The sequence below is a fragment of the Equus quagga genome, chromosome 14 (assembly GCF_021613505.1).
Source record: "Equus quagga isolate Etosha38 chromosome 14, UCLA_HA_Equagga_1.0, whole genome shotgun sequence".
NCBI lineage: Eukaryota > Metazoa > Chordata > Mammalia > Perissodactyla > Equidae > Equus > Equus quagga.
The window spans coordinates 14,699,771-14,771,859 of record NC_060280.1 but is presented as its reverse complement, the minus strand read 5'-3'; the positions used below and the strand labels follow the sequence as shown (position 1 = coordinate 14,771,859).

The following is a 72,089-nucleotide window of genomic DNA, read 5'->3' as shown; positions in this document are numbered from 1 at the left end:
CAGTTTGGTGGAAACCGGCGCTTGGTCCAATGCTTCAGTGTGCCCTTTGGAAAGGTCCCTAAATTGGGGCAGGTTGCAGGTGACTCCAGGAAATGGGTGTACGAGGGGCTAGCTTGGACGGGTGAGGCACTCAGATCTGAGTTCAAGTGAAGCTGTAATGCTTAGCTCCTGTGGAGGGTGTGGCTGTCTCTGCAAAGAACCTCAGGTTCTGTATCCGCCATTAACTGTCTCTGAGACCAAGAAGGCGCACAGCATGTGTGTATTTCTCTGGGTTATTGAAATAAATGAACAACCTTGTGCCAGGAAATACAGTCCTAGATTTCTGAGGACCCAAGGAGGCAGATAAAGAACCCTCCTTCTTCAGCCATATCCTGCAGAAAGCCCTCTGAATAGACCAGAACTGCTGAATGCGGCTCAGGCTCTCCAACCCCGAGCAAACACTGGCATCCTCAGGCCTGTGTACCTCTCCCCAGGCTTTTGAGCTTCTGTACCATCTAAGTTCATGGGCGCCTTCCAACTTCCAGGCGGCCCATTGGTGGAAAGAGGAAAGAGGCCTAGAGAGAGAGTCCACTTCCTTTGCTGAGGGGATGGAAAAGGCCTCGAGCTGTGTTGGTCATTGCTCTGGCCCAGGCCCCAGGCCTTGAGGGAATGCTGAGAGAGGGTGTTAGCTCAGGATGACTTGACCTGGGACTGGGTGGATGGTCCCTGTGACCAGCTCAAGCAGCAAGAACAGGTGTGCTGAAGTACAGGTAAGCACTTCGAAGGCAGATGCTGCAAAACCCATTTTCTGGGCTTCTTCCAGGTAACACCGGGGAATTTTTACTTTCCTGTGGAGGTGTGTTTGATGTTTGTCCTTGGGGTGTGGTTTCTAGAGACTGCCTGTGTGCCTTAGAGTGGGACTGGGAGTAACCCGCACATTCACTCCAGTCCTTCTGGCCTTTGTCAATTTGCCCTTGCTGGCACTGAAGGCATTGACCATAAGTGATAGGAAGAGTATGTGCCCCAAAGGCAGGAACCAGGAATCTCAGTGAGTTCTGGGTTTTCTGTGAAATTCTTTGGGAAGGGCTCCTAGCAAAGATTGGCATGATAATGTCCTCTAATGGCTCTTGTGATCTTCTGTTTTGATAATTATGTTTAGGAGAAACACTTAATTGGCTAAGTGATGCAACCCAGAGCATTAGTTCTTTTTATGAAGATCCCTTGGGGAAAGTGCCTCTCCACTGGACTGTCTTAACCTCAGAGACTCACAGTGCTTCATCTTCTTCATTTTGCAAATCAGAGTCACTGCCCAGAAGACAGCCTGCAACATTGCCATCTGTGTGACCCTGGCCTCCTGCTGAGCAGATGGGTGGCGGGGGGGGGTGGGTGAAGAGCAACTCTGTGCCCAGGAATGTAGCTCCAAGGTCTTCAGCTGGCACTGCAGGGACCTTTAGGCCTGAACAGTCAGATACTACAGGAAGAAAGTGACGGGTGTCATGGTCATGGAGAAGGGACAAGAGAGGATGGGGAGAGGCCCATGTTCTGAGCCCCACTAAATACGGGGCTGTATTGTGTGTGTGTTGTGGGGAGAAGGCATGGACAAGGCTGACTTTCCTCTGTGGCTCTGAGTTCATCCATCTAAGACATTTCAACGAAGCTAATTTAAAACATAGGTCATTTAAAAAATAATTGTGATCATTCAAGCTGTGGGACATGATCCTTGATTACGCTGTTCATCCTTTTCTTCTAGGTTGTAGTGAAACTGAACTTGCCACTTCTTTTGATTTATGAGGAAAGCATTATAAATTAGAAAACATTCCATGGAAAATACGTACATTACACTTTTTTTGATATTGAAAAATATCTTTTTGATCTAAAACAGTTTGCAAAATAAGCAAATTCTAGTTCCTTCTGTGCATCCCCCCCACATTTTTTTTAAGGAAGATTAGCCCTGAGCTGACATCCACCACCAATCCTCCTCTTTTATTTATTGATTTATTTTTTGCTGAGGAAAATTGGCCCTGAGCTAACATCCGTGCCCATCTTCGTCTACATTATATGTGGGAAGCTGCTGCAGTGTGGCTTGATAAGCAGTGCATAGGTCTGTGCCCAGGACCTAAACCGGTGAATCCCAGGCTGCCAAACTGGAGCACGTGAACTTAACTGCTATGCCACTGGGCCAGCCCCTACGCATCCCATTTTTAAATAAACTTTTTATTGTGGAATAATTTTAGATTCGTAGAAAAGTTTCAAAGATAGTACAGCAAGTTCCTGTGTACCTTTCAGCCACTTTTGCCTGGTATTTGTCTTACATAACCATGTTCCATCAGTCAAAACTAAGAGATTAATGTTGATGTGTTACTATTAACTAAATTCCAATCTCATCAGTTTTTTCATTAATGACCTTTATCTGTCCCAAGATCCAATCCAGAACACTGCATTGCATTTTGTAATCATGTTTCCTTATTCTCCTCTGGTCTGTAACAGTTCCTTATTCTTTCCTTTTTTCTTCTGTTTTGTTTTGTTTTGTCTCATTTTAGTGATCTTGAGAGTTTTGAAGAGTTTTGGTCAGGTATTTTGTAGAATGCCCCTCAATTTGGATTTGTCTCATGTTTTCCTTATGTTTGTGTTGGGGTTTTAGGATCTGGGGGAGAATATCACAGAAGTGAAGTGCCCTTCTCGTCAAATCATATCAGGGTGCATGCTGCCAACATGAGTTAGCACTGGTGATGTTGGCCTTGATCACTTGGGCCAGGCAGTGTCTGCTGGGTCTCTTCACTATAAAGTTACTATGTTTCCCTTTCCACATCGTCTCCTTTGGAAGTGAGTCACGCAAAAGGAGGGATTTTAAGCTCCATGTCCTAGAGGGGGCAGTTGTTCAGCAGAACATTGTGCCAATGCACAACGGTTACCAATGCCAGGGGAGGACTCCAACTACACAAAGGATAGCAAAGATCATCACAATGCCAGCCACCAGGAATAGAAGTCCAGACACTACTACTTGCTGCATCTTGGTGTCAGAATCACCAAGGAAAACACAAGGCAGTCAAACACTGGATGGAAGAATGCTTTGCTCACAAAGAGAAGAGACAGAGCAAGATCAGCTCTAACACTGTGCCTTGGTCCCTCATGGCTAGAGGGTTCCCCTAGCCCAGCCGACTCAGGGCAATTGGCCTATGTGCACCCTTCTCCTGCTATAGCAGAAGGACCCCACTCCTCCCCTGCGCAGTCTGAAATACTGAAAGCTGGGGGCATGCCTGAGGGCCATTGATGCACATGCTGAAGCAGAAAGATGGAACACTCACTGAGCCCGAAAGTGGGAGAGAGATTCCCACGGAAAGCAATAAGCTGTGTGGGCTCTTTAAGTCTCGGTAAGGAAGTGTTTCAAGCCCAAAGCCCCCTCTTATGTGGCCCAGCGGGGTCGATGGATGCCATGCATGAGACTGCCTTTCCAACAGTAGCGTTTGCATATATTATTTGGAATTCTGATGTAAGTCATATTTGTCTCTTCTTGCTCTTTATTTATTTAAGTCATTTATTGTCAGTGTGGACTCATTTATTTTGTAAGTTAGGTTATAATCCAATATTATGTTACTCATGTTGTTGCTCAAATTGTTCTAACTTTGGCCACAGGGAGCTTTCCCAGGTTGGCTCCTGTGTCCCTTTGACACGCCTCCATTTTTTTGAGCCCTTCCTTACTGCCGGGCACTACGAGATGCTCCAGGCTTATCTTGTATTTTCCCTTCCCAGCCCTAGAATCAACTGTTTCTGCAAGGAGCCTTGGACTCAGGGAATAGATGTATGTATACTGACTCACATATGCATGTTTGTCTGTAATTATTTCTATATTTATCTATCTGGATATGTATTAAACTAAACATGCATTCATACTGATGTTTTCAGCTCTCCTCTAGTAACACAGAGTTCGTTCCAGCTTCCCCACTTGCTTATTTGTAACTTCTTTCTCTGGCAGTAGGAAACCTGTCTACCATTTATTTGCTTATTTGTTCAACCCTAATATAAGTATCGAGTACTTTCAGAACTGTTAATGTGTGCTCCTGTGAGAAACAAACTGACAAATTAGACTTCAGTGTTTATGTACAATTCTTGTCTTTAGCCTTACAGTTTCCAAAGTTACACGGTCAGTTCCTTTTTCCCTCACCCACTTCAGTGAGCATATGTCATGCAGTCAGATTCATTTCTCATTGTCTGTGCTCAGTCTTGGGATCTGCCAACATCCTGGCTGATTTTTTTTTTAACTCACATACATTAAAGCTCACTCTGTGTGATAGAAACTTCTATGGGTTTTAACACAGGCAGAGTCATGTATCTACCACCCAGAGGTGATAGAAGAGTTCCAAAATTCCCTTGTGTGTCCTTTTTACAGTCAATATGTCTCCTTTCCCCCAACCCATGGCACATTGTTCTATTTTCTGTCCCTATAGTTTTGCCTTTTTCCTTATGTCATAGTCTTTTGGGTCTGACTTCTTTCACTTAACAAAATGCGTTTCAGGTTCATTCACATTTTTGCATGTATCAGGAGCTCACTCCTTTTTCTTGCTTAATAGTACTCTGTTGTCTCGAGGTACCACAGTTTGTTTAGCCATTCACATATTGAGGGAAATCTTGGTTGCTTCCAATTTGGGGAAATTTTGGATAAAGCTGCCACAAACATATAGATTATTTTGTGTTACTGTAAGTTTTCAATTAGCGAACCACTGATGTACTTTCTGTTCCTATATGTGTGTCTATTCTGGGCCTTTCATATAAGTGGAGTCATGTAATATGTGGCCTTTTGTGTCTAGCTTCATTCACTTAGGCTTTGGTTTTTAAAGTTCATCCACATTATAGCATGTGTTAGTACTCCATTCCTTCTGCTGGCTGAATAATATTCCACTTTATGGACATATTACATTTTGTGAATCCATTTATCAGTTGATGGACATTTGGATTGTTTCCACTTTTTGACTATTATGAATAAATCTGTTATGAATGTTCATGTACAAGTTTTTGTGTGACTTATGCTTTCAGTTCTCTTGGGCATATACCTGGGAACGGGATTGCTGGTATAATGTAATTCTACACTTAACTTTATAAGAAACTGCCACACTGTTTTCCCAAGTACCATTTTGTGCAACCCCTTGTATATTTTATCCCGAGTCCACAGAATGCCACAACATCTCTTGTTAGGTGGAATAGTTGTGAAATGCACATACTTATTTAGTGCTGACTGTGTGCTGGGTACTGTTGTGAATAGTGGATTAATGATTTTAATCCTCGCAACAATCCTATGAGGTAGGTACTGTTATTATCCCTGTCTTACAGATGAGAAGACTGAAGCAAGGAACGTTATGTAGTTTGTTCAAAGTCATATCCTGGTAGATGATAAAGCTGGACTTTAGAATCTGGGCAGTTCTGGTTCCAGAGTCCACTTTCTTAACCGGTACTTCTGCTTCCTGTTTGTGATCATGCGAAGACCTAGCATGGGGCTGGAATACAGTAGGTGCTCTAACATGTGAGGAGACTTCAGTCTCTGTCTCCTTCCCTTCAGTCAGTTCGATTTCTGATGGATGGTTCTCCCCCACAGCCTCCTCCCCTAAGGTGGAGGGTACATCTCAGGTGCGGCAGCTGAGTACCAGAAGGTGACAACAGAGAACTGTGCAGATGAGCACTAAGAGCCCTTTACAACAATATGATGAAATAGATAGTCTGTAAAAAAATAAAACTCACAGAGAACTCATGGAGATGTTTCTCATTTTCAATAGCTACATTCACAGGAAAGTAAGTGTACTCCCTCGGGCTTAACTGCTCCTGATGTGCCTTGGGGGACATTTGTGGAGCTCTAGTGCAACATTGGAAAGGATATCCCTGTTATGTTTACAAAGTCAGGGGGAAAGAGTTCACTGTTAGGCCATTAAATATGAGGATAGCAGCAAACATAGGTATGTTTTATCAGAAGAAGAAAATGCTCTTTTGTTTCCTGTTGCCTGTATTTCCGCGGGGTGAGTTCGCCTGTACTGGAAGGGAGGACGGCCAGTGCAGCTTTCCCGGCTTCGTGGTTCTAGAGCTCCATCTTCCGTCATTTATCTGAAGTATTAAAAATTCTGTGCTTTGTGAGATGGGCTGGCTCCTTTCTTCTTTTCTTTCCTTTGCCCCTATTGTTCCTGTTTAATATGGGGGCTCTGTCCTAGAAGTGAGGCTTGGACCCAGAATCGAGATCACCCCAGCACTCTTGATGAAGTCCCCTTGCACTCACTGCAAACTGTAGTCTACGAAGCTCCTCCCAGTTTAGATTGATGTTCTCTGGGAGATATATCTGCAACGCATATAAAGACAAAGCATTTCTAGTAATATCCAACCATATATAATCAATAAGGGAGAGAAAACTACCCAATAGAATACTGTGCAAAGGTTACAACCAGGCAATCCATAGAGGAGGAAACCTGAATGTCAAATACACATATGAAAAGGTGCTTCATCTCACCAGTAATTGGAAATGGTAATTCAAACATGAAAACAGAGCTTCATCTGATTCAGCACTGAGGAACTACTATAAGCTAATATAATGATACAAACAAAAGAATCAAATCTGGGCTTCTGTTAAAGAACAACCATCACCTCATAGGTATTCTGAAAAAAGAAAACCATAAGAAAAATCTGATGAGAAGAGATTTCACTGCTCTCTCTCTGGCCTTTGCTTACCCTATTTCCACATTCCAGAACATTCTCTGTCCACCTCTTTATCTGGCTAATTCCTACTCATCCTTCAGGTCTTATGTTAATTGTCATCTCTTTCAGGAAATGCCTGACTCCCTTTAGAATAAGATAAATTCTCATAATATGTGGATCCTTGGAATTTTATTCCTTTCCCAGCAGTATTTTCCAGACATTACTGTGGCCAGTTTTATGTGTCATCTAGGCTATAGTGCCCCATTATTCAATCAAACGCTAATCTAGGTGGTGTTATGAAGGTGTTTTGTAGATGTGATGAACATCTACACTCAGTTGACTTTATGTAAGGGAATTATCCACCATAGTCTGCGTGGGCCTGATCCAAGTAGTTGAGAAGCCTTGAGGGCAGTACTGAAGTTTCCCTGAGGAATAAGAAATTCTACCTTTGAACTGCAGAAGCATCTCCCTCCTGAGAGATGACAGTCTTCCCCTCCTGATGGCTTGTCCTATGGATTTTGGATTTTCCTAACCAGCCCCCTCAACCATGTAAGCCAGTTCCTTGCAATAAATCTCTTTATATATAGATCTCTCTCTCTCTCTCTCTATATATATTACAATATACTGTATATATATATCTCTATATAAATTTCTTTTATATATGTATGTAACTATCTACCTAGTACTTGTTCTATTTCTCTGGTGGAGCTCTGCATGATAAAATTACTATACCAGACAAACAGACACACAGATCAATGGAACAGAATCAAAAGCCCAGAAATAAACCCACACTTTTATGGACAGCTAATTTTTGACAACAGAGCCAAGAACATAATGGAGAATGGAAAGTCTCTTCAATAAATGGTGTTGGGAAAACTGGACAGGCACATGTGAAAAAAATGAAAGTATGCCATTTTCTTACACCATACACAGAAATTATCTCAAAATAGATTAAACACTTGAATGTAAGACCTGAAACCATGAAGCTTATAGAAGAAAACACAGGCAGCATGTGCTTCAACATCGGTCTTAGCAGCGTATTTTCAAGTACCGTGTCTGACTGGGCAAGGGAAACAATAGAAAAAATAAACAAACATCAAACTAAAAACCTTCTGCACAGCAACGGAAACCATCAACAAAGCCAAAACACAATCTAACAAGTGGGAGAAGATATTTGCAAACCATATATCTGATGAGTGGTTAATATCTAAACTATATAAAGAACTCATACACCTCAACAACAAAAAACTAATAACCCAATTAAAAAATGGGCAAAAGATCTGAACAGTCATTTCTCCAAAGAAGATATACAGATGGCCAACAGGCACATGAAAAGATATTCAACATCACTAATCATCAGGGAAATCCAAATCAAAACTACAATGAGATATCACCTCACTCCCATCAGAATGGCTATAATTAACAACATAGGAAATAACAATTGTTGGAGAAGATGTAGAGAAAAGGGAATTCTCGTACACTGCTGGTGGGAGTGCAAACTGGTGCAGCCACTATGGAAAACAGTATGGAGATTCCTCAAAAAATTGAGAATAGAACTACTGCATGATCTAGCTATTCCACTGCTGGGTATTTATCCAAAGAACATGAAAACACGAATGCATAAAGATACCTGCACCCCTATGTTCATTGCAGTTTTATTCACAATAGTCAAGACTTGGAAGAAACCTAGGTGCCCATTAAGGGACAAATGGATAAAGAAGATATGGTACATATACACAATGGAATACTACGCAGCCATGAAAAATGATGAAATCTGGCCATTTGCAACAACAGGATGGACCTTGAGGGTATTATGCTAAGTGAAATAAGTTAGAGGGAGAAAGTCAAATACTGTATGATCTCACTCATAAATAGAAGATAAAAACAACAACAAACAAACACATAGAGACAGAGATTGGATTGGTGGTTACCACAGGGGAAGGGGGGAGGGAGGAGGGTGAAAGGGATGGTTAGGCACTTGTGCATGTTGATGGATTGCAGTTAGTCTGTGGGTGGTGAGCAAGATGTAATCTACACAGAAATTGAAATATAATGATGTACATCCAAAATGTATATAATGTTATAAACCAATGTTACCACAATAAAAAAATTGCTATACCAGATTATATATAATGTATAAGTACTTTCTTTCACATCAGACTGTAAGCATTATTAAAGGAAGAATGGTGCCTGTCTTGTTAACTGTTGTATTTCTAGCACCTAGAATATAGTATATGTTCAAAACGGCTATTGAACAAATGAATTAATTTTCTATTGTGATTGAAGAATATAAGAGGCCCAATATGAAAATCCTCAATACATCTGTGGAACCCCTGCTTAGTGCACTGTAAGATTGGAGAAGTGGAGAAGACAGAGTCTAAAAGCCTTCTAGATGCTTCTAGGAAGTTCTGATAAATGCCAAATAGTGACAGTTCAGTCCTTGGAGAAATCGTTTTTTCTTTTCTTTTTTTTTTTTTTTAAAGATTTTATTTTTTCCTTTTTCTCCCCAAAGCCCCCTGGTACATAGTTGTGTATTCTTCGTTGTGGGTTCTTCTAGTTGTGGCATGTGGGACGCTGCCTCAGCGTGGTCAGATGAGCAGTGCCATGTCCGTGCCCAGGATTCGAACTAACGAAACACTGGGCCGCCTGCAGCGGAGCGCGCGAACTTAACCACTCGGCCACGGGGCCAGCCCCCTCGTTTTTTCTTTTTTTTAATAAGTCACTGGAGTATCCATCCAGTTTTCAAAGTTGTATCAAACATTAAAAGAAAGCAAGCTGAGGGGCTGGCCCTGTGGCCTAGTGGTTAAGTTGGATGGTTAAGTGGGGCCTGGGAATATGTATCTTTATCAATGCCCAGATGATGCTGTTGTAATAAGCCTTCACACTTCTTTTGAAAACAGGTTTAGGGCACTATTCAGGAGGCACTCCACTTTGGCGGTCCAGGTTTGGTTCCTGAGCGTGGACATACACCACTTGTTGGTGGCCATGTTGTGGTGGTGACCCACATACAAAGTAGAGGAAGACTGGCACAGATGTTAGCTCAGGGTGAATATTCCTCAAGCAAAAAGAGGAAGATTGGCAACAGATGTTAGCTCAGGGCAAATCTTTCTCAGCAAAAAAAAAAAAAAAAGGAACCCAGCTGATTCTAGAAGGCAATCATTTCTGTACTAAAAAGGAAGGTTCAACCAAATGCTAACGGTGTAGTTCAGGGACAGTGGACTTTAATATTTAAAGAAAATGTAAATATTAATATATCAGATAGCCCAAAATTGCATACTCTAGGAGTTTTATCCATTTCCAGTTCCAACAAAAACAGAAAAATAGAGTTTTATCTTATTCAGCACAAAAGATATTATAACAACCTAATATGATAAATGCAAAAGGATGTCAGAATCTTGGCTTCTTTAAACATAGGTATTCAAAAAGAAATCTGACGACAAGAGAGAAAGACAACAAAACTGTCTTTAAAAGGCCAAAGATTGAAGGTTAAAATAAACCCTCCTGAATAGTGCCTTAAACCTGTTTTCAAAAGAAGTCTGAAGGCTTATTGCATCAGCATCGTCTGAACATATTCCCAGGCCCCACCCTAGGCCAACTGAATCTGAATCTCCAGGGGTCGGTCTGAGAACTGAACAGCTGCTACAGTCCAGGTGATTCTGATGCACAACCAGTCTTGGGAACTAACTAAAGTAACAGAGTCTTCACAACAGATCCTTCCTTTCCTTCATCTCATTGGACAAGATCAGCTCCCTTCAAGAAGCTTTCTGTGATTTCTTTTACCTACTAGCAAAATTTCTGTGATTCCCTTTATCCACTAACTCCTTATCTTAATATGGCATTTAACCAGAGTGTGTTATTTTACAGAAGCGTGAAATCGTGTTGATAGAAGAATGGAAAAGAAGCAACACACTATTTTATCGGATCTTTAGATCGGCTTTGTGATAATAGTTCAAGCATTCTCCCAGAAGGAACAACAGACCTGGTAATATTCAAATGCAAATCCGTATATAACCCACATCCCTAGCACGAAATATCCAAGGACACAGTTTTCTGGAGGGATATAAAAGCACATTTGGATCGAGTCATGACTAAAGATGTTCTTACTCATAGGCTTGACATAACAAAACTCTTGACCCAATGTTTTAGAAAGTTTAATTAACAGTAAGAACCTAGGCTTAGAACAAAGACCTGGGTTCAATTCCCAGCTGCACCACTGATGTGTTTTTAGAAAAGTTGCTTGACCTTTTTACATGTAGATTTCCTTATCAGTAAGTGAAGATACAATATCTCATATGGAATAAGAATCATCATCATCATCATCATCATTGGGTGCTATGCTAAATGGAGAGGAATGGAAAAACAGAATAAATTCTTTCTCATCAATTAAAAAAATTGACGATCATGCAACTACCACAGTTTTCAGTCATAGTTGGGACTAGCATGAGTATTACACGTCCAGAAAGAAAAGAAACTGATGGCTCTAATAAAATATTTTTTCAGAATCAAAGGAAAAGGAAAAACAATAAAACTTGGATGTCTTTGTTTCAAAAATAAACATATCATAATATTTTGAACTATTTGTCTATCTCCAGTTGAAGAAGGTATATTTTGGCTGTGGCAGATTATATTTTCCAGCAGTGGCTGCAGTAATATTTCCCATTCCATTTTCTGTTTTAAAGAACCCTGCCACATTTCCATCAAGAGATGAGTTTACGTCCCATGCTCTTAGACCTGGAAGGACTTCTGTGACCAGCTCAGTGAATACAGTGCAGCAGGTGGGGCACTATGAGACTTCTGAGACTAGGTTGTAAAAAGCAGTACAGATTCCACCTAGCTCTGTTGTCCCTCAGGATTCTTGCCGTGAGAATACACGTATCTTGCTATGAGGAAGCCCAGGCCACGTGGGCTTCCACAGAGAAAAACTGAAGGTTCCCAGCCCTCAGGCCCGCTGGAGCCTCAAACTGAAAGCCAGATCCAGCCACTTAAGTGAGCCATCTTGGAAACAGGTCCGCTATCCCTCAGTCAGGCCATGCCCAGCGGATGCTGTGTGGAGCAGACACAAGCCATCGCTGCCCAGCCCTCAACTAGTTGCAGGTTTCTGAGCTAAACAGATGAGTGGTTTTGTTTCAAACCTCTAAGTTTTAGAGTAGTTTGCTATGTAGCAATAGATTACTAGAACGTTGCCTAATTCAATAGAAGATGTTCTATCGGTACTGCATGGCACCATTTCTTAAATTACCCTGTGGGTTGTTGGGATGGAGTATTTGGGCATCTAATTCAAGTGAAGAATGTTGTTCAAAGCAGTGCTAGGATTCCTGCTTGGAATTTACACAATGGGTATACTTGCCTAAGTTTGAAAATAAATGTATGTAGAAGGATGTTCATTGCAGTGCTGTTTTTAGTAGCAAAAAAAAAAAAAAAAAGGAAACAATGTAAATTATCATTAACAGGTAAAATAAATAATGGTACATCTCTATATGGGATGATATACAGGCACTAAAAAGAAGATAAAGATTTAAATGTACTGACTTAATTTTAATTGAAAAAATGAAAATGCAAAACTGTATGTAAGATGATTCCATTTGCATTAAAATATATAATAGGTACTTCATTTACCTAGTTGTATAAAAAGAACGATGTCTGCAAGAACACCCAAAACACTGTTAACAATGGCACCTCTGGGATATGGGATTGTGGAACTGAATTGGGAAATAGGAACTTACATTTCCTTTTCCACAGTCTTGGTTCTTTTAAATTTCTTACTTCAAGTTTGGGTTTTATAATAAAAGATACTTTCAAATGCATCTAAAGAATACAGATTAGTTATAAAGTGTCAGAATTATTTTTCCACTTTTCTTTAAAAAGTATTTCTTATCTGAGGGGCATGTGTAGGTATTTGAAGTGCATTTGTCCTTCCTGGGTGGTCGTATTGGTGCACGACATCTGTCACACATGAAGCCACCAACTCCAATGCGTTGAGGACAGGCAGCCATAGCTTTCATCTGGAAAAGTAAAAATCTTTAAGAAAAAGTAAGCAATTTGACCAAGGTCAATTCCACCATAAGAATTGGAAGAACCATAAATACAAGAAGAAAACAGTGTTTGCCTTTAACTTTCCCACAATAATGCTACGTGTTCCCACAGTCAGCGTGATTACTTACCTTATTTTTCAACTTTCCTCAGTAATAAAATACATCAGTATAGAAACTGGGAGAGCTACCCATGTTAATAGAGGGGACAGTGTTAGTTATGACCCCACAGTCATTTACTTTACTCGACATTACAGGATCCCATACTAGTTCACTGGTGTATTGCTCAGGCTAAGGGGAAAATTACTCCGATTTTCTAAATGCACATCAGCTAGGGGTTAGTTTAGGTGGCCAGGGTACAAGTGGGGGCGGGAGGTGGGAGGAAGGCAACAACAGAGAATGAAATTTGCCTCCTGTTGTCTATGACTCAGATGGAAATACTGTAGATAATTAGGAATTAAATATCAAACCAAGCATCTCAGCACAGATTTGATGTTTTTGTTATTACAGTGTGCTTCATGGTCGGAAAGTTTTGATTTGAAAATGTGATTAAAATGACTGAAGAAAATTTCATGATAAATAAAAAATAAAACAGAAAGCATACTAAAAATTATCTCAAACAATACCAACAAAATATACAGAAAGAAGTCACCGTCCTCGCCGAGCCTGGATTGAATCCTAAGATAGTGAACTTTCAGTGCATCCAAGCCCCCTACTCTGACCTCTGACTCCCAGAGCATGTGGTCATTTGGTCGAGAAATCCAAGGTGAAGTCCTGTGGCCACATCTTTTGCCTGACATCAGGGACAGAGGTGAAGGATGCCATCCCTGCCCTCTGAGAGCTCGGGCTCTTTAGTCATTAGTGTGGTTCATATCACATCATGTTGTGGCTCATTGTGAATATATCTTGAGGAAGAACTCAGGTCTTATTTGTTCACTGTGTCTAGCACAGGAATCAATTTTAATTGCAGAAAAGAGTTTAAAAGGTATTTTTTCTACCCAAAATATGGGAAGGGGAATAAAGAGAAAAATGAGATTAGATGGAAAAAGAATCAGAGTTGTTGGACTGAACAAGGCACTAAAATTTCCTGATTGCCCATCATTCCGGGGAACCTGTACGTGTCCCCTTATTTAGTCCTCGCCCCATCACCCCAATCCTGTGAGGCAGGAAAGAAGCTAAGCCTTACAGAGGTTAATGCCTTGCTCTGTTCCCACCCATCCGCCCCACTGCAGCCTGTAGACCCTGTCTGGTCACTCACTGGCTTACCAGCCTTCCATGGTTCTCCATTGTCCTTGGAATAATGTCCAAATCCCTCAACTGACCTTTAAGGATGTATGGGACCTGGTGCATTCCCATGTCTCCAGTCTCATGTCTTGCCATTCTTTCTCCTGCTCTCTTCTCTTTTGGTGTAACGCATTTCCTTCAGTTCCTTGAGGACACACCATGCCCTTTTTCATCCTGGCCTTCCCACAGGCTCTCCTTAAATTTGGAATGCATTTCTTTTCTTGCTTCTCAATAAATATTGAATGAAGGAATGAATGAATGAAGAGATATTGGAGAGAGTCAGAGTAGAACCCTGTTCAGTGGAAAGATTAGCAGTAAAGGGATTAGGGAATTAATCACAAAACTGTGAAAATAGATGAGTTCTTTGAAGTTTAAGCTGATCACAAGACATAGCACATCTAGCACCCAGATCTTCGTTTTCTCTCTTCACTAGTTCCTGCTCTTCCTTCAAGCCTCAGCATTAGTGTCAGTTACCCTTGGAAGTTTTTCTGACACCCAAATGGTTAGCTCCACTAGCTGTGTGCCCTATAGCTCTATGCACTTCCCATCTATAATGCTCATCACAACTGAATGAAGCTGCTTGAGGGCAGGCCCTGACTTTCTTGTTGGAAGAAACAAACTGTGCCATCCTCAGCACATAGCATTGTAAACACCACATAGTGGTTTCTCTCTTTCTATTTCTATGTAACATTCTTCAATCAAATGAAGCAGGAATCCTTAGAGAAAGAGCTGATTCTAGGACTGGGGCAGGGAAAATTCAAGATGAGTCTGGAGCATCTTGTAGTGCTAGAAAGTAAGGAAGTGCTCAAATGTCTGAAGTGTGGGGCGGATGTAGTGATTCATCTAACAGACAGAATATGGAAATGGAACTGGAGTAACTTTAGTAACAGGAGAAAGCTGGCAGACCCTACCTTAACCAAGTGATCAAAGTTAACCTCACCGGCAATACATATTGACATCATGGACTCCCTGATATAACGCAATGAGAAAGGCACCTCTCTTCTGGGATATTCTTCCACAAGATCTATAACCTTTTTCTAATCATGAGAAAACATCAGGTAACTTAAATCTGGGAGCAGTGTAAGAAATACCTGACCAGTGTACACAAAATTGTCAAGGTCATGAAAAACAAGGAGTGACTGAGAAGCTGCTAAAGAATCAGAGGAGACTAAGGAGATATGACAACTAAGTGCAACATGGTATCCTGGAGCAGAAAAAGGATATTAGTGGGAAAACTGGTGACATCTGAATAAAGTCTATAGTATAGTTAATTCTACTGTGCCAGTGTTAATTTCTTGGTTTTGATAAACGGTCTATGGTTATGTAAGATGTCAACAACTTAAGAAGCTGGGTGACAGTATATGGGAACTCTGCACCTCATCTGAAAATCTAAATTTATTTCAAAATAAAAAGTTGGAAACAAAACATTCCACCTGAGGCTTGGCAGGAGGAGTATAGTGGAGGGAACAGGGAGGCTTGCTTGATGTAAGGTCCATGAAATGTTGGCCCTCTAGCAGTGCATATAATGTTACCCTTATCTGAATGGGGTTTTCAATATTATGGAAAGATTTACATCCTTAAACTCCTTTGACCCTCTCCATTGAAAGGAAGGATAGGCAAGGAAAGTGCTTACCTTCAACGAGGACTAGAATGAGCTTCTCCCAAGACATTAGGACAAAATGAATGTCTTACTTATAATGTTTGAGGTTCGGCATTCGTAGAGACCAAAGTGTCTTCTCTGAAAGAAACTGATTGGAAAGAAGACTGGGACGTCATTAATTAACACACTAAGGAAAGTATAAAGCAGAGGTAGCAACCAAGTCTATAGAAAAGATAGCCAGAACTATGAATTAGCATGTTTGCAGCAGGGTCCAGGGGGGATGTAGGCCCATGCTGTGTCTCATAAATCCAGATAATAGGATCTTCTCTTGGGTAAAGATCAATGACTCAGGCCATTACAGCTCCCTTTTCTGATTCTGTGCTCTCTAAACAAGTAATTAAGGCACACAGAAAGGAAAGTAATTACCTATGTACTGAGCACTGTGCTAGATAATTTAAATGCTTTATTTTTTTTAATTCTCTCATAACACAGTGAAGAAGGCATTATTGCCCTCAGGTTGCATGTAGGAAGCAGAGACAGAGAGAGAGATTAAGCTACACACTTGGTTACAAAGTAAATAGCAGAGCTGGGATTCAACCGAGGTGTGTCTGATGCTCTGACCCAAATTCTTTCCAGACCAGGATGGTAGGTACAGAAAAGATTCTCCTCTTTAACCATCCTAACTGATGGGGACTCCTGGCAAAAACTGGCCCACTGCACTCTAGGATTGTCTCATAGAACACTCATTGTTTAAAGGCAGAAACCCCACTTGCCTTTTGAAGGCAACAGTCTCCGCAGTGAATGGACGAGAAGGTAACTCCCCAGCATCCATTTCTTCTTCTCTTGGTGATTACCCCAACTTTCATTGGGTATTAATGCCAACCCTACCCAGCCCAAGCACTTCATTTGAGGCTGGCTCCACCCCTGGCCCTTGGCAGGACATCCGATTCAGACTAGTGTGGCCCTATTCTCAGCTCCAGATTTTGGTGAAAGGATGGGCATGCAAGCAAATTTGGGTCTGGAAGCATGAAGATTAGTTGGCTGGGAGCCTCTGAGAAATATGGCTCTTTGCTCTTCTGAAGGATTTTCAAGATGTTCTTTCCTCTCTTCTGGGATAGGAGTGAGGAAGCATGTAGCACAGCGGGAGGGATGAGGAAGCAGGTTTCAGCTAATCACTTTGTCCCATGAAGAGGAGTCAGCCTTTGAGGAATGTGACATGTGGATCAGACAGGTCAAAATAAACGAAGTCTTTGGTGTTCCCACCTTCCTCAGGAGCTAATAAATCCCTTTTGCTATATAAACCAGTTTGAGTTGGATTTTCTCTATTTACAACTGAAATCATCTTCACTGACAACTTTCAAACTAACTTTTATGAATATTAGCCAGTGAGTAAGGCAATCATATGACTTGTTGTCCAAATCAGAACTGTATTGAAAGGGCAAGGAGGAGCTGTTAATCATCACATGGTGGCAACAGGTGTCAACTGGGACCATCCTGGATAAACTGCAACACGAGGTCACTCTTACCATGGAGGCATATGCTGGTTGCAGTTCTGTCAGTGGATAAGCTGTGAGCCTTTGGGTGATCAATCTCAGATTCCTGAGTATCAGTTTTCCCATATGTGAAATGAAATACAATGTTCTGGGAGTTTAGATAGTTTCACCCTGGTCTGTAATATTCTGAGCTCCCTCTGCAGTGAGAGTCCAAACGTTGACATGTTCCTTAGAGCAGAGATCATCATCATCATCATCATCATCATCACTTTATTAGTCAGCTATTGATGCAACAGTGCTGCATAACAACCGACCACAGATTTCACAGTGGCTTACAACAATATTCATCCTTCTTGCTGATGACTCTGCAGGTAAATTCTGACTCAAGTGATCCCAGCTGGGCTTGCTTAGCCAGGCTAAACTCCAGACTTTGGCTTGGGTCGGAAATTCTCTGTGTCCATTCCTGTACCCAGGCTGAAGGAGAAATGACCACTTGGGACATGCTCATCTCACGGCACAGGGTGGACACTCCAGGAGGACAGAAAAAAACATTCAAGTACATTTAAAGTCTTTGGTCTGACATGACATATACTATATATCCACTCACATTCCATTGGCCAAAGGAAGTCATAGGGTCAAGTTCAGTGTTAGTGAGACTGAGCTTTGCAGTCCACTTCAAGAAGGAGGCACTGACAAATCACATGGCAAAGGGCTTAGATATATAAATCTATTAGAGGGTAGAAGTGAAGAATTAGTAACAACAATCCAGTCTAGCATCCACCATGCGTTTGGCACGCCCTAGCTGCCAGGCTGTTGAAATGCATTATCTCATTAAACCTCACAACACTTCTATGGAACAGATATTATGAATATTTTTGGGTGAATGAGTGTTTGCCTGTTGGATGCCTGTTGGGCTATGCCCCGTGGTTACCATGTAAAACAGTTCTGATAGTCAGTTGGCTGGAGAGCAGGCAAGGTAGCTGGAGGGCTCTGTTAAGCATGAAAAGGGATTTGGAGTTATTTCCTAAGCTCATATAGGTAAGATGCAGATCTGATCCCAGGGCTGCCAATAACAAGAGCTTTCATTTAGGTTGGGAGAGAACTTGCAGTGTGGCTGTTCGATGGTCATATAGCTAGTAGAGGGCAAACACAGTACTTGGACCCAACTGTATGCTCTGAATTCAGGTGTATATGACATTGTAGTATACACACCAAAAGGACAGTGTCATTGCCTTTCAAAGTCAAATGCTAGAATAGTCACAACTATAACTGCAGGGAACAGTATTCTAAATAAACAGGATCTGTATTTCCTGGCAGATGATCTCAGTGTCCCAGGGAGACACTAGAAAAACAGAGAGAAATGAACCCAAATTCTAGGGGTTTTGGCTATTGGGACTCTCTGTTCTTTCTCCAGACACCAGAGTGGGCACCTTCCCTTGTGGATTTGTTACCCCGTGGGCCCAGGGAGGGCTAGAGTGTGGACAGCACCCCGGCAGTACCCGGCCATCCATCCTCCCATCCAACAGTACAAAGACAGTCACCTTCTTCCTGGAGTCATTTTGCTGCTCAGGCCTGAAGTTTCCTGCAGCGATGGCTCAAAACCACAACAATTTGTTGGCTCATGATTCTGTGGGTCACGACTTTGGGCAGGGCTCAGCTAGGATGGCTCACTCTCTTCCGTGTGGTGTTGGCTGGGCTCACTCATGCATTTAGAATCACTTGGCAAGTCAGCTCAGGCCTGGCTGGTCCTGGTTGGTGTTGGTCACAGGTCTGCCAGTTGTCTGGGCTGTCTCAGTTCTGTTCTGTGTGTCCTCTACAGCAAGCCAGCTTAGACTTGTTCTCATGTGCATAGCATTCTGTGAGGGTGAGACAGAGGCTGTAAGCCCTCTTGACATCTAAACTTGAGACCTGGGTGACACAATTGCTGTCGTATTATATTGGTCAGAGCAAGTCCTTACCTCTTGATGGGAAGATCTTTAAGAACTTGTGATGATTTAAAAATTTATCACACCCACCTTTACAGCTAGGGGAAGGGAGCTAATTTGCACAAATCACACAGCTCCTAGACAGAATGGACATTAGGGGGAAAACTGGCTAGAGGCTGGAGAGGAGACCAAAAGGTAGATTGAGCTTAGGTTGTGAGGGGCTATGTATGCCTTGCTAGGTGGACTTTTATCTTTTAGTCTTGTGGTTCTCACTCTGTTTTCTGTGACAATATAATTAATGATTCTGATGCATTCCCATTAGTAAACATGATTAAAAGTGAGTCACCATGGCTGTTTTTCTCAACCTGAAGATTGAGCATGAGTAATATTTCCTAGGGGGGCTGCATGCTCCTTTCTCTTGGGGAGCCTGCCTTGGTTATGACTCATCATTCCAGGCAGTGGGCAGCCACTGCTATCTTGTTCCTAAATGCAAGGGAGATGTCTGCTCTGAGATTCAGTCTTAAGGTGCTCCTGCAACAGCTCTCAGTTACACTCTCACACAGCCTCCTTCGTTCCCCTCTGTATGTGCATACGCTGCTTGTTTGGGATTTTCCTGTTTCCAGTAGCACACTATGCCAGAAGCAAATTTCTTCCTGCTGCCCAGGTCTTTGTGGGCCCAGTCCACTCCTGGATGCTCACATACCATTCTCATTGCCATGGCTTTTTCTTGCTTCTGGCCTTGACCAGGACAACCCCAGTCCATCCAATGTGTTTGTATATCAACCAGGGGGATGGCCATGGTTCAGTTCTCTTTCCTCCCAGAAGTTTCCTCCAAGCATACTGCAAATGATATGGTCTCCACTGACCACAAGAACATCTTGAAAAGGGGAGGGTGATATCTTTGAGGCATGTGAGCTGAAGCTACAGTGAGTGTCCTGCCATATGCACATATTTATCTCTGCTGCTGGGCTGGACACAACTTGTAGAAGAAACATGGGATTCACCTTGTTTAGGTGAAAATAATTATCTATTGAAAAAGTGGATTAATAATGGATAAATAAACAAGGTAACTGTGCAGCATCCCTCTAGATGGAAAGGTTTAGGGACAAGGAAAATGTTCCCTGGTGGATGACTCCTCTCTTCTCAGAGTCCTGGTTCCCAGCAGGTACCAGTGCCACCTGATATCAGGCATCTTAATCTCTGGATCCTCCCTTACACTGTTGGAGGACACCTGAACAAAAGTCTGGAACAGTGAGAACTTCTCTCTTAAACTGAGTTGGAATAAGGCTCTGAGGAATCCTTTAGGGGATAGGGCAGAACAGGGGTGATAATTTTAGGGGAACGGAGGTGGGGGAAAGGGAAGAGGAAAAGAAATGTAGGATGTGAGCAGGGAAGAGGGAACCCACCTATCTCCTCCCCTGGGGCCCTTCCTAATTGAAAATCCCTCACCAGCCCTGCAAACTTATTTCTGCAGGGCTCTTGGCTGCACCTCCCCTAGACCAGGAGTGGCTAGTTTATAATAAGGACTTGAGGCCTTAAGTGTTTCTGTGTTAATTCAGTAGCTGCTGCAACAACTGGTCTATTTGAACAGCTCATTTCTGCTCCTGGATCCCATTAGAGGTAGCCTGTACTCACCTCCATTTGGCTAAGGAGCCTGGGCTCTTGGAGGAAATGTAGGCTATTTACAGTAAATTGCTCAATTAGAACAAGGAGCAAGGGGGGTTTCTGCCTTTGTCTGACATAGCAATCCCAGGGCAGAGAGAGATGGCTGGGATTGTTTAATCTGCAGAATCCATTTGACCGTCACCGGGGGGACAGTAAATATGGTGGAAAGCAGTTAAGGGGAATGGCCTGTAGTTTCAGCAGGAACCCCAGGATAGGGAGGAGGCACCTGGGGGGTAGGTGATGGAGGATAAGGAAGGAAGGCCGGGGCAAGGCAGTCTCCGTCCCTCAGAGTCTTCTAATACATTGGTTCTCAACCTAGGATGCTCATTGGAATCTCTTAGGACATCAAAAAATCCTGATACCTAGGTTCCACTTTCTTCTCCACCTTCTGATTAAATTGGTTTGGCTTGTGTCCTTAGGAAGATCCCCAGGTGAGGATGCTCAAAAGGAATGAGAGTCTTTATTACTTTATAGTGGAGAGTTGGAAGTGCCCCTACAGAACACAGCTTTTCAGGTGAAGCAAGAGGGAAAAGTTACCTACCTGGATTATTGACAAAGAAGGGCCATACTTTTATCTCTTGAGTTCCCAGGCCAATTAATATTCCTATTTACTACTCTTATTTCCCTTACTAGTCATGCGACCTTGGTCAAATCTCATTTCCTCAACTTTAAAATGGGCATTGTTGCCTAATCTACTTATTTCTTATTATTGCCCTGAGGATCAGGGTTCATGAAGATGCTGTTCAAACAGTCTAGTGGGGAGAGAAGAAAGAGTAGAGATGTGGCTTAAGGTGTGGAACTTTGGAGGAGATTGCCTAAGTGATGGAGGAGGGGTGATAAAAATGGACGAAAAATAGATTTTCAAAGCCTTCTACACTCTACCCTCTTCCCCAAGGGGCTACAGTGCAATCTAGTCAGAATATCCCATCAGCAGCTGCAGAGGCCAGTTCTGAATACATTTAGTCGCAGAGAGGTTTGGGATCAGGAATCCCATGGGGATCAGGGGTCAGCCATGGTGAGGGCTCCTCAGGCCAGGTGGGACTGATGAGAAAGGGAAGGGAAGAGAAGTAAAGGAAAAAAAAAAATGGATTCTGGGCAAGCTTTTTCTAGGCTGAGACTAGCAATTAGGCTGAGACTGGTTCCCGAGGCAGTCATGAGAATGAGCCTCCACAAGAGCACAGTGGCCCCAGCTACGAAGGTCAGAAGTTAGAGCTTATGGAGGCTCATGGTACATCCTTTGCACATCAGCCAGGGCGACAGATTCTGCTCCAACCTGCAGAGCAGCACCTGTCTCAGCAGAAGCATAGCAAGAAGGTCTTTCAACCTGGCCCAGGATGGCCAGACTCCCCTGCAATGAAGCTCCTACCCTCTGGTCCCTCATTCTCTCCAGGACAGTGCTTGACAGCAGAGGGACTTTGTTGTCTTGAAGGTACTATCAAGCCAGCTTTAGGAGGAGCTCGTAAACCACTGGATACTTCCTGAAATGGCTACTGAGGAATTAATAGTATCTTGGCTTCCTAGGTTGGATGGCGTGGAGGAAGGGCTGCCTTGCAGACTTAACTGGGGCTATGTGCAAGGCTGCTATCTTTGCTGCCAGTGCCTAAGGCCTTCATACTACGTTCACAGCCTTGACAGCACTAGCATCTTCTCTCTTCTGCATTCCATCCCCTCCAGAAATTGCAGCATCCCTTAGTGGGGCAGGTACTAGAACTGAAAACCATGTGATTTTAGACAGGAAAGTTGTAGCAAGCCAGAAGCCTCAGGACAGAGGAGAGTCCAGCTGAAACCAGCTAAGGAGGCAAGCTTTGGGTGTCTGTTTACCTATCCAAGTACAGGCTGAGCTCAGGAAAATGTCCTTCTGTGTCTTATCATTTGCCACTAACAGACTATGTGACCCTATGCAGGTCAATGTCAGTCTCTGGATCTCTGTCTTCTCACTTGTGAAATGGGGCATTGGAACTAGACCAGCTCAAGAGTTCTTGCCACCCTAATGCTCTGAGAGCACCTGTCTCTCCTGCCAGCCCAGTCTGTGCCCTGCCTATGACTCCCCTGTGTCCCCAGACATTCCTGTTCCTTCCTTCACCTGCTTCACACTCTTGAGCCTGGTTTCTCTTTGCTTCTTTTCTCACTGGGACACAGATGTGGCTCAGTCTCTCTCTTTTTTTTCCGCGTTAACTATCTGGTCTTAGCTATTAGCCAAAGCGTTCAGTATGATTTGCATAGCTCTTTATAATTTGTGGAGCTCCTTCACAGAGATTGTCTCATTAATTCTACAAAAAAACTTGGCCTGCAGGAACCCCAATGAGCTTCAGTCCCAAGGGGGCTTACCTGGGTCACTGAACCCAAGGGCTATCTTTTCTGGTGTAAGGCTTCCTCCTTATTATCCTGACATGTCTATTTGAGCTGAACTAATTTCAAATGAAAATGTTTCCACAGAGATATTTTAAAATGACAACACTTTTTTCCCCATTGGAATTTATTAAATCTCTTCCTCTAATATTGAAGCTATAAACCAATTTATGTCTTGTTGGTTTGGGGCTTTACAAACAAAAGTCAGACCACATTGACGCGACCCTCCCTCAGTCACTCACAGGGGAAATGTCCAGGTGATCCAGCTTGAGGCCTGTGGTGCCTTGATTCGTTCTTCTCCAGGGGTCTCTGAGTGGTCACTGGCCACGGGCCCACTCCTCTTCCCCATCTCTGCAGCCAGGAGCTCTCAGGGAGACTGTAGTGAATGAGAAACAACGTTCCTACAATTTATTAATCAAGGATGAAAAAGGTCCTTTAGAGAACAAGTCCCCAGAGTGTCAGCAGCTGGCCGAAGGCACTGCTTCTTGGAGCTAGAGAGGAGCAGTTGGCTTCTTGACAAGGCTCTGACATGATCTCAAGAAGGAAAATGTAAAGGGGGATTTTCCTGGGAGCAGGTGTAACGCAAGGACATGTTTTCCTCAGGTCACTGAGGGAAAGTGTGATGGACAGGTACCCAAGGAAATACGATTTAGAAGATATCAGGCAGACCAATTGCTCCCCAATATCTCTCACCCTTCCCTGATGTGACCCACCATTAGGGCTCTGTTCCTTTGCGTTTCTTGTTGGAGAGCTCAACTATGCCAGCCACAATCCTAGTGCTGGAAATACAGAGTGAAATAAGACATAGCTCCTGACCTCATGGAACTTCTGTCTGGTTTTAGAATTCAATAGCACTGATTGGCTGTGGGTTTAAATGACAAAAAGTGTAGAAGTGCCCCAGGATTCTGCCTCGGGAACTGGGTAGATGCTCTGGAATACTCACCCCAGTTGTTTTCACACTTGTTACAAGGATGTGCCCCAACTTCTTTTAGAAGCCAACCCCTCTAGGCTCTGGGTGCATCCTCTCTCACTCTCTTGACTTTTTCTCTTGCATCCATTTCCCCCTTTACACTGAATCATTCCCATCAGCACACAAACATGCCCAGTACCCACTCTCTTCAAACCCTTGTTGACTTCTCCCCTTACTCCTGCTGCTTTGTTGTTCATGGTCACTTTTTCCACTTCCTCACCTTCCATTCTCTCTTCAGTCCACTCCAATCAGGCCAGTGAGACAGCCCTTGCAAAGGTCACTAATGGTCTCCTTGTTGCCAAATCTGGGGGTTATACTTCTGGTCTCATCTTAGTTGATAGCTCTAGTATTTTTGACATAGCTGAGTGTTCCCTCTTTATTCAAACTTCTTATCTTGCCTTTTATGACTCCATTTTCACCTCATTTTCCTCCCACCTCACTGGCTACTTTTTCTTAATTTTCTCTCCTGGCTCCTCTTTTTTTTCTAGACCTTGAAATTTTAAAGAGCCCCAGAGCTCCACCCCAGGCCATCTGTTCCTTTCTGCCCTCTTTCTCTGGGTGAGCCTCTCTGCTGCCAGGGCTGTAAATATGCTGATTTCATTTAAATTCAGTTACCTATTCAGCTCCAGACTTGTATATTAAATTGCTTATTTCATATCTCCTCTAAACACTTGGCATGGCAAAACCAGAAATCTTGCTTTCTACTCCCGTGGGTAAGTAGTTAAGAAAACTCTTTTCCTTTCTGCATAAGAACCTGGAATCTTTTCCTTTCTGCATAAGAAGCTGACCTTCAAAGTCTAGCTCTATTCTAATAACCTGAAGAGGGGAAGAATGTCAACTATGTTACTAGGCAGCATTGCTTGTAGTAAAAATGACTCCTGTTTGGAAATCTAAGCCTAGAGTGGGAGAAAGTATAAAGAAACCATAACTACCTGGTGGGAAAGCATGCTTTGGGGCTTCCCTGAGTGTGGCGATTCTTGTAATTGCCATCAGTGTTCCTGGGAAACTGGAAGCAAGTCCTTGGAGTTGTGACACAGATATTGGCTCCTTTAGGCAAAGAAGCTATTAAGCCAGGGAAGCCCCTGAGCCTGACTGCTGTAGATCTGGAACCCTTGCATCTGGGCTGCCACTTGGCAAATGGTGGATCCTGGACAACTGGACTGCTTCAAGGACCCTAGCAGAAGAGGAACTCATGACATGCCCTGCTGAACAACTGGGATTTTTCTTTTGTATCCTTCTAAGAAGACCTGTGCCAAGTATGTCTAATGGCAGTCATGTGATTTTAGTAGAGCCTAAGAAGACCCCTCATCAAAAACATTTCTAACCCAGTATTGTACATTTCAGTAAGTGGCACAAGCATTCACTTAGCCAAACATCGAGGAGTCTTCTCGGATCCCTCTTTTTTCTTTAGCCCCAATCCTTGCAATTCAACAGCAAGCTCTACTGATAGCTCTACTTCTAAAATATATCTCATATTTATCTATTTTTCTCATCTCCATTGCTATTGCCTTAACCTAAGCCATCAACGTCTCTCACAAGGATTATAGCAATAGCCTGCTTCCATTCTTGGACCCGTTAATCCATTCTCCACTCTTCAAACAGTGATCCTTTAAAAACATCAATTACATTATGTCCCTCTCCCACTGAAGCCCCCGCTCCCCTGGCTGCCACCCCATGGCCTCCCATTGTACTTAGAATAAACTGCAAACTCTGCTCAGAGCTACAGACCCATGTGTTGGGACTCCTGCCTACCTCTTCAGGCTCAATTCCTGCCATTCCCCAACGTATTCACCATGCTCCAGACATACTGGCTTGCTCTCCATTCTGGAACACACTGAGTACATCCTTTCCTTTGCAATTTGTATCTTCTCACCTGGATTGAGTGAGCATGACATCTTCCTGTGTACCCTCAACGTTTCTTGTAGTTCTAGTTATCAGAACTAACTTGAAGAGCAGTGGGCTAAGCAGTGACTAGTCAGTATGGAATTAGAAACAAGTACGGAATTGTGACTTAAAAAGGAAGGAGAATTATAGAACAGACGATGAGAGAGAAGTATGGAGTCAAAAACTCAATTTTTGCCGTGGAGGAAAGACTTGAGCATTTTTACGTCTTTGGTGGAGGAGCCAGAAAGGGAAATACGTAATGTGAAAGAAAGTGGAGTAACTAAAGAAGTAAATGCCTTGAGCACCTTTTAAATGGAAAATTCCTTTAAAGAGATAAAATATGTGGTTCTTAAGGATTCTGGTCCCCACTTGTCTTCCTTTTTGTCCTTTCGCTTTATGAGCTTCTGTACCGTATTGCAGATATCTCCTTATCCATCTGTGTGTAAACTGAGCTCAGTGAACAGAGGGTACAGGTCTTAATCATTATTGTATCCCAGTGCTGAATGCTAAATAAAGACTCTGATATTAATGAATACATTTATCTCTTGACTTTCTTTCTAAGTGACGTGGGTGCCCTGGAGCAGCACAAATTCATTCAATAAATGAGTCAGAAGGAGCTATGAAAAGGAAAGGAGGGGGAGCGATGCAGGTAGAGGGATGTGTCGACGCGGATGAGAAACTTCACCAACTTCATGTTTTGAAGGGAAGGAGTAGGAGCTAACACAGTCTATTGTTTTCTCCTCCCTCATAGTCCTTGTCTACATACTGGTATATTTTACATAGTCGTAATCAAAGCATCTACATAATTGGATATTTTATTTTACAAAATGGTGTTTTGAACAGCTCCTTACACTGTCTCATTTTCCTCATAATTATTATTGTGAGAGCTGCAGAATATTCCATCCAGTTAATGTACTGCAATTTACTTCTCTCTTTTCTCTGTCCCTACTGTTGGACGTTTAGGTTGTTTTCAATTTCTGCTACTTTAGAGAATGCTACAATGAAGAGCCTCATCCATAGGGGTTTGTCCTCCTTTTGAATTATCTCCTCAGTCTAAATTACAACGAATCAAATTACTGGGTCAAAGGGTGTGAACATTTTCTGGTTCTCAATGCATACTGCCGCGTTCCTCTTTTATATCCACTGTCAGAGCGTATTCATCAATTTCGCTGTGAACAATGGCGCGAGTATTATTATTACATCTTCCTTGCCAAGTTAATAGATGTGAAAACCTACTTTGTCGTTCTAATTTGAATTTTGTTACAGGCTGAACATTATCCTGTTTGCTTACTATATACATTTCGTTCTGTTTATGTCATTTGCCATTAAGCGGGCTTTTGTAATATTTATATATATTAGAATAAACTTCTAGTATGTTATACATAATCCATTTCTCTAACATTTGAGACAAATGCTTTCCTGCTCTTTTCGTTTTCACTGTGATCAGTTGGTCTTGTACAGAAATGTTGTACTGATTTTTTCCTTTATAAATTCTTTCGAAGATTCAGAGTTCAAACATTATCATCTAAATAAACATATAAAAACTCTCAATTCTATTTTGTGCAGTTTATGATCCTTAAGTTATTTAATAAATTTGTAATTTTTAAATATCAATTTTGGACATAACTTGATATTTTCTCAAACTGGTGATCCATGGCAGCTTAGAGTCTATATGTGAGAGACTTAGGGAGCAATCGTGTGAAAAGAGAGGGCAGACTCCTTGTCTTGAAGCTGCATCTCTGCAGCAAGCACATTGTTTTTACTGACCTGCATGCTGTTGGGTAGCTTTATGATGGAGGTGAGGTTGAGGGCGATTATGAATAGAGAACTGCTGGAGCTCTCCTGGCCCGGACCACAGTGTGATTTTCTCGGGCCCTACATACTTTTGCCTTCATGGGCTCCTTCCACCATTGAAAAATATTAAAATTACATTTTATAACTACTTTGTTATAAAGGTAAATATAGTCTAGGCTAGATTCATTATTATATGATCATTATTATTACATACTTTTTTCTTACTTTAAGACACCTTAAAATTAAAACATTTTTGTGGGCCCCTAAACTGTGCCTATTGTGTCTAATGGATGAGTTAACCCTGTCCCCACCTCATAGCATAATTAACTCTATCTTTAATCTGTCTGTCTATCTATCTATCAATCAATCAATCTATTTACCTACCTATCTAATAACTGAGTTTACTTCTTGACATTTCATTCAGTTCATCAGATACATATTTCTATCTACACCAGAACCACAGTATTTTAACAATTATTGTTTTTTTAAAAATATGTTCTAGTAGTTATTAGAGTTGATCTATACCCCAGAGTTCTTATTTTTAGGTCTCTTGACCACTTATTTTTAAAGTGAACTTTAGAACCCCTCCATTTATTATAATAGAAAAACCCTGTTGCATCGCATTTGTAAGTTATCTCAAAGAGATACTACATCTCTATAAAGACACAACAATTTGATATTTCATTCCAGAACGAGGATATCACGACCATGCTACAGAGAGAGAGTTCAAGGAATGGAGACGGAGGCAGGAAATATGATAAAGAGGATCCTGCACTCTGTTAGGGGGAGCTCCCGACAAGGGGTGCTCAGCGAGGCTTGGCCACAAGCTCTCATGAGTCAACATAGTCCCAGAAGTAGGCCATAAATCAGCACTGTAGGACAAATGCTAGTTTATTCTTCAGGTTAGGGGAAAGGAAATGCCCTTGGGCAGAGACTGAAGACCATCCTTTAACCAAACTCACTTTATCCTAGTCTAGCATTCTAAAGTAACTATAGCTTGGTAGCGCTTAGTATTATATTACTTATAAGTGGGTTTACACAAGAAATTTTGCTTTTCATCCAAGTATCCTTGAGATCAATAAAGAGTGACAGGAATAGGGAGAAGAGATCATAGGGTGGAGTCTGACTAGGATGAAGCCATTTTGGATTATCACTCATGATTGACTCAGTCCTCTCCCTTTCTTCCTTGGTTTCTTTTTTTTGCAGGGGAAGATTCACCCTGAGCTAACATCTGTTGCATATGTTCCTCCATTTTTTTCTTTGTTTCTTCCTCCATTCCCAAAGCTCCAGTACATAGTTGTATATAGTTGTAAGTTCTTCTGGTTCTTCTATGTGAGCAGCCACCACTGCATGGCTACTGACAGATGAGTGGTGTGGTTCTGCTCTCTGGAACTGAACCTGGGCTGCCAAAGTGGAACGTGCCAAACTTTAACTGCTAGGCCATTGGGCTGGCTCTCTCCTTTTTTTCTTACAAGAGAAATTTTATGTATCTTTATAATTTTCTAAGTTTATAATTTTCTAGTATGAGAGACAGCTATTTTAGGATAGACTTGCAAAATTCAGAAACCTTTCTCCCTAAGTCCAAGCTTTTAATGATGAAAATTAACAGCACTATAGTTCCAGTTAATGACTTACAGATGTTGTCTGCTATGAATAGACATAACTCTAATATCTAGGCCATTAGAGTAAATTGAATAACTTTAATGTAGAGAGAATTTTGATATATATCATGTTTTATAAATCAAATACAGAGGGCACACTTGGCAAGCTATTTCCCTTTATGAATCATGAAAAGGACCTCAGTCTGGGAAGTTGTCTGTGTCTCTAAGAAAAAGATGAAAGATATACAATTTGAAACTTCAAACTTTCCAAATTTCAAGGACAATGTTTTACTTGAATTGTAATGTTATGAGGCACATTGGAGCACTCTGTTGGAAAATCTACCTGTGAGTCTGTGCCTGCCCACTCTTCATACCCAGAAGTACACAGTTACCTTTATACTTAGAGAAGCCTTCCACCTCCAAATCAAACAAATTATGACTTATAAACTCATTGGGGGACAACACATTAGTATCCAACACTGATTAATGTTGGTTAGTATATATATATATCTCAACAGCAAAAAAAATCAACCAATATTTGAAGAAGCTCAGCAGACTTAAAAAGAGTGGCCAAGCCAAATAAACAGAGAAAATTTCCCTTAATGAAATAGAGAATTCAGTTTAAACTTATTGTGAACTGGTTGTGGTCCCAGATAGCAAATAGAAATAAATGTAAATGATCTCTTGGAAATTTAAACCCAGGCCAATAAAAATTTCCATTGATTAACTACAAATGAACCAAACTAAAAATTTTTTTAAAAAATCACAAAATACATGTGGAAGAAATCATCGTAAGTAAGAGTCAACAGAAATAAGAAACTGAAGAATCAGACCCACAAAGAATGAAGATATAATAATTATTGTTTTCAAAACAAACACATCCGGTGTTTTTTTTGTTTTTTTTTTGAGGAAGATTAGCCCTGAGCTGCCACCAATCCTCCTCCTTTTGCTGAGGGAGATTGACCTTGAGCTAACAGACCATCTCTCCAAATACAGTCCCATTGGGAGTACAGGTTCAATATACAAATTTTAGAAGCAAAAAGTGCAGCAATTAAAATTTTAAAAATCAACAGAGGGGTAAAATAGAGTAATAAAGGTAAAGACAGAATTAGTTCTCTGGAAGACAGATTTAATGAAATTCCCTAGATTTGGTAGTGTAACAAACAATTAGAAAATATATAAAAGTTAAGAAGCTTGGTGGATGAAGCAACTAGAGAGAAAAGACAGATTATTTGCAAATAAACACCAATTGAACTGACAACTGATTTCTCCACAGCAACAGTGGAAGCCAGAAGATGGTAGGATATTATTTAGCCAATTCTCTATCAATGAGCACTTGGGGTTTTTTTCCACCTTTTCATTATTATTGGAAATGCTGAAATGATATTGTATGCTTAGGTATGTCATCATGACACCATCCTAGGAGTGTAATTGTTAGATCAATGGATATGTACGTACATTTTAAACTTTGAAAGAAATTGCTAAATTTTCTTTCTAGATATTATCAATCTTTTAAATACTTGCCAGACTCAGGCTAGACCAAGTGCTGGACCCAGTCGGGTCCATATATGTATCCAAAATGCCAGACGTGATGATACTCTTTTTGACTGCTCACTCTGAGATGAGTGGGGGCTTTTGACTTTTGCAGTGACTTCAAGTAAAGGAGACCCCCAAATCTCCCACCCATACCTTTTTTCCCTACTCCTACTCAGTGAGAGCCCTCATGGCAGCAGCCCCTTTCCCCTACTCATTTGACATGAGGAAGACGTTGACATAAGTTGGGACGATATAGAGGCAGAAATTAGTCACAAGCCAGGCCACATAGGGATGCTGAGTTGGGTTGTCCCCATTCTCAGGCAGACATTTCTGGTCTCCTTTCTGAGCAGCTCTGAGAGCAGTCTAACAGCTTACTTGATTTTGATCAGGAAAGAAGACCATGTGGTCTTAGGTTCTCAATCAGTCAATCAGCAAAGATATATTGAGGCTTTGCTTAACGTCAGACCACTATGTAGATGATGGGGAAAACGGATGAATAAAAAAACTCTTTCTTTCTTTTTTAATACATCCTCTTTGTCTCTTGGACTGTCATAACAAAATACCATAGACTAAGTGGCTTAAACAACATAAATTTATTTTCTCACAGTTTTGGAAGCAGGAAAGTCCAAGGATCAAAGTCTTAGCAGATTTGGTTCTTGGTAGGAGCTCTCTCCTTGGATTGCAAGATGGCTGCCATCTCCTTATGTCCTCATATCACCTTTTTCATGGCTTGCTCTCAGCGGGAGAGAGAGATCTCTTTCTCTTCCTCTTATAAAACCACTAATTCCATCATGAAGATCCCACCTTCAGGACCTAATCTAACCTTAATTACCTTCCAAATTCCCCCATCCTTATCTGTCCCCACCTTGAGGCCCAGAAACATTCATGGCTAAGACTCTCACTGCCCCTGTCTCTCTAGTTCCCCAAGGAGGAGGGTGGTAATCAGCCCTTAGTGACAAGGAGAACAGACTGTAGGGGAGCTGGGGAGACTTCCACCTTCCCTAGGAATGAGACAATGGCTGAAGATCAAAGCCTTTAAAGAATCAAAGAAAGTCAGAGGCCATTCCCATACAAAGTAAGTTTTCAGTATAATTCCGGGTTTTGAATGGTTTCCTCCTCAGAGTTTCATAAGGAAGAGAACTCTGCAGTTCCTGTGGGGAGTTTGTCCTTTCTTTGACTTTCATCTTTCTAGCTTCAGAGTCCGCTCTACTGTCTCATGGTGGGTCTTTGAGGGGCCCTGTGATGGCTCCCTCTGTTATAATACATCTTCAGGATTAGACAGCATCCTCTTTTCTCTCAGATTAGCAAGATGAGAGGCTAGCATAAAAATAGCTGATGGCCAGACAGGCCCCAGATCCTGTGATGGAGATAAGAGATCAGCAGGTCATGATGATAGTAGCTGAAGTGTCCAAAGACATGTGAGATGGGCAAAGATCCCAGAAACTGCAATTTACAACATATTCTGCCACCATCCCTACAGAATATGAACTAGACGAGAGTTATAAGACCATATGGTGCCAATCCTCTCACTTTACAGAAAGGAGAGGTAAGGCCTAGTAAGGACTGGCAAAGACCACACAGGGAGGCCAAAGCACAGTAGAAATGAGAGGTCAGGATCCTGGACCCCTACGCCCCACCTTAGGTCATTCCTCTTTTTCATATATTACACTGCCTCATGTTCTGGTGGTGTTGTCTGCTGAAGAATCGATGGCTGCTTGGCTCAGGGAAAAAAGGCCTCCGTGTTCAAGCATGCTAATGTGGACTGTGGCTTGTTGCATCTGCCTGTCCATGCTTCCCGGTCCCACCCTCCTGGGGACCTCAGAAATCTAAGCAAAGACTAGATGTGCTGAGCAAAGATGGGGCCACTTGTCCCAAAGGTCTATTCCCAAAGGCAATATGGTCTCAGCAGAGACATAGGAAGGGACAGACACTGCAGTCTCTGTTCTTGGTGCCTTATCAAGTTAGTGACTCAGCAGCTAGTGCCAGGCTCTTTGCTTGGCTAGGATGTGGGAGGATGTGATGCTCAGATCCCAGCTAAAGGAGATTGTTCTGGCAAGCATATCAGCATCTCCCTGAAAGGAGGTTTCTCATTCTGGCTCCGGAGGTGGCTTTGGTGATCATGGAATTTCATGTTCCCTCCCTAGGGATGTACACTTGCCTCCTGGTTTTGCCCTTTAAACGCTTTTTGATCTTGGCTCTTTTATAACCCTAATGTAAGGTTTAGCCAGCTCTGGTGGTCTAGAGGTTAATATTTGGCACTCTCATCACTGCAGCCTGGGTTTGTTTCCTGGTTAGGGAATCTCACCACCCATCTGTCAGTTGTCATACTGTGGGGGTTGCATGTTGCTGTGGTGCTGAAAGCTATGCCACCAGATCCCTCTTGTTTCTTTTTCTTGCCTAATTGCTCTGGCTAAAACTTCCTGTACTATTTTTCACTCTTGTCTCATTCCTCTTCTAAGAGGAATAGCTTTCAGGTTTTCACAAGTATGATGTTGGCTGTGAGTTTGTCATATACGGCCTTTCTTATGTTGAGATACTTTACTTTTATACCCATTTTATTGAGAGGTTTTATCACCAATGGATGTTGGATCTTGTCAAATGTTTTCTCTGCATATATTGAGATGATTGTGTGATTTTTATTCCTCATTTTGTTAATATGGGGTATAACATGGATTGATTTGTGGATGTTGAACCATCCCTGCATCCCTGGAATAAATCCCACTTGATCATACCTTATGGTACTTTTAATGTATTGTTGTATTCAATTTGCTAATATTTTGTTGAGGATTTTTGCATCTATGTTCATCAGAGATATTGGCCTGTAATTTTCTTTTTTTTGTGTTGTCCTTGTCTGGTTTGGTATCGGGGTAATGTTGACCTCATAAAATGAGTTAAGAAGCATCCCATCCTCTTCAATTTTGGGCAATAGTTTGAGAAGAATAGAAATTAAATCTTCTTTGAATGTTTGGTAGAATCCACCAGAGAAGCTATCTGGTCCTGGACTTTTGTTTTTGAGGGTTTTGTTTTGTTTTGTTTTTGTTTTTTGGTGAGGAAGACTGGCCCTGAGCTAACATCTGTTGACAATCTTCTCTTTTTTCTTGAGGAAGATGGTCCCTGAGCTAACATCTGTGCTGCTGTTCAATATCCCTCCATTTTGTATGTGGGATGCCACCCAAGCATGGCCTGATGAGCAGTGTGCAGGGGTGCACCTGGTATCAGAACCCACAAACTTTGGGCCACCAAGGTGGAGTACACGAACTTAAGCACTATGCTACCAGGCTGGCCCCCTTTTTGAGGTTTTTGATTACTGTTTAAATCTCTTTGCTTGTGATTGGTCTATTCAGATTCTCTATTTATTCTTGATTCAGTTTTGGGAAGTTGTATAATTCCAAGAATTTACCCACTTCTGGGTTATCACGTTTCTTGGTGTATAACTTTTCATACTATTCTCTTATAATCCTTTGTATTTCTGTGGTGTCCACTGTAATTTCTCCTCTTTCATTTCTGATTTTATTTGAGTCTTCTCTCTTTTTTTCTTAGTGAGTCTGGCTAAAGGTTTGTCAATTTTGTTTGTCTTCTCGAAGAAGCAGCTCTTAGTTTCATGGATCCTTTCTATTGTTTTCTTTGTCTATTTCATTTATTTCTGCTCTGATTTTTATAATTTCCTTCCTTCTACTGATTTTGGGCTTTGTTTGCTCTTCTTTTTCTAGTTCTTTTAGGTATAGCGTAAGTTTGTTTATTTGAGATTTTTCTTGTTTCTTGAGGTAAGACTGTATTGCTATAAACTTCTCTCTTAGTACCATTTTTGCTGCATCCCATAGGTTTTAGTATGTTGTGTTTTCACTTTCATTTGTCTCCAGGTAATTTTTTTTTTTAAAGATTTTATTTCTTTCCTTTTTCTCCCCAACCCCCCCGGGTACAGTTGTATATTCTTCGTTGTGGGTCCTTCTAGTTGTGGTATGTGGGACACTGCCTCAGCGTGGTTTGACGAGCAGTGCCATGTCCGCGCCCAGGATTCGAACCAACAAAACACTGGGCCACCTGCAGTGGAGCGCGCGAACTTAACCACTCGGCCACGGGGCCAGCCCCTGTCTCCAGGTAATTTTTGATTTCTCCTTTGATTTCTTCATTGATCTAATAGTTGTTCAGTCTCATGTTTAGTCTCTACATATTTGTGACTTTCCCAGCTTTTTTCCTGTAGTTAATTTCTAGTCTCATAGCATGGTGGTCAGAAAAGATGCTTGAGGCGCCGGCCCCAGGGCCTAGTAGTTAAAGTGCCATGCACTCTGCTTGGGTAGCCCTGGTTTGCAAGTTCGGATCCTGGGCATAGAGCTACTCCACTTGTCAGCCATCCTGTGGCAGTGACCCACATGCAAAATAGAGGAATACTGGCACAGATGTTAGCTCAGGGCTACTCTTCCTGAAGGAAAAATTTTAAAAAGATGCTTGATAAGATTTTAATCTTAAATTTATTGAGGTTTACCTTATTTCTCAGCATATGGTCTAATTGGAAAGGAAGAAGTAAAATTTTCATTGTTTGTGGATGACATGATTCCCTACATAGAAAACCCTAAAGAATCCACCAGAAAACTATTAGAAATAATTAACAACTACATTAAGTTGCAGGGTACAAAACCAACATACAAAATCACTTGCACTTCTATACACTAATAACAAACTAGCAGAAAGAAAGTCAAGAGTACAATCCCATTTAAAATCATAACAAAAAGAATAAAATACTTAGGAATAAATTTAACCAAGGAGGTGAAAGACCTATATACTGAAAACTATAAGATATTATTGAAAGAAATCAAAGAAGACATAAAGAAATGGAAAGATATTACATGCTCATGGATTGGAAGAATAAACATAGTTAAAATGTCCATATTACCTAAAGCAATCTACAGATTCAATGCAATTCCAATCATAATCTCAATGACATTCTTCACAGAAATAGAACAACAAAAGACCCTGAATAGCCAAAGCAATCCTGAGAAAAAAGAACAAAGCTGGAGGCATCACAATCCCTGACTTCAAAATATATTACAAAACTGTAGTAATCAAAACAGCATAGTACTGACACAAAAACAGACACACAGATCAATGGAACAGAATTGAAAGCCCAGAAATGAAGCTACACATCTATGGACAGCTGTTGTGTATATATATCACAACTTCTTTATCCATTCATCAGTTGGTGGGCACTTGGGTTGCTTCCACAGCTTGCCTATTGTGAATAACACTGCAATGAATATAGGGATGCATAAATCTCTTTGAATTGTTGATTTCATGTTCTTTGGATAAATGCATAGTATTGGGATAGCTGGATCATATGGTATTTCTATTTTTAATTTTTTGAGAAATCTCCATACTGTTTTCCATAGTGGCTGCACCAGTTTGCATTCCCATCAGCAGAGTATGAGGGTTCCCTTTTCTTCACATCCTCTCCAACATTTGTTATTTCTTGTCTTGTTAATTATAGCCATTCTGATGTGTGTGAGGTGATATCTCATTGTCATTTTGATTTGTATTTCCCTAACAATTGGTGATGTAGAACATCTTTTCGTGTGCCTGTTGGCAGAGTACCTTTGGAGAATGGTAAGTAGTAGTTGTATTGGAAAAATGAATGAAGAGAAGTTGAAAATATAGGCTGGAACCATACTGTGAGAACTATTTTATGCTATGTCAAAGACTATAGACAATAGGAATTCAAGAAGTTCTTTGAGTAGAGGAGCAAAAAGATCATATCTATCTCATTTAAGTGAAGAGGGTAGACTGAAAGGGAGAAAGCCAGACCACAGCAAGAAGCCAGGAGGAAGTTATTGCAATAATCCAGGCATGAAATAAATAAGGGTTGGACTAAGGCAATGGTTGTGAGGATGCGTGTTCTTTTAAACCGCTAAATGTGTGTTAATTTGTCATACAGTAATAGATAATGAAAGATTTTAGAACCTGGAAGTGGGACCATGCTGTAACAAATACCTAGGAATATAAGAGCAGTTATGGAACCAGAGAATAGTCAGTGGCTGGAAGAGTTTTGAAAAGCGTGAATGAGAAAGTTCTAATTGTCTTGAAGACTAGTAAAAACCTGGACTTTTAGCATACTGCTGGTGAGGACTCAGAAGGAAGTGGGGAACTGTTATTGGAAACTGGGAAAGGGAAATCCCAGTTATGCAATGGCAGAAACTTAGCAAAATTGCCTCCTGTAGTTATGTGAGAAGGAGAAAATGTAAGTCATGACCTTAGATTGTATAGCTAAGGAGATTTCCAAGCAAAGTGTTGAAAGTGCCCTCGATCTCTTCTCGTCATTTATAAAGCATGGGAGAGGAGAGTGATGACTTGAGGGAGGAAGAATTTGGAATTAGGACCTAATAACTTTGAAAAATCAGCCTCTCCAGATGGCAAAAGATGCTAACATTAGGAGATTCACTGTTGGGGAATCGTGTTCTAGGGAAAAGGTGAAGGTTATTATTACATATTTTGCTAAAAGGTTGAGAAGATCAAAAGATCAGAGTTTTCAGCCACACTAGGGTTCTTTTGAGAGATTCAGGTGGGCCTCATAGATCTTTTCAATCAAGTCAGAGGGTCTCTAGGAGACTTTAGAGCATTGTCCCTCAGCTATTTTAGCAAGAGCCAAGGATAGAGAAGGGATTATCTGAAACAATTTATGGTTGAGACTTTTGTCTAATGGAGCAAATCTCTGTGAAATCCATGGAAGACCCACAGGTACTTGAAAAAAGTTGTTTTAGCAGAAACACTGCCAGCTTAGACTAAAAGGGACAGGAAATTACAAAATCAAAGGAGATATTGGGTCCTCAACATTGTACTGGCTGGAAGTAGGCTGATAAAATCACATAGCTGCAAACGTGTTATCTTTCATGAAAACGGCAGGATGACTCTGAGGACAGAGCTGAGAGCCAGGGAGGATTGTTCTCAGGCCTTGAAACCTAATCAAGAGACATTTGTCCAGTGGATTTTAGAATTACCGTGGACCAATGGTCCTTTATTACCTTCTGTTTCCTGCCTCCTTTGAGCCAGGATGTCTATAGCTGTTATCCTATGTCTGTCCCATCATTGCATGTGGCGTTTGTTGGGGGGCTGTCTCTTTAGTTTCACAGGTCCCCAGAGGAGAGTAATTGCCCCAGGAGTTGTGCTTAATTGATTACACCCAGGAGACTCCTCTATGCCTGGAACTGACTTTGATGAAATTTTGGATATTGAGCTGATGGAATGAGACTCTTGGGAACCTTGGAGGACAGTGAATAGATTTTGCCTGTGGGCAGGGCATGAATCATTGGGAATCAGAGGGTGGCCTCTGCTAGACAGAATTCTAACAGAGGCCCCAAGATTCCAGCTCCCTGTGTACACCACTGCATAACCCCTTCCACTTGACTAGGGGCGGGACCTGTGAATATGGTGGATGCCACTCTCATGATTAGGTTACCTTAGATGGCAAAGTAAAGAGATTTTACATATGTAATTAAAATCCTAAATGCATTGATTATGTGTTAGTCAAAAATGAGATTATCTTGGGTGGTTTTGACTTAATTAGGTGATAGCACTTGAAAGAGAAACTGGGTCTTTTCTGAAGAGAGGTGGTCTCCTCCTGGCCTTGAAGCAGCAAGCTACCATAAATTCTGTGTATTCGGGTAAATAAATTCAGCTGACAGCCCTGTGAGCTCAGAAGAGGACACTGAGCCTCAGATGAGACTGCAGCCCAGGTCAGTGCCTTGAGTTCAGCCTTATAAGACCCTGACCAGAGGACCTAGCTAGGCAAAACCTGGATTTCTGACCCATGGAAACTGTGAGGTAATACCTAAATGTGTGGGGTCTTAAGCCACTAAGTGTGTGGTAATTTGTTACACAGCAGTATATACATAAGACAGTTGAAACAAGGCAATGACTCTAGGATTTCAAAAGTGGGAGAAACTTTGATATCAGTCTTCTGTATTCATCTAGCAACGAGTGTAGGGATCAAGTGTTCCCTGTTCACCACGGTATCGCCTCTGTATTAGTTGGCGCCTGCCATGACACAACACCATAGACTGGCTGGCTTAAACAACAGACGTTTGTTTTCTTACAGTTCTGTAGGCTGGAAATCTGAGGTCAGGGTGCCGGAATGATCACATTCTTGTGAGGTCTCTCATCATGAAGATGGCCACCCCTGCTCATCGTGTACTCACGTGGCAGGTAGAGAGAGTGAGAGCAAGTTCTCTGGTGACTATTCTTACAAGAGCACTTGTACACATTCCACAAATACCATCACATGAGAGGTTAGAGCTTAAACATATGAATTTGCATGAGCTGAATTATTTGATTACTCTTGGGAATCAGCTGAGTTCAGCACCACCTCAGCTGATTCCGCATGCCCTATAGACAGGCCCAGTATTCCTTGACAGCTCCCCAGCTCTGGTGTATGTGGCACTGCTTTCTGGCTTCTCTAGGGTGCTATGGAGTTGCCTTTGCATTCCAGGGTCATGTCTGGAGACCAACCTTCAAGAAACTGAAGGATGCATAGCCATAGTGATCCTGCCTGACCCGGCATTACCACTTCTCCTTTTGGACTCCTCAGTTCTGGCCCCTGGACGTTCTGCCATCTCCATAAATCTCGTCATCAGTGATCAAGGACACAGCTCTCTAGAAAAGTTGGTCTTCCTCAGTGAGGCTCTGGGATGGTATCTGGCTATCTCACAGGAGCTGTGTGTCATCCAATTGCCAACTTACAAGGTCATTTCTCTTCCAGTTTTAAATCTCTTGCCATCCTTGATGAGACTTTCAATAACATCCTGTATCTGAATAGAAGGACTAATAGTTCTCATTGTAGAGGAGAAATAATTGACTTGACCTGTGTCCAATGACTGATGAGCTCATTCAGGCTCTTATTCTTTCTTTTTTTTTTTTTTTTTTGAGGAAGATTAGCCCTAAGCTAACTACTGCCAGTCCTCCTCTTCTTTTGCTGAGGAAGCCTGGCCCTGAGCTAACATCCGTGCCCATCTTCCTCTACTTTATACGTGGGACGCCTGCCACAGCATGGCGTGCCAAGCCGTGCCATGTCTGCACCCAGGATTCAAACTGGCGAACCCTGGGCCACCGAGAAACAGAATGTGAGAACTTAACCACTGCGCCACCGGGCCGGCCCCTCTTATTATTTCTTACTTCCATAGTTGCTCTGTTCATCTGGCACAATCCTGTTGATTTCTAGAGAAGTGATATGATATCACATTCCCAGGAAAGTGTAGGTTAGACTATACCTCCCCTGTACCTACTCCAAGGATAGCATTTATCACAGTGGTTTCTAATTGCTTCTTTTACACATGCCACAAACACTATACCTGACACTATTTTAAGCGTAACAATGGAGAGCAAAATGGATGCAGTCCCTGTGAGAATGGAACTTTCAGTCTAAGGGGGAGTAGACATTGATCAGATATTCACACTAATAAATGTATAAACTAAAATTGAAATGGTGAGCTGAAGAAAAGGCACATCCACTCTTTGAGATCAAATAAGAAGAATTATAATCTGGCCTAGGGGGTGGTTGTCTTGTAAGGCTTCCCTGAGCAAGATCTAAAAGATGAGTAACAGTTAACTGAGAACAGGGAAGAATGTGGAAAGGCCATGCAGCAGGAAGAATATGCAGATTCTGGCAAACTGAAAGAATGCCAGTGTAACTGGAGCTCAGAGTGGGAGAGAGCATGGTGAGAATTGTGGCTGGAGCAAAAGTCAGGCGCTACAGCATACATAGCTTGGTGGACTGTGTTTTAGGCTTTTTCACAAATGGCTAGGTTTTCTAGCCATTGTTGGCTAATTTAAGTAGGCAAGAAATCATTTATACAACTTTCCTAGATCTACAGATGAGCCAAGCTCTCCAGGAAGTCTCTAGAATCCCCCTCTTTATGGAAACAATTAATCTTATCATTGTCCTGGCAAGCCTGAGTGGGAAAGATGGGGTCCAGATTTATAGTGCTTGGCTCAGGGCCCTACCAGACACAAGGGCAAGACATTTGTTAGCTCTACCAATCACTTGTGTGCAGCAGCTGCTACAAGAATATCCATAAAAGTTTCGCCCGGTGCAGAAATAACTGAGGATCCAAATAAATCTCCCAAACCCAGATACATTCTTGAGGATGAATAGATAATTGTCTCTTATGCATCCAGCTAGTGAGATGGCTCATAGAAAACCAAGTCCAGCTAGGGAATTCATAGTAAAGAAAATATGATTTACCATAAATCCCCAATAATCAATACACAGTCCTTGCTTCAGAGGTCTGGTCTCAGTCGCAGCCAATTCTCCCTGGAAAGTCTGCCCAAGAGTGAATCTCTTGAAAACTAAGTGAAGCAAGAGGGCAGAGAAAGTGAATTCTGCTCACTGTTGGAGGAATTTTCTAAGAGTCACAATGATCCAAATATAGAATGACCTACCTCAGGAGATAGTGACATCAAAATTTCAAAAATAAGCCAGAAGACCACTTGAGGGTTGTTATAGAGGACACTCAAGTATGCGTGTTGGTCTAAATGGCCTTTAGTGTTTCTTCCCACCATGAGAATCTTAGAGGCAGAAAGCATGATGTGAAAGAGTAGCTGTGAGATGGAAAACAATGAGAACTCAGAGAGAGAAAGAGAGTGTTGGTAAAAAGCTCTCAATAATGAGGAAGAACAGAAGGATCTGATTTTGTTTGGAACGGGAGCAGCTTGTGCCAGTGCACCTAATCCGATCTGGGCTTGGGAACTGCGGGGAGGAGATCTGACAGTGCATCCTTTCTGGGAGCTGTGGCTTCCAGCTTGAACTCAGGTCTGCATATCTAGCCAACTTCCTTGAATGTGCTTTCCAGATTTTGAGATCAAACTGGAGTTATTATGGTTTGGATGGATGTTAGTTGTCTATCACTGAGTAGCAAATTACCTAAAAACTTAGCAGCTCAGAAGAACCAATATTTATTATGTCACACAGATTCTGAGGGTAGGCTCTGTGGGAGAGGCTCAGCTGGGTGGTTCTGGCTCAGGGTGTCTCTTGAGGTTGCAGCACAGCTCTCAGCTGGGTCTGCACTCATCTCCAGGCTCATCTGGGGCTGGAGAATCCACTTCTAAATTCACTCATTTGGTTACTGACAGGCCTTCATTTCTTGCTGGCTGTTGGCCAGACACCTCCATTTCTTGAGACATGGTCCCCTCCATAGCCAGCTCGAGTGCCTCACTTCACGTCATCTGGTTTCCAAAAGGAAGTGATTCAAGAGGGAGAGAAATGTGAGTGAGTGAAATAGTGCTCAAAGAGGAAGTAGAACTAATATCTAGAATATATTAAGATCTCCTGTACTGAATAATAAGAAGATAATGTGCTGAATTAAAATTGGCAAAATAGTTGAACAGGAACTTCACAAAAGAAGACAAACAAAAGGCCAATAAGCATATGAGTACATACTCATGTATCAGTAGTCATTAGGGAAATAAAAAAACCCACAATGAGATATTGTTACGGAGTCATAAAAGTGACTAAAAATTAAAAGACTAAAAATACTAAGCATTGGCTACGATGTATGGAGCAAGCTGAACGATCACAATACACTTCTGCTAGTGTAAAATGGCAGAGCCATTTATAAATTGGCATAGTCAGTTTAGTTATACAGACACTCACCATACAATTTCTAGCTATTTATCCAAGAGAAATGACTTCAGCTGTTTACAGAAATACTTGTACGTGAAAGTTCATAAGAATGTCATATGGAATAACCAAAACTGTGTTCATTCAACAAATTTTGGCATACAATGGAATATTACTTAACTCTTTCTCCCAAATTCTTGAGAATTAACACCTAATTAATTCCCCAAATAATGATATACGGATATATGCAACAATATAAATAAATCACCCAAACATTACGCCGAGTGAAAGAAGTTAGATAAAAGAGTACATACCATCTATCTACGGAAAAATGAATCCACAGTGATAGAAATCACATCAGTGATTGTGTGAGGCAGGGGTCTGGGGGATATTGACCTCAAAGTGGCATGAGGAACATTCTGGGATGTTGGAAATATTCTGTACCTTTTATTGTGGTGATGGTCACGTAGGCTTTATGATACACTTTTCGTAAAACTCATGGAAATATAATTCATATGCATAATTTTATATTATATAATCAACGAGCTGGTTTATGGGGCCCAGATTTGCTACCAGATAAACCAATGAGACATGCTATCATAAATATTGATGACAAATCCAATAGAAAAAGATGCACACTAGACGACTGCCATGAGTTTATTCTGCATTTAGATCTAGTTTATTTCAAACCAAAAGAGTGATTTCAATATCTAGAAGTGTGCACATAGGTGTGTCTTCCATGCTCCTTGTCCTACACATTTCTTTCACTAAAAATTAAAGGAAGTAGAGTTCAGTTTCTAGGATCTAGGAGAAAAAAAATAACAGATATAATGTAATTACTTATGAATCATGAGCTTCTTGTCACATATTATCTCATTTATTCTTTATATTAATGCTAGCAGGTAAATACTATTGCTACCTTCAATTTACAGATGGGGAAACTGAGGCTCAAATAGAGTGTCTGGCCCATGGTCATATAACTAGTAGAGGGCAAACGCAGTACTTGGACCCAAGCGTATGCTCTGAATTCAGGTGTACACGACACTGTAGTATATACTCCAAAAGGACAGTGTCATTGCCTTTCAGACTCAAATGCTAGAATAGTCACAACTATAACTGAGGGAACAGTACTCTAAATAAACAGGATCTATATTTCCTGGCAGATGATCTCAGTGTCACAGGGAGACACTAGAAAAACAGAAATGAACCCAAATTCTAGGGGTTTCAGCTATTGGGACTCTGTTCTTTCTCCAGACACCAGAGTGGGCACCTTCCCCTGTGGCTTTTTGCTCTTGTGGGCCCAGGGAGGGTTAGAGTGTGGACAGCACCCCAGCAGTACCCAGCCATCCATCCTCCCATCCAACAGTACAAGGGCAGTCACCTTCTTCCTGAAGCCATTTCATTGCTCAGGCCTGAAGGTCCCTGCGGCGACAGCCAGAGGATTTAGGGGCCACGTTGGTGGGCACAAAGTTGCTCTTCTCCTCAGTTAAGCTGATTTGCAGAAAAGAGAAAAAGAGGCCTGTCAGTAAGAGCCTGGGGGCAGAAGCCTGCCCTATGGAGTCTTTCATGTTTTGGAGCCCACATCGGTGGGCAGGAAGTTGCTCTTCACCCCACCCCCAGAACTGCTCAGCAAGCCTGCCAGCCATTGGGTCACACAGGTGGCAGTGTTGCAGGATCCCTTCTGGGCAGGGACTCTGATTTGCAGGAAGGAGAAAAAGAAGCCTGTCAGTAAGAGGCTGGGGGCAGGATCCTGCCCCATGGGACCTTCATGGTCAAATTACTGCTTTGAGAGGCACCAATGAATCTTAAGAATTTTCTCCTAAACACAGTTATCACAGCAGAAAATCATAGGCCATTAGGAAAAATGCCATGATCACTCTCCATAGACATTCCCAGAGGTGTCAGAAAACCCAGTGGTGGCTCTAGGTAACTGTCCATGGGACACAGAGCTGTAACAGTCAATCTCTCCTGTATAAATAAATCAAACAGGTTTACGTGACTGGAGAGAATTACGGGGCCGCACCCAAGCCCATTCTTAAGGACTGTCTAGAAGCTACATCCCATTCTCAGGTACCAAGTAGTCCTTCTTAGGAAAAGGAAAATTCCCCTGCCTTAACTGGAAGAGGAGGAGAGTTGGCAGCATCACGTCATGGAGGTGCTTACCTGCTCTCAGGGCTCCTGTTCTTGCTACTTGAGGTTGGTCACAGGGACCACTCACCATGCCCTGATTCCAGCTACCTGGAGCTAAGGCTACTTCTAAGACAGGTGTCCCTGAATCCATGAAGCTGGGATCTGGGCCACAGAATAATCACCACGATTCGGTCTTTTTAGAAATATACTTCAATTCCCCAATGACAAGCACATTCAGAAGCAGGACTGAGAAGCTCTGCTATGAAATTCTCAGGGACTCACAGGGCTGCCCTCTCTCTCTCTGATCTCTTCCTGGGTGATTCTCTTCTGGTCTGTAGGTCCTGCTCTCTCTCCTCCCATCTGAGCTTCCAGACATCGACTGCCACAAAGAAAGCCACTGATACCAGCCCAAAGAACAAGCAGAGAGATCCATACACATCAAGTTATAGGAAGGAAGCAAGAAAGAGAACTAGAAAGGAGAGGGAGGGGCTTAGTAGGCATCCTGGGATGTGCAAATGGGAGGGCCATGGTCTCCCTCCAAGCCTCTGACCATGACCCTATTCTTGCCCCACATTCCAAGCCCAATTGTAGTTTATGGAAACATATGAGACTTGTTGAGGTCCTGTGGGTATGTGCCCAGCACGTAGGTACTCAGATTACTGCACCACTTAGTTCTGGGGCTGTCCAGGCTGCAGGGAAAAGACATGCCAGGTGGTACCATGCACTGGGTCTGCCCCTGTGGCTGTCACACGGAAGGTTAGAGTAGAAGTCACTTGGAGCCTTGCAGGAGGGCCAGGGAGGAGGGCAGCTCACACCTCATCCATTAGGAGAACTCAGAGGTTCACTGAGCCAGAGCAGACTCAGTGGGGAAGGGCTGCAGTGGAGAAGCTGGGACCTTGTCTGGCATTCCACATGCTGCGCAGTCCTTCATGCTCTGCAGAGAGGGTCTCAGGGGGATGCAGGGGCAACACGTGCCTCTGTGGGGGCAGTGCTGGGGCCAGACCAGGGACAGGTGTGTCTCCAAGCTCAGGGTGCACGGGGAGAAGGGGCCGGGAAGGGTGTCTGGCTCCTGACATCATTCACATCTCCGTGGATCCTACACACCTGAAGACCCCAGACCTACCTCCAACACTGCTCTACCTGAGCCCACCCTCTGCAAGGCCTTTGGCTTCACCTTGCAAATGTGCAATGAAGGCGCCTTGCAGGTGAGAGAGAATATTGTATGCAGGTTAACAAAGTGGAGCCAAATTTCCAGAATCTCCTGAGATATATAGGGTCCATCTGCTGGGGTCACACTTACCATTCCTAACTCCTGCAGGGCTGGGAAGTCTCCTCAGTAATGCCAGACCAGTGTCCAGAGAGAGGGATTCCACACTGTCCCCAAGCGCTTTCAGAAATGGATCTTTTTACATGTGGTCTAGCCACAGTCTCTCCACCTGACCTGTCTTCAGTGGAGCCTGAGAACAGCGGGGTCCCAGGTCGGGGTGAACTGACAGCCTGCTGGCCTCCTGTCCAGCTGGGTTCTCTCCTCCCTCTCGGAAGTGCCTTCTTGGGCCTGACAGGAGGAAGGGGGTGCCCTGTGCTGGGTGGGGTGGGGAGTCTCACCTGTAGCCCTCTGTCTCCTGCTGCAGTGCCTTCAACCGCATATATTCCTTCACCAGACCAGCCAGTAGGAGTTGTGTTTCCTCTTCAGCAAGTATAGTAGGGTCTTGGAGGCTCTCCAACATGTCCCTGGGGAGGGGAGGCAAACCCAGTACAGGCTCAGAGCCCCCGCCTGCCCCCTCCCCGGGAGAAGCAGCCAGGCTTCCTGGTTTCTGCACTTTCTCCTGAGGAGGTGGCCACCCAACTCCCAGTGCACACGGCATGAGGCCAGTGTCCTTCCAAAACGCTCCTTCACCAGGAGCCCGGCTCTGGGGTGGCCTTGAAGAAGCGGTTTGCTAAAACTGGATCATATGGACTTGTGAAAACTGATGGTTAGATTTTCAGGAATTTTATGAGCTTAGTGTTAAATGTCGCCATTATTAAAAATTAATGATAAAACTTACAATTACATTTTGAATGTGGAAAAGGTTTAAGTTGAATAAATATAATTTGTATGAGGGTGACTCAGATTAATAGATCACATATCAGATTTAATAACAACAGGTTTATATGCAGAGTAGTTAGCAGATTAGGATGCAATTCACTTCTCAAATTATGGTTGAATTAGATAAATAAGTCTGCTACAGATACGTATGTTTGGTAGAAAGCAATGAAAACCTTCTGCGAGGCTCAATGAGCCATATGAATTTTACAACAAAGAGTATTGTATATCTTATTTCTATTTGTAAATTACGTGTGACACATCTTTATATCTTAAAAAGTTTATAATAAACTTCTATGCAGGTTTATATACATATATTTCCGCCTGACATCTGGTTGTTAAACAGTCAGAGCATGAACTGTTTGATCCCAAGGGAAGTGGGAGGGGAGCGTGCTTCTGGCAGGGCTGTCTTACCCCAATGACGCTGCCTGGAGGATGCCCGCCTGGTACAGGACCAAGATGCTGAGAGGCAGAAAGGTGGAGAACTTCCAGAAGCCCATGACACCTCTCTGCAAGGGAAGAACGACACGACTTTCAGCAGTCAAAAGTTTTGTGAGCCCACAGACCTGGGCTCTGGTCCTGCCTCTGCCTCTAACTCCCTGGCTTCCTGGCTTCAAGCTGGTCATGTTATTTCCGTTCACTGTTGTTTCCTTGTCAGTGACTGCTGATGCGTCTGGTGAGCATGTAGCATGTATTGGTCAACAAAGCTAGAGTAGTGAGCCCAGAGTGAAATTGGGTGGGGAAGGTAAGCTCCATCTCCCCACACCCCACCGTAACAACTCTCACACCTGTTGGTCAGGTCTCTGTTGAGGACAGTCTCAAAGGACCTTGTCACAACAGCTTTTCCACAATGCCACCCAGTTGTGCTCCTTGTGTGGGGCTTTTGCTCACATCCTGGGGTGTGTGGGGGAAGATACCTAGTGAGGGAACATCTCTGAGGTTGGAATCTCTGAGAAACTGAAGAGCCAAATTCTACTGCTCAGCCGCTCTGCACTTTGGCATAGAGTACCCTGTAAGAACCAAGCTGAGAAAGTGTTAAATTCAGACCCAGGACTCAAACTGGGGAAAAAAGCTCCCAAAACACAGTGTTCTGGCTCAGGTTGGTAACTGATTTCCGGGGGACCGCTAGGAGCTAGATGTGATTCATGAGTGCTCGATTTGCCGAAGCTGCTCCTGCCTCCTGCTCTGCGCGCTGTGCTTGGGGAGCTCAAGCATCCCAAGATTGGCCTAAGCATGTGCAGCAAGAAACTGAGACTGGAGCCCACCTCAGCATGGGAAGAGTGGAGCAGGGAGTCCCCGAACTGAGACTGTCCAGTGTTACCTGGGGCAGGGACCTGGAATGAATCGGGGACTAGCAGAGATTCTGTGATGAAGAGATCCAGACAGAAGCGGACAGAGACTCTGAGACAGGCAAGGAGATCAGCCAAGAGAAAGACTAATGGAGACAGAGGGAGAGAGAAATAGGAGTACAAGGTAAGCGGGAAATTCAGGGCTCACCTGGCAGCAGGTAGCTTGGAGCAGAGATAGTGGCAGCGGCAGCAGCGTTGGCCTCAGGCGATGGGTACTGTGAAGAGTCAGTGACATTTGAGCCTAGCAGTGGCTCTGATGCCTCCCAGCACCAGTGTCTGCTCTTATTCCTGCAGCTCCTGGTCTGGGGGGGTCCAGGAATTCTGGGCAGCCAATGAGGGGAAGGATCTTGTGCCCTGATGAATTGTGTCACCGCTTGCGTCAGAACCTGGAGCATCCAGCAGGACCATCCTACTTGTATCTGCGTTGAGGTCATTGATGGAAGGGGGAGGGGTGGTGCCCAAGGAGAAACTCTTAAGGTGAGCAGGAATTTGAGGACAGTTTGTCCTCATGGTAAATTTCACCTGTTCAGTTCCGTTGATTTTCAACACAAGCCCCACTCCATCCCCAGCTTTGAGGTCTTTTTTGTCAGAGTCTAGGACTGTAGGGACTCTTGGCTTCCCCAAACTCCCCCTGGACCCCTGTCCATTGAGAGTTGGAGGGTTAAGGTGCAGTGGGGTTCATTCTGGGCCCAGGCAGGATGTCTGATTCAGGCAGGTGGAATCACCCACAGAGGAGCAGGGCTCCTGGGAAGCAAGAGATGGAGGCAAGAGTGAGAACTTTGTCAGACCTGAACTCAATTCCAGCTGCACCAGTTCTAGGCAGCAGGATCATGGCAAGTAACTTCTCAGTGCTTCAACGTACTCATCTTTGAAATGGGGCCCCGACTTGAAGGAATGCTGTGATTAGCAGCCATCTGGCTGGCTCCCAGCTCGACAGGGATCTAGAAGAGCTTCCTGGCCCACATAGGGGACTCTGTAAGATCTCCTTCCATACCTTCCGAACGCCCACCTTGTGTGGCTGACTGGACTCATGCTGGGTGGTCCTACATGTGGCTAGGGAGGGTGTTATGCCTGGCTGGGTCTCAGTGGGGAGGTGCAAGGAACAGATGCTTCCCGAGACTCCAAGCCTACTCTAGCATCTGCTTTTCCACCTCGCCATCCGTCTCCTCTCGCTCCTCCGCCCGTCTGAGCCATTTGCCCGGTAGCCCCAGCTTCCGGCTGCTCTTTGCCAATGTAGGCCTGCAGTTTCAGCCCTGCACCGCATCCCCCGCACTTGAGTCCTTCACTTAGAGAACAGGGTGGGCTTGACGCTGCTGAAGAGTCCCTGTGGAGACTAACGCTCACACTCACTTCCACACACACAGACTCATTACTGTGCTAAACATGCGCCCACGCCCCAAAGCACAGGCATTCTCAAAACGACACTGGCGCGCACGGACATCCACTTGGGTTCACTTTCAATTGCGTGCCAAGTGTGCCTGCGAGTCTCTTGTGGGATGGCATGCACACACTGGCATGATGATGACCCGCTCGCACCGTACCTGCACTCGCTCTCGAGAATAAGCGTGCTCCACAATATCAAATTATGCACAACCTCGACCCTCTAACCCCCTGCTCAACAGGGTTTCAGGACCCCTCTGCCAGAGCTTTCTGCTACAAGCCTGCCTGGAAGGTCTGAGGTCCTACTTGCCGCCCTCAGCGGGTGGAGTGCGGGGAGAGGAGCTTCCCACTGTCCACGCAGCTCCGGGTCTGAGCGCGCACCCGCAATCCGCGGCAGGCTGTACAGATCCTCCCAGCGCCGCAAGCACAGCTGCGGCATCGGGAGTGGGGGCGGGGAGGGTAGGCAAGAACGCCAGCTGGGTGGTTGTCTCAAACAAAGCAGAAACTAGCCCCGGGGATGCCATAAGTGAGCTGAGCCACCGGTCCGCACTCCAGTCCTCAGTCCCCAGGAGACACAGCATTTCCTAGGACACACCTGCCTCGCGGCACATCTCTTCCCATTCCACTTGGTGGCCTCTATGCTCGGGGACACCTAACTTCCAAGGTGCCCTTATTCCACTTTCCTCCTTCTTAACTCCCGGGACGGCACTGCCTCAAGGGAATAAGAGCTCGGGGCAGGGGAACTGGGTGTCTGAAACTCGCTCTCCGCAGGGCAGACAGGCAGGGCAGCCGGGGAACCCGGGAGTGGAAGGGCGGGTGGGTAGGACGCAGGTGCGCGTCAGGCGCGGAGCCGGGAAAGCGAGCGGAGCAAGGGACAGGGCTCAGGACGGCGGATCCTGGGCTCGGTGCATCCTGGAGCCTAGAATCAGGCAGCCGCCGCTGAGAGCCAGTCCGGGCTTCGGGGCTCAGCAGTTTGGGTCCTGAGCCCTGACCTAGGCTTTCCGTGCGGAGCTGCAAGGCCGGATTGGCAAAGGCAGCATAGGGGACACCGTGCAGCAGGACGTTGGGCTCTGCAGCTCGAGGCTGTTGTAGGCGAGTCTTTGCTCTCAGGTGCCAAATGCTTTTACGGAAATGACTTCCACTTCCGATACCTGAGATTTCTAACACATGAACCTTCTCAAATCACTAGTAAGCATGTGTTCGTGAGATTGCATTTTCCTGAGGAGAGAAGCATAGCATTCACCAGTGGAATGGTGACTGCAAAATGGTTAAGAAACGACTACTCTAGAAGCCGATTTAGTGGGCATGTCCGTGTGAGGGCTCAGAACTCTAGCCCAGGGGCCACGTGTGCCTTCAGCCTTCTTGCCAACATTCACTCCTCACTCGGAAATCTTTGGTGGCTACCAACCGGGCTGGCGGTGCGGGGGAAGGAATACGGGTCTGCACCCTTCTACAAGGTGCTAGGGTAGCCGCCAGCAGTTTCAGACTTTCCTTTCAAGGTCAGTGTCTTCCGATAGGGAGGGACTGGTACTAACTCACCCCTCAAGCCCGCCTTGAACTGGCAAGAAGTGCCTGGTGCTGAGCTGGGGGCCGAGGTTTAAAAAAACAGTCCTTTACTTTGGCACTTGGCAGCATGTCTGGCACCCTGGCAGGCACTCAGCCAATGTTTGTTGAATGAATGGAAACAATTCATTCCAGCAAGTTCACCATCCAGTCTCACCGCTGTTACAGGGCTCTAATCCCAGCCTGCAGAAAATCCGGACCTTGTTAGGTAGAGCAGCGTCGTGCCTGGATTCTGAAATTGTGAGCACAAACATTTCAGTCAGATTCCTCCCATTTCATTCGGCACACACAGTCGGTTTCCTGATAGACGTTTCCAGGATTGAGACAGAGGAATACGGGTTATCCCAAGGATTCTTCCTAAAATCTAGGGTCTCCTAGTGTAAAATACAAAACCACTCTCTTCTGAGCCCACCCCTGATTTACAAGTGGACTCAAGGACGTCCAGACCTTCGCTGGCGCAGACTGCATAGATTGCATCCAGCTTTCCCTGAAACTTCTCTGAACTTCAGCCCTAGACAGCTTGATCTAACGAAAGCTGCCAAGGAAAATACTGATTTTAAAATAGTCACCTGACTATTTGGCCCTTGATTTAATGATCTTATTTCATAGCTTTTAAACCTGAAAATCAAGGTCAGTTGGAAACAATCTAGTTTGCCAAAAAAAAAGTTTTACAACACTGTGAACCTAATAGAAACCTTATTAAATTAAAGTTGGGAGGCCAGAAGGTGGCGCTCTCACGTCCTACCTCTATAGCCGAGCCCAACAGGAAGAAGGTAGACTTCTTCTTCTTGAGAGGCAGGAAGCTCAGCCAATGAGAGAATGTCATAAGTCAGCCAATGAAAAGCCACTACACATAGAAGGCTCAGTTCCTCCAGGGGACTCTTTGTTTTCAGTAGCCCTCCCAACTTCCTCTTCTCTTTATGAAAGAGTTTCTCCTCCCTTGCTGCTGGGGGACTTGCAGGTGGTGAGCCTTGGTTGCAGACCTGAATTGCAATTCTCTGCTGGTCACAAATAAACCCATTTATGCTGGAGGAATAACTGACTGTCTCTTTGCTATTAGAAGTCAACAATTCTAATAAAATCTAATTGCAATGTTTATTTCCATTCTTTTAAATTAGATTCCTATGCTTTTTGATTTAAAGTTTTTTGAAAAGATGCTTTAACATGCTGTGCTGGAGACCCATATCTGGTTGAAAATTCTTATGTGAGTTTCCATGCAATTAAAAGACTTACACCTAAAGGCTGCTCCTCTAATTCTATACAATGTGTGTATGATCTAGACTCAACAACAACAACAAAACCACAACAATTACAACTGCAGCGGCAGTGGCAACAACACAATTCCTTCTCTTTAGCCTGGGGGACATTCGGAGCTGTCAAATTAACTGGAGGATTTCCACTGAAAATTGGTTGTGCTGGGTTGTACATCCAAGGAGCTTGGAAGTCACCACTCTGTCCCAACAGCAAATAAAAAGCTGAGGAGATTGGAAGAAAAAACAACTCTTCTGCGATCATTAAGAGAGATGAACACCGGGCAATCCTTTGCCCCAAGATTGGGGAGACAGACAGGCAGATACAGGGAGTAATGGCTGACTGGAGCAGAGACTCACAGGGGCAAACCTCAGTGGGAACCAGAACTGAGGTAGGAAAACCTGAACTGTAACTGATGAACTGCTGGAGGCATAGTGTAGACGACTCTTGAGAATTAAAAACTCCAGGGGTACCCAGTCAGAGGAGCCACCCACAATTGTGTGAGTTTTATCTCTAGGAGCTCGACCAGATTCTCACAGTACATATGGCAGAAAAATCCCCTGGTGGGATTTGCCTCCAGGAGCTACCCCTGGTTCTCACAGTAAATAACAGAGAAAAATCCCCCTTTGCCCCCAGAGGAGGAGTGGAAAGGAATCATTGTGAAATAGACCAGAGTGTTCTGTTCTTCTTAAGAAGGCCTACCTTCAAGAGAAACCAGTTAACTAGAGCCTAACCTGCTGGGGTATTATCATGGCCTAAGTTACCAGGAGGCAGGGAAACACCCAACAACAGTCAGCTCTAGCCTTCCCACTGCCATTAAGAGCTTAGAACCAAGAATATGACATCAGTGGGTTTTAGGGTAGACAAGGAATGAGAAAGGCATTTGTGGCAGAAGAAAGGAATGGGATATGTGTACATAGGATTTTCCTGGCCTCTCATTCTTGGACAGTGAGAAGGCCTTGCTGACTTTCCTCCAGAGAGGAGTTGACCTGCCCTGGGGCTGCCCTTCCCAACCCCACAGGCACCTTCTTACTGTAGGCACCAGGAGAGGTTCCTTCCAAGGTCCAGAGGCTATTTTAGGATGGCTTCAGCTGCCAGGGAAAATGCTGAACATGGTAAACCATGCCAGGCAGGTCACTCTGAGAGGTGGATGGACTCAGTTGGTGACATCAAGGAATCACTCTGGATGGGTTTCTCTTAGATGACTAAAATTCTCCCTCGGCGCCGACTCACAGGATCCAGAATGGCTCTCCTCTCCTTGGCTGAGAACAGTGTTCCATGGAGAAGAGGGATAGAAATAGGAACCCTCCCACTGTACCAGGAAGCTCCTTACAGAAACCAGTCCTTTATGAGCATTGTCCGGGAACCATAAGGTGCGTATAATGGTATTTCCTCTATAAGTAGTGTTGCCTGGGATTGGGAAGAGTATGGGTTTGGGATTTCATGCAGCTGGATTTGACTCGTGGCTGTATCACTCACTTATTGTACTTGAGCAGATGATAATCTCTCTGAGCCACAGTTTCTCAATGTGTAAAATGGGGATAATAATAACTACCTGGCAAGATAAAAGATATTTTATGTTAAAGACCAGACACATTGCTTGGCCTGGAGCAGATACCTAAGAGTGGTGGCTGTTATTATTATAATAAAAGCCTATCCAACTATATCAGCTTAATATGATAAATTAAATGAAATCAATACATACTCCTCTGCCTTCTTAAGAAGAAGGCAATCTGTAAGTCTTTAATTCTCACAATAAAACCAATTGCCAAAGCCACAACACGATGGATCTGCCTTCCCCACCTCTCAGATACATTCCTGGCCATGTTGCAGGCTCATAGCCCAGCAGGATTAATGACAATTTATATTCAACACCTAGCACATTGCCTGGCACAGAGCAGACACTCGAGAGTGGTGGCTATTATTATCATTATAACAAAAGCTTCCCCCTTCAAGTGCCAAATTATGTCAACTTGTATAGAAAACTGGATAAAATGCACTGCATATTCCTCTACTTTCTTAAAAAGAACATTCTTAAAAAGAATAATTCTTTAATAGAATAAACTGAATATAATTTAAATTCTTTCTTGAGGATTCACTGACACTATCATGAAAATATCACTGAATGTGTTTGCATAAATACAGCTGCTCTCAGGGGAATAAGACCTGTGGGGCCAATAGCCCCAAACTAGATGATGTCACGCTGCCAGTCTTTTTGATGTCTAGTAGCTATATAATTTTATAGTTATTCTATTTCATTTCTTCCCATCAGGTTTGTCAACTGTCACTTCTTGCTGACGTCATTGTAACTGTATTTAGTAACAATCCACCCACTTGCGTTTTCATTTGGTGTGCAGTAAAACAAACCAAACAAAGGATAATGGTATGGAAACAAAAAGCCTATAGGCATTAAGTGAGAACCGGTCAAGAATTATAAAAAGGGTCCTTGTGCTCATCTGCTCAATTGATCTGTACTCAAGAGAACAGAAACAGAGCTGGTCAGAATAACGTGTAAACACAGCAAATCGATTCTGAGTAAGCATTTAGCAGTAATGGTCAGGAACTTCAGGATCTCTTTTCCTTTTTTTTACAATTTGGCAGGGGACTTTTCCACAATTATTTTTTTTTATGACATCATATTGCTTTCCACAATGGCTGTCCCTTTTTACTTTCTGGCTACACATGTACAGTGGTATACGTTCATTTACATTTTACATTGTGCACCAAAAGTGCAGAAAGTTTCTAATTTCTCCACATTCTTGCCAACACTTATTATTTAGTGTTTTTTTTGTTTTTAAATAATAGCCATCTTAATAGGTGTTAGGTGGTATCTGATTGTACTTTTGATTTGCATTTCCCTATGATTAATGATGGTGGGCATCTTTTCATGTGCTTATTGGCCATTTGACTGTCTTCTTTGGAGAAATGTCTATTAATTCCTTTGACCATTATTGACTCAGGATGGTTGATCTTTTATTGTTGAATTTTAGGAGTTCTTTATAATTTCTGGATACCAATCCTTTATCAGATATATGATTTACAAATATTTTCTCCAACTCTATGGATTGTCATTTTACTCTCTTGATAGTTCCTAATTTTCATGAAGTCAAATTTGTCGAATTTTTTATTTTATTACCTGTGAATTTTACGACAACCAAAGAATGATTGCCAAATTCAAAGTCACGAAGCTTTTGTCCTACGTTTTCTTCTAAGGGTTAGATTGCTTTAGGTCTTACATCTAGGTTTTTGATCTGTTGTGACTATGGTGTTAGGTAAAAGTCCAACTTAATTCCTTTGCATGTGCACATTTAGTTTTCCCAGCACTATTTGTTGAAAACACTGTCCTTTCACCATTGAATGGTCTTTGTACCATTGTCAAAAATTATACATTGTATACATTAAATTATTAAATACATTTTACATGGCATTTTAAATTTTACTTTATATTAATATATTATATAATATTAAATATATTAAATACATTATATAAGGGTGTATTTCTGGGCTCTCTATTCTAAACCATCAGTCTATATGTCTTTATGCCAGTACTACAATTTTGACTACTCTTGGAAGAGGGTTTTCTTTAGTGATATTTTAAAGATTTTTTTTGTTAAGGTGTAATTGACATATAACCTTATATTAGTGTCAGGTATACAACATAATGATTTTGATATTTGCATATATTTCAAAATGATCACCACAATAAGTCTAGTTAACATCCACCACAACACATCGTTACAAAATTTTTTTCTTGTGATGAGAACTTTTAGGATCTACTCTCTTAGCAATTTGGAATATGCGATACAGTATGATTAACTATAGTCACTATGCTGTACAGGACATCCTCATGACTTACATAATTCATAACAGGAAGTCTGTACCTCTTGACCACCCCTTACCCATTTTGCCCACCCCTCATCCCCACCTCTGGCAACCACCAATATGTTCTCTCTATTTACAAGCTGTCTGCCTTATTTCACTTATCATAATGCCCTCAAGGATCATCCATATTGTTACAAATGGCAAGATTTCATTCCTTTTTATGAATGAATAATATTTCATTAACATATATATACATACATATATATGTATATACACACACACATATTTTCTTCATCCATTCATCTATTGATGGACACTTAGGTTGTTTCCATATCTTGGCTATTGCAAATAATGCTGCAACGAACACAGGGGTGCATATATCTTTTCGAGTTTGTGTTTTTCTTTTCTAACGATAAGTACCCAGAAGTGGAATTGCTGGATCATATGGTAGTTCTATTTTTAATTTTTTGAAGAACCTCCATACTTTTTTCCATAGTGGCTGCACCAATTTACATTCCCACCAGTAGTTCACAAGGGTTCCCTTTTTTCCTTGCCAACATTATCTCTTGTCTTTTTGATAATAGCCATTCTAATAGGTGTGCGAGTATATTTCATGATGGTTTTTATTTGCATTTCCCTGATGATTAGTGATATTGAGCACCATTTCATGTACCTGTTGGCCATCTGTATGTCTTCTTTGGAAAAATGTCTATTCAGATATTCTGCCCATTTTTTAATAGGATTTTTCTTTCTTTTGCTATTGAGTTGAATGAGTTATTTATATATTTTGGATATTAACCTCTTAACAGATATATGTTTTGCAAATATTTTCTCCCATTTAGTAAGTTGCTTTTACATTTTGGTAGTGGTTTCCTTTGCTGTGCAGAAGCTTTTTACTTTGATGTAGTCTCACGTGTTTGTTTTTGCTTTTGTTGCCTTTGCTCTTGGTGTCAGATCCAAAAATTCGTTGCCAAGACTGATGTCAAGGAGCCTGCCACCTATGTTTTCTTCTAGGGGTTTTATGGTCTCAGGCCTTGCATTCAAGTCTGTAATCCATTTCAAGTTAATTTTGGAGGATGGCTTAAGATAGTGGTCCAGTTTCATTCTTTTGCATATGGATATCCAGTTTTTCAACAGTACTTGTTGAAGAGACTATCTTTCAACAGTACTTGTTGAAGAGACTATCCTTACCTCGTTATATATTCTTAGTTCCTTAGTCATAAATTAGTTGACCATACCTGCATGGGTTCATTTCTGGGCTTTCTATTCTGTTCCATTGATCTGTGTGTCTGTTTTTATTCTGATACCTTACTTTTTTGATTACTATAGCTTTGTGGTGTAGTTTGAAATTAGGGAGCATGGTGCCTCCAGGCTTGTTCTTGTTTTTCAAAAATGCTGTGCCAATTTTGGGTCTCATGTGGTTCCATACAAATTTTAGAATTGTTTGTTCTATTTCTATGGAAAATGCCATTGGAATTTTGTTAGTGACTGCATGGAATCTGTAGACTGACCCCAGGACATTTAGACCTTCATGTGCACTGATACATTTCATTGCGTCCAGCTATCCCTGAAACTTCTGTGAAGTTCCAGACTAAACAGAGCTTGGCCTAGCAAAAGCACTGATTTAAAAATAGTCCCTTGACTATTTGGTCCTTGATTTTACAATCTTATTTTATAACTTTTAAACCTGGAAATCAGGGTGAGTTGGAAACAATTTAGTTTGGAAAAAATTTTTTACAACACTGATGAACTCTATTAATGTTTATTTCCATTCGTGTAAATTAGATTCTTGTGATTTTTTTATCTAAATTAAAAAAAATAATAATTTAGCAAGATGTGCCAGAGACCCATATCTGGTTGAAGATTCCTCTGTGAATTTCTATGCAGTTAAAAATGTTGCACCTAAAGGCTTACTCCTTTAATTCTATACAATGTGTGTATGATGTAGACTCAACAACAACAACAAAACTACAACAATAACAACTGCGGTAGCAGAAACAACACCACCACAAAACCATTCTCCTTAGCCTGGGGGAAATTCAGAGCTGTGAAATTAACTGGGAATTTCGACTGAAAATTGATTGCATTCCATTCCACATGTAAGGAGTTTGGAAGTCATGACAACAACATAATAAAAAGCTGAACGGATTAAAAATCACCAGCTCTTCGAAGATCCCTGAGAGAAGTGAGGACCTAACAGGCAAATTGCTGTCCCCACAACTGGAGAGAAAGACAAATGCATACAGGGAGTAATGGCTTACCAAGCGGACGCTCAAAAGGGCAAACCTCACCTGGAGCAAGCGGTGGGGTAGGAAAACCTGAACTGTAGCTAACGAATTGCTGTGGCTCAGTGTGGAGAACTCTGAAAGATAAACACTCATGGGGCACTCAGTCATAGAGGGGGACTTGCAACTGTGTGAGTTTTTACCTCCCAGGAGCTCCACCACGTTCTCACAGTAAATATGGGGTAAAGTGGGGGGGGGGGGGGGGGGGGGGGGGCGAATTCCCTGCTGCTTGCAGCAGGGGGAGGAGAAAAGGAACCATTTTGAAATACACCAGAACATTCTGTTTTTCTTAACAAGGCTTGCCCTCAGGAGAAACTAGTTAACCAGAGCCTAACCAGCTGGGGTATTATCAAAGCCTAACTAATGTGGGGGAAGGGAAATTCCCAACTACATTCAGTTCTAGCCTTCCAAGTGGGAGAAGGGAAGTACTTAACTCCAGCACACTCTCGCCATCTCTCCTGCCTAAGGGGGGAGAAAAAAACTGTGAAACACTTGTGAAGTTCACAGTCCAGAGGGATGGACTCGTGAAAGACTGAGACCGAATTATAGGACTATAGAATGTTTCCCCTCCCCCCACGCCTCACCACAACGTTACTTATTTACAGCAGTTCCTTTTACTGGTACGTGTCCAGCTATCAAGAAAAAATTACAAGGTGTACTAAAAGGCAAAAAACACAATATAAGTAGAGCAAGCATTAGAAGTGGGCATGGCAGGGATGTTGGAATTATCAGACTGAGAATTTAAAACAACCATGATTAATATGCTAGGTGCGCAATGGATAAAATGGGTAAGGCAAGAATAGATGGGCAATGTAAGCAGAGCGATGGAAATCCTAAGAAAGAACCAGAAAGAAATGCTAGAGATCAAAAACTCAGAGATTCTTTCCTCAGCTGTAGTCTGCACAAGACTGAAGGAAAAAAATCTCTGAACTTGAGGATTTTTCAACAGAATCCTCCAAAACTGAAAAGCAAAGAGAACAAAGACTGAAAAAAAGAATAGAATAAAGATTCTTTCAGGCAAACAAATATTGAGGGAATTTGTTGCCAGTAAAACTGCCTTGCAAGAAATGTTAAAAGAAATTCTTTGGAAAGAAGAAAATGATATAGGTCAGCAACTCAGACCTATACAAAGAAAAGACGAGCATCAGAGGACTGAGTGAAGATAAAATAAAAGCTTTTACTTTTCTTATTCTTAGTTGATCTAACAGATACTAATTTGTTCAAAGTAATAATATCAATGATGTATTCAATAATGTATACTTATGTATATCATGTATCTATATCTCTACATAAATGTTTAGGTATGATTATAGGTAGATAAAATGAATGACGGCAGTTATATAAGGGACGGGAGGGAAGGATTACGAATTTTTTGTTATTATAAAGTACTCACACTACCTGTGAAGTGGTATAGTGTTATTTGAAAATGGACTTGGATTAGTTGTAAATGTTGCAAAGTCTAGGGCAACCACTAAAGAAAATTGAAAAAGGAGTATAACCAATATTCTAAGAAAGGAGAGAAAATGGAAGGACATAAATTGCTCAATTAAAACCACAAAAGATAGAAAAGGAGTGGAAGACAAAAATAGGAATCAAGAACAAGTGCAACAAATAGAAAACAGTCACAAATAAGGTGGATATTACTCCAACTATATCAATAATCACTTTGAATGTCAATGGTCTAAATTCACCAATTAGAAGGCAAAGGCTATCAGAGTGTATAAAAAATCAAGACCCAACTATCTGCTGTCTGCAAGAAACTCTCTTTAGATATAAAGACACATATAGATTAAAAGTAAATGGATGGAGAAAAATATACCATGCTAACACTAATCAAAACAAAGCGGGAGTAGCTATATTAATTTCAGACAGAGCAGACTTCAAAGCTAGGAAAGTTATCAGGGATAAAGAGGGGCATTACATAATGATAAAGGCATCACTTCTAAAGAAGACACAATACTCCTTAATGGGTATGCACCTAACAACAGAGTGTCAAAATACATGGGCAAAAACTGATAGAAATGCAAGGAAAAATAGTTGAATCCATGTCATAATTGGAGACTTCAACACTCCCCTATCAGAAATGGACAGATCCAGCAGGCAAAAAATTAGGAAGGGCATAGTTGAACTCAATGACACCATCAATCAACTGGATATAATTGTCTTCCATAAACTACTTCATCTAACAACAGCAGAATACACATTCCTCTCCAGCTCAAATAGAACGATCACCAAGATAGACCACATTCTGAGCCCTAAAACACACCTTAACAAATTTAAAAGGACAGGAATCATACAGTGTCTGCTCTCAGACCACAATGGAATTAAACTAGAAATCAGCAACAGGAAGATATTGGAAAACTCCAAAATACATGGAGATCAAACAACACACTTTTGTATAACACATTGATCAATGAAGAAATCACAAGAGAAATTTAAAAATATTTTCAACTAAATAAAGTGAAAACTTACCAAAGCACAATTATATGAAATTATGGAAAAGAGAAAACTATGGAGAAAATAAAATAATCAATGACTTCCAGGAGTTGATGGTGAGGGGAGGGATGAATAGGTAGAGAAGAGAGGATTTTTAAGGCAGTGAAAATACTCTGTGATACTCTAGTGATGGAGACATGTCATTATACACTTGTCCACATCCATAGCATATACAACAGCAAGAGTGGACCCTAAGGTTAACTAGAGACTTTGGATGATTATGATGTCAATGTAGGTTCATCAGTTGTAACAAATGTACCACTCTGGTGGGGGATGTTGATACTAGGGGGAGCTACGTATGTGTGAATGCAAGAGGAGTATGAGAAAGCTCTGTACCTTCCTCTTACTTTTTCTGTGAACTTCAAACTTCTCTAAAAAAATAAAGTCTTAAAGAAATGGGTTGTATTGTGTAAAGAAGGGCAGAAACCAAAGCTTTCCATCAGTAACTTTACTGACAAATGTGGGAAGAGATGCAAAACTTCTGAATCATTTACCTAAAACATATTTGGAGTTTAATAAAGCCCCTGCTGGAGAAGGGAGGACAGAAGTGGCTGCAAAAGAGAGGCAGGAAGTGAACCCCGGTGGAGATTTCGCTGAAATCTTTAGAACAGGTGGATCTCTGTAAACATTGGAGGAGGGGGACATCAGTGTTTAATTAATAACTTAGAGATAAAATTATCTGAAAGATGTTGTACGTGCAGTTGTATGAAAATTATCTATAAAACAAAGCAAAAATATATAAATATTATAACTACCATCAATTGGGTTCAGCTATGTACCAGGCCCTATGTATACAATGTCTCTCACAGTCTCAACCGTTTAATAAAATGGGTGTTATCTTTGTCTTATAGGCAAGGGAATAGAGTATTTGGCTTGACTTAATTATGATTTCCAGGTGGTTTTGAGGCTCGGAGATACCTAATATGGCTTATCTCTCTAGTAAGAGGTCTGTCTGGTCCTCTGGCATTGACTCAGAGGAAGATATGGGCATGTCTGCCTGTTTCAGAGCTAATGGGACTTTCAGTGAGAAGCTCAATGACCAGGCATAAATCATTTACAATTTCTGGCCCAACATTTGGGAGACTGACAACTCTGCAACAGGAAAATAAATGTTGGTACTGCCATTTAAGATATGTAAATTGCTAAAGAATAAAACTGAAATCAATTCATAACAACGCACATAAAATAAAAATTTTAAATGCTTCAGTGTTCAAAAAACAAAAATCCAAATGATTAAACTTCTTGTATTTCGCATTATTCATTGTTGAAATTGTCTGAAATTGTGGTTGATTTTGTAGAATGTTTCACTTTGCCAGTGAATGCAGTCGGGGTGGGGGTGGGAGGGTAGTGGAAAGAGTGCTAAGAGTCAGGAGATAGATTTCTAATTCCTATACCCCTAACACAAAGAGTGTGCCTTTGAGAGAATCATTTGGTCTTCTATTTCCACATTTGTCAAACAAATTTATTGGATTGAGAGATTCTGAAATTCTTTTCTAATTCTGATATCCTACAAATGTGCTTTAAAATTTATGCTGTGTTCACAATACCTTTTTATAACACCAGGTCACTCACAATTTGGCTTCCTGCACAAATTATCCAGGACAAGCCCTCCATCTCAAGGTCTTCAACTGAATCACGTCTTCAAAGTCTCTTTTGTTATGCAGAGTAACATATTTGCAGTTTCCAAGGATTGTGATGTGGACATGGGTGTGGCCGGGGCGGAGCGGGGAGTAGGGGTGGCGTCATTATTCTGCCTACCATAATAAGTAAATGCAGGGTGACTGGCAAGGACTAGGGCTTGGAGAAAGAGTCAGCTGTGGGCTGGAGTGCTTAGGCAGCCTCCTGAAGAAGGTGGGCCAGAGCCAGAAAGTGGCTAAATAGAGGGGAAGTTACAGCATCCCTGATAAGGGAGAGCATCTAATAGAGCATGGGGCAGGGAGTGAGGAGACAAGACAACTCCTCTTTAAATCAGGTGCCATCTCTGAGCCTCTTCTTTTGGGAAGAGAGCTCTCCCATTTGTGACCTGTATGGCTGTCTGCATTCACTCCTAAGACAGATTGTCTCTAGACATCATGAAATCTCAAGTATAAGATGTTCTTCCCTTAGCAATTTCCAATATATTCTGTACCCTTCAATATTCCTGTTCAGATATGCTACAGAAAAAGGGGAGCTATTGAGTGAATTGGTGCCAATTTGGGGCAACTCCAGTAGAGGTGGGCAAGGAACACTTTGCCATCACATAACTCCACGCATCCACAGGTTATTATGATGCTATTAAGTTCTAAAGTTGGGGCATATACTTTGAGCCCCATGCCTTAGATACCTCTGCTAGACTCCTTTGACAATAACCAAACAGCAAGGCTTTGAATTAATTGAGCAATGGATAAAAACCCATCTGAAAAAGCCCACATTTCTTTTAACCTGTATCCAGTATTTAATGATGCACTGAGGTTGGGGAAGAAATGGAGAATTGTTAAAACACGGTGGGTGCACATGAACCCTGGGATTCCCACCCCCCAAGCTTGGGGAAACTTTCTAATGTGTCCCTGATCCCAGAAGAGAAAGTGATGGTGAGTCACACTCAGTGGTAGACATCAGTGGTAGACAAAGAAAGAGAAAGGCATTTATGGCAGAATAAAGGAATGGGGTGTGTGTACATAGGATTTTCCTGGCTTCTTGTTCTTGGAAAGTCAGAGGGCCTCGCTGACTTTCCTACAGAGAGGAGTTGACCTGCCCTGGGGGCTGCTCTTCCCAAACCCACAGGCACCTTCTTACTGTAGGCACCTTCCAAGGTCTGGAGGCTATTTTAGGATGCCTTCAGCTGCCAGGGAAAATGCTGAGTGTGGTGGAGGAGGGCCAAGCTTATCACTCTGGGAGGAGGATGGAGTCAGCTAGTGACGTCAAGAAATTACTCTGGATGGGTTTCTCTTAGATGAGCAAAATTCTCCCTTGGCTCTGACTCCCAGGATCCAGAATGGCTCTCCTCTCCCTGGCTGAGACCAGTGTTCCATGGAGAAGAGGGATAGAAATAGGAACCTTCCCACTGTACCAGAAAGCTCCTTACAGAAATCAACCCTTTAGGGGCACTGTCGGGGGATCATAAGGTGCATTTAAGAGGATTTCCTCTATAACTGGAGTTGCCTGGGATTGGGAAGAGTATGGCCTTGGGGTTTTATGCAGCTGGATTTGAGTCTTGGCTGTATCACTTACCTATGGACTTTGAGCAGATAATAATCTCTTTGAGCCACAGTCTTTCAACACGTAAAATGGGGATAATAATAACTACCTGGCAGGAGTAAAGATATTTTATGTTAAAGACTAGACATGTTACTTGGCCTAGAGCAGATACTTAAGAGTAGTGGCTATAATTATTATTATTACGCCAAAAGCCTGTCCCTTCAAGTACCAAATTACATCAGCTTAATACGGGAAATTAAATGAAATCATTACACATTCCTCTGTTTTCTTAAGAAGAAGGCAACCTATGTCTTTAATTCTTAAAGTAAAGTCAATCACCAAGGCCACAACAGCATGAAATCTGCCTTCCCCAAACCTCTCAGATCCTTTTCTGGCCATGTTGCAGCATCATTGCCCAGCAGGATTAATGAGAATTTATATTAAACACCTAGCACGTGGCCTGCCGTGGAGGAGGCACTCAAGAATGGTGGTGGTTGTTATCATCATAACAAAGGCTTCCCCCTTCAAGTGCCAAATTATATCAACCTGTATGGAAACTAGGCAAAATGCATTGCATACTCCTGTACATTCTTAAAAGATTATACTAAATGTAACTTAAATTCTTTCTTGAGGATTCATTGACACCATCATAAGAACATCATTTAACGTGTTAGACACTAATGCTGTCTGCCCCCAGGGACTATAAGACATGTAGGGCTGATAGCCCCAAACTAGATGATATCACGCTGTCCTTTATTTTAAGGTCGAATACCTGTACAATTTTATGGTGGTTCTATTTCATTTCTCCACATTAAGGTGTCAGCAATCACTTCTTGCTGGCGTCATTGCCTTTTGCAACAATCCATCCACTCCCATTTTCGTCTGGTATGCAGTGAAATAAACAAGAAAACAACAACAGTAAAACAGAATGGTCCGGGAACAAGAAGCCTATCTGTAGACATCCAGTGAGTACAAACATGTAAATACTGATCAAAGTCTTTCTGGACATCTCCACTACTCTGTACTCAAGCAAACAGAAACAAAGCTTGTCCTAATTGTGTGTAAATACAGAGTAAATAGATACCAAGTGAGCATTTATGAGTAATGGTCAGGAACTTCATGTTTTTTTTGTAACAACAGCTTCAACTGACTTGTGCTCAGGGAAGCAAGAGAAAACAGCCAAACAAGTTAGAGCTGTGTGTGAATGAAAAGTATACAGACATTGAGTGAGAACTTAGTAATGGCTGCAATGGCAGGAATGAATTGCCTTGACACCTATTTCAGTTATTCAGAGGCTGTTTTCTTGGTCTCTTCTCCCAGCTTTCTCTGGTTTAAGGGAGCTTGCAGGCAAGTGACACCTGATGAGCAGGTGTTTTGTAGTTTCCTTCAGGAGGCAGGGTCATGGTGAAGACAAAGCCCGTGATGTGGGCAGGGCTCAGCGATCCAGGCTGCCATCTTGTGAGGAGTGTGTCCCTGGATAACAAATAGGGCTCTGAGGACACGAGCAGAAATCGTGTTTTCATTTCCAGGTAAATAAGTATTTGGTTCTTGGAGCTGCTGAGAGATCAATCAGCTTTCAAATGTTCAAATCAAAGTCAGTCGTTGGCATCAAAGACCCAGAGGATCTTAAAGGCCCTTTGGAAACTCCCCAGCCCTGGGCCACTTGTCCTGGGCACACCTTTAAGCAGTAGTCAAACACACTTAAGCAGTCAGCGCCTAACTTCTCTTCAGCACCGTTAAGTACCATCCATAGAAACCCTCCAGTTAAAATGAGAATGTGAAGAATAGGCTCCCTGAGGAGCCCAAAGGCAGAGTAGAGACCATGGGTTAGGGAGCGGTTGCTTTCTCCTTTGCCTTGTGGTCAACCTGGGAATGGCTGTTTCTTTTGCCTCAAGAGGTCAGGAGTTTTCAGTGGCCAAAATACTACTAAGAAACCCTTTCTGCTTTCTGTATAGGAACGTAGATGCTAGGTTCCTGCAGGTGATGAGGCAGGATAGGAGGAGGTTATAAGAAAATTTATTCCTACATCTGTCATGTATGTTGAGCATTAAATGTCTAGACTAGCCCTCGTCCATTTATTTTTCTTCTCTGCAGTCCTGCTAGGTGTGGGGTAAAGTTACATCATATATAGTCATTAGATCATGTATAGCTCACATTAAGAAAGTCGTCGTACCTATTTGGCCTCTTAATATGTCTAGAAAATAGCAATATTTAACTAAAATAGCTGTGAGGCCCCTTCTAGTTTTATCTTTTTATTTTATTAAAATGGGGAGGGGGTGAAGAAGGTGGATAAACAAGAGCAAGGAACAAATGGAGGACACTGTGTGATGGCAATGACATTTCCTTGGAGGTAGTTGGAAGCCACTGATGATGATTATTGTATTTTACTTTTGTGGGATGATCAGCCTGAGCTTCTGGTAAGCTTTCCTGGAAGAAGCAGTCTTTAAGAAAGCCTTCTGTTAGTCAAACATGAAATGGGACTGGTTTTCTTGTGAGGCTTGTTTTCTCCCCATGTTTTAGAGCTCATGCCCTCATGAGGAATTTTATCCCCTCACATTGCTTCATCCCGTCTCCCCAGTAGGAATGCTTATTCACATCTGTGACAGTCCCTGTTCAGTTTTAGAAATAGAAGCTACTCTGGGTATTTTAAGCAGAAAGGAATTTCACACAGGGTGCTAGATGTTAAAAAATATCTAGTTTGTAGTTCTGGGAGATGCTATGTTTACCAGAATCACAAAGATGGGGACTGAGAAGGTCACACACTGGAACTGTAGACATCGAGAGAATCCCATGGAGGCTGGGATCCAGGGATCGGGAAGCTGCCCCTGGAGCTGCCACAATTACCTCTCACACCCATGAGATTCTGGGCCCTGGAACGCTGCCGTAGAACCCCTGGTTCCTTGACTGTGTGCACCCACAGGAAACAGCAGAGCATGAAGATAGATCTGTCTCTTTCCTGCCTCCAAGTCTCACACAAGGCATCTAATTGGACAAAATTTTCATTCAGACCGTAGCTTTAAGGAAGTGTGGAGAAAATCAGTGTAATCCATCATATCAACCAACTAAAAAAGAAAAATCACATGGCCATATTAATTGATGCAGAAAAAGCACTTGACAAAATCCAACAACCAATTATGATAGAAATTCTCAGCAAACTGAGACTAGAGGGCAACTTCTTCAATTTCATAAGGACTATTTACAAAAAACATACAGTAATATCATACTTAATGGTGAGAAACTGGAAGCTTTCCCGCTAAGATTCAACTGGAAGGCAAAGATGTCTCCTTTCACCACTCCTTTTCAACATCATACTGGAAGTCCTTGCTAATGCAATAGGTAAGAAATGAAATAAAATGTATACATTTTGGAAAAGAAGACAAAAAACTCTTGAACTAATAAGCGATTATAGCAAGCTTGCAGGATATAAGGTTAATAAGCAAAAGTCAATTGTTTTCCTATATACCAACAGCAAATAAGTGGAAGTTGAAGTTAAAGACATAATGGTGTTTACATTAGCACCCCCCAAAATGAAATACTTATGTATATATCTAACAAAATATGTAGAATATCTATATGAGGAGAACTACAAAACTCTGATGAATGAAATCAAAGAAGAACTAAATAAATGGAGAAATAGTCCATGTTCATGGACAGGAAGACCCAATATCGTCAAGATGTCAGTTCTTTCCAACATGATATATAGACTTAGTGCAACCTCAATCAAAACCCAAGCAAGTTATTTTATAAATACTGGCAAACTGATTCTAAAGTCTATATGGAGAGGTAAAAGACCCAGGACAGACAACACAACCTTAAAGGAAAACAACTGATGCTACCTGACTTTGTCTTACTATAAAGTTACAGTAATCAAGACAATGTGGTGGTGGTAAGAGAATAACAAACAGATCAATAGAACAGACTAGAGAGCCCAGAAATAGACTTCCATAAATATAGTCAACTGATCTTTGACAACGGAACAAAGACAATACAAAGGAAGTGTGAGAACAGTCATTTTTTTGTTTCCTAGCTGGCTAGGAGAATTGAAAAGATCCTGAGTGTTCTGACACCATTTCTACCATAATAGCCAAGTGCTCTGAATATTCTCATCCTGCCATGGATAAGGCTTAAACAAAAGGAATGGATTTCTAATAATGGAACTTCATCCATCAGTGAGAGAAAGTATTTTTTCTCTTAGTGTTGAGAGGGCTTCTTTAGGTCTTAACACATAAATATGCTCTACCAACTTTACCTCTGGCCTACTGGTACCTTATGGTTAGAATATCCAATAGGGGACAAAGCCCTTACTTACTCTTCAATTTATTACTACTCAGGAATGGGATATATTCTCGTGTGTAATTTTATAATTGACATTATCAACTAGGTTGTTCCATCTTAGGCCCTTTCTTTCTTCTATCCTGATGAAACAAAACTGTGAGTGCACATAATTGAATGCACAAAGGAGGCATATTTGTGCTGGTTGCATCACTCTGTGCTGGAAGATCTCTGTGATGTGAGCACTCATGGCCCACACCAGGGCCACAAGCTATCCAAGAACTGGCAGGGAGCCATGAGACACTCTCACTTGATGCTGCCCCTCAGGATGAGTACTAGTGGGACAATTCCTAAAGGGCAGGAAAGAGGCTCTCACTTGAGCACTGCAGCACTGTTCTCTATCTGCATATGGAAGTGTCAGAGCCCTGTATAGGGTATTTACATGTCTCCAGGTACCTATTCTAACTTGCATACTGAAGACGGGATCTCTTCCATGAAACCGTGAAATCCTTCATTCCCTGTTCCATCAAATATCCTTGTTGTGATCAAATCCATAGACAAACATTACTGATCATTTTCTATCACTCCAGAGCAAATGCAGGGAGCTATTTCTTTTGCTCAGCCCTGGGAAAACATGATAAATGGCTATTCTCCAAGGGGCAGTGGCAGCGGGGGTGGAAGCATCTCGTCAGTGCTCTTAGTCAGACTTGTTGAGTCATGGCTCTAGCTCTCCTTTGCTAATGTAGCCAGGGGAAGAATGCCAAAGAAGGAATGCTCCTTAATTTAAATGAACTGGAGGATATTTACAGAATGGAAATCAATCTTTTTTGAAATTAAAAAATGGTCTGACCAAGGATTCTATCTTGATCAATAACGTTGGCTAGACTAGAGTCTACTTATGTCGATTTCAGGCAAGGATGACCTCAGGATCACCCCTTTTGGATCATCTCCCTCCTTCTGATGCCTTCTTTTTCACCTAAGGTCCAATCTGAATTATGTTCTCATGGGAATTTTCTTTTCTTTTTTTCTTTTCTTAAAGATTGGCACCTGAGCTAACATCTGTTGCCAATCTTTTTTGTTTTTTCTCCTTCTTCCCAAAGCCCCCCAGTACATAGTTGCATGTTCTAGTTGTAGATCCTTCTGGTTGTGCCATGTGGGGCACTGTCTCAGCATGGCCCAGAGAACGGTGCCATGTACGCGCCCAGGACCTGAACCAGCAAAACCCCAGGCCACCAAGCAGAGCGCTGGAACCCAACTACTTGGCCTCGGGCTGGCCTCTCATGGGAGTTTTCTAATGGCCTTACCCTAGGCTGTTATTTAGCATTTTAACAAGGTCCTGACCAAAGGCCTTATCTTAGAATATCAGGCAGCTCAACAGGCAGTGGAGAAAATCCTCATTTGGCATTCTTGTAAAGATCTCTATTATATAAGCCTCTGTAATTAATTGTCACCAAAATAATTGTAAAACATGGTGTGTATTAGTCAATGAACATAAACAATATGAACTCAATGGGCATGACGAATGTTCACAAATCTGGCTATATATGTAAGAATGTGTTGCTGAGGATGCCTGAATCTCATTGAAACCAATGTTGACATCTTCTAGTGGTCAAAAGATTGAAGACACAAGTAGGCATATGTCTTAGTCCATTCAGGCTGCTGTAACAGAATACCATAGACTAGGTGCCTTATAAACAACAGAAATTTATTTCTTACCATTCTGGAGGCTGGGAAATCCAAGATCAAGGCACTGGCAGATTTGGGGTCTGGTAAGAGCCCACTTTCTAGTTCATAGATGACTGTCTTCCCACATGGCAGAAGGGGTGAGGGAGCTCTCTGGAGTCTCTTTTTTTCTTTTCTGAGGAAGATTATCCCTGAGCTAACATCTGCTGCCAATCCTCCTCTTTTTGCTGAGGAAGACTGGCCCTGAGCTAACATCTGTGCCCATCTTCCTCTACTTTAAATGTGGGATGTCTGCCACAGCATGGTTTGCCAAGTGGTACATAGATCTGTACCCGGGATCTGAACCGGTGAACCCCGGACCTCCCAAAGCAGAATGTGTGAACTTAACCGCTGCACCACCAGGTAGCCCTGAAGTCTCTTTTTTAAGGGCATTAATCCCATTCATGAGAGCTCTACTCACATGACCTAATCACTTCCCAAATTATCAGCCTCCAAAACTAACACATTGGGGGTTAGGTTTCAATGTATGAATTTTGGGAGGACACAAACATTCAGTCTACAGTAACATAGAACTCCTGGAAGATAAGAACAGAACCAGCTGGGTGGCCTTGGGTTACACCTAGAATCCCAGTTGGAACTATTAATACCACTGCTTTCACTCTCAGAAGGTTACCAGTATGAACAATGTCTTAGTCTGTTTGGGCTGCTATACTAAAATACCACAGACTGGGTACCTTATAATTGAAAGAAATTTATTTCTCACATTTCTGGAGTCTGGAAGTCCAAGATCAAGGTGTCAGTATGGTTAATTGGGGTCTAGCTTCCTGCTTAACAGATGACTCTCTTCTTGCTGTGCCCTTACATGGCGGAAGGGGCTAAGGATCTCTCTAAAGCCTCTTTAATAGGGCACTAATCCCTTTCATGAGGGCTCCACTCTCATTATTTAAGTATCTTCCAAAGGCTCCATCTACTAATATCATCACACTGGGCATTAGGATTTCAAGATATGAATTTGGCGGGGGGGGGGGGGGGGTGGGTGGCACAAACATTTAATACAGTAGCCAACAATAAATTCTATTGTTGCCTAATACACACATCATTAATCTAGGGCATATGGTCAATCATTATAAACTCTGTGAAGGTACTATCATTAGATGAAATCTACTATTATAGAAGACAGGAAAGATAGACTGCACTGGAGGTGGAAGGAAGAAGGAAGACAGGCCCATCAGAAGATAAAGCTGCTGATAGGCAGGTCCTTTCTTCATCCTCTATGCAACAGACTGGACTACACCTCTGACATCTGAAATAAATGTGTCATATATGAGAGGTATGTGAAATGTTTGAATAAAAGTGTGTAATTTGTTAGGATACATACATATTTAACATTATTCAGACTTTACTAAGTGCAATTTCCTAGCTGCTGGGAATAGAGAAATGAGCAAGAAAAGGCTTCTCAGGGAATCCTAGATCTACTTCAATGTATGTTAACAAGCCCTCCTCAATCTTGGAGTCATTTTCACAAGCCCAAATTATAGGAAAACCTGACTCCCCAAATCATTTCCCTTAAGGGACTCTACCAAACATTTAGAAAAAGTCTTGAAGCCCTGATATAGTTATAAAAGCAAAAGAAAATCAAGATGAAAGGGAAGAGTTTCAGGCAATCATCTAGAACTTTCTGTTTAACAGAATTTTGAATTTTCTGTATTGATGTAAATGTCCTGTACTTATGCTGTCTGATGCCATGGCCACTAGCCACCTGTGGTTATTGAACACTTGACATTGGGCAACTCAGCAACTGATTTTTAAATGTTCTTAAATTTAAATATATATTGCCACAAAGCTAGTGGGCATTATTTTGGACAGTATGGATTCTAGACCTTTTTTGCTGCTTAACTAAAATAGTCAAAGTTTTCAGCTGATTTTTTGTTCTTTTCACTTGGGTGTTTTGACGCTGTGGGGATTTACAATATGTCCTGAATGAAAGTGGGTAAATCACAGGGAATGACAATTCAACAATCTCCTTATTCAATGGGAGAAATGTCTTTACTCAATCAAAATAGATTTATAGGGCATTACTGTGTGCTGGGCACAGTGATGGGATGTGATATGCATGAACTTGCCCCAAGGAATCACAGGGCCTAGAATAAATGATTCGTCATTGCTGGTAATGGGTATCACGTGGTGCCTGTACTGGAATATTTTATTCTACTCTCCTTCT

General features: G+C 42.3%; 1 protein-coding gene across 1 annotated transcript; it reads right to left on the bottom strand.

Moving 5' to 3' along the window:
* Window positions 1-43,783: 43,783 nt before the first annotated feature.
* On the bottom strand, window positions 43,784-47,090 carry LOC124251722 (calcitonin gene-related peptide 1-like). Its single transcript, XM_046684544.1, has 4 exons — window positions 47,005-47,090; window positions 46,113-46,238; window positions 43,987-44,071; window positions 43,784-43,858 (listed from the first exon to the last, which is right to left on the bottom strand). The coding sequence occupies exons 1-4, from the start codon at window positions 47,088-47,090 to the stop codon at window positions 43,784-43,786; spliced, it is 372 nt and encodes a 123-aa protein (XP_046540500.1).
* Window positions 47,091-72,089: the final 24,999 nt, after the last annotated feature.

Bases quoted from the DNA above. Each gene is read 5' to 3' on its own strand.
- LOC124251722 (XM_046684544.1), bottom strand. From the start codon at position 47,090: ATGGGCTTCTGGAAGTTCTCCACCTTTCTGCCTCTCAGCATCTTGGTC. The intron at 46,239-47,004 runs GTAAGACAGCCC...TCCCCTCCCCAG, and splicing joins CTCCAGGCAGCGTCATTGGG to GGACATGTTGGAGAGCCTCC. The intron at 43,859-43,986 runs GTGAAGAGCAAC...AGCTTAACTGAG, and splicing joins TGAGCAGTTCTGGGGGTGGG to GAGAAGAGCAACTTTGTGCC.